Genomic DNA, 58,036 nt, shown 5'->3' on the forward strand with positions numbered 1-58,036 from the left:
GAAGGAAGGAAGGAAGGAAGGAAGGGAGGGAGGGAGGGAGGGAGGGAGGGAGGGAGGGAGGAAGGGGGGGAGGAAGGAAAAAGAAAAGTGACCCTGTTGGAATTACATGAAAAGGGGAAAAGAGAAGATACCTCCTGGTGGCATGTTTGAGGCTTTTTATATTTTTACTATAGAAATGATCCCTTCTATCTTAAAGTATTCAGGTATATTTTATTACTGCCTTAATTAGCAACTTCAAATGTCACCAAAGAGAACAAGCAAAAAACAAAACAAACAAACAAACAACAACAAAAACCATATGAGTTCCACCTAGTACACAAAATATCATGTAGGGGCCCTGTATCCCCCTTAATTCCATGAAGGAAAAGAATTTACTAGAATAGAGTGTGGAATACAGAGTATTTCCATTTACACAGTTCAATTTACTCAAGCTAGAAGCTTTTATTGCTAAGTAATATGATAACTATCTTCTGCTGAAACAATGCTCCATGTCTAATCAGAATCCAGAGCCAGAGTTGCAACACAATCCGTGCTTATAAAGCAAATATTTACAAAACAGGAAAAACTGAGTTTTCTTTAAAGGTATTGTTCGTAACCATGTCACAGCTAAGCTATCTTGATGCTATTTCCCAGAGGAGGAAATATAGATAGTCAGAAGTCCAGTAAATATGCCTAAGTGCAGACAGCCAATTAAATATGACAGGGTAGGTAGAAAGTTGTTCTTGACTTTGTTAGCTCTAGATTTTAAAATCCATACATTGGTAGTTCTGATACTTAAAGGAACAAGCACAGAAGGTAGAACATAAGTTAGACTGAAATCAGGCAGGTAACAAAGACAAGGCAGCCTGCAGCTGTTTACATAGCATGCCTCCTGAACCCCTTTAAAACCTGGAAAATGGTCTGGTGGTGTGTCTGCCTAGGTTTAACTGAAATTACTTTTCCCAGAATAATGGCTTTATTCATGTTTTCCCTGTGTGTGCCTAGCATTAGAAGGAGGAGGAAGAAGAGGATATGAAGGCATGCTTACTCAACTTTCCAGCAATTTCAAACATAAGAAAGAGTGGTTCCCTCAACAGCAAAGCACAAGAAGAGTCCCTTCGCAACAAGCTGAGTGGAGTAATAAGAGTCCCATTTCACAGATGCAGAACTGGATGGTTCTCTCTGTCATGTGGCAGAAGTATTTAGTTTGCTCTTTCATAAAAGTCAAATAGGAATACTTTCCAAAGGCAGTTTTTATTGGAAGGCACGAGGTAGAGATTAGATGGAACTGAGTTAAGCATGGTTCTCTATCAGAAGTTCCTACACACCCCTCTAGAACCATCCATTCATCTCAATAAGGATGAACTCCCCACACCCAGCTCTTGGAAATGCCATCACAGATATTCATCCAGGGCAGGATGCATTCTAGATATGGAGCCAGACAAGAAAGCCTGTATCCTAGAGATTCCGAGAACTTTCCACAGTACTTAAATGCCTTTCAAGTAAGTGGCCCTGCATCCACAGAATTAAAAGATAAATGATATTTTTATTGACAGCATACTAATGCTGTAGAGAAGATTCCTGGATATCACTATAGAATGCAAGAGAGCTCAGATATGAGATGCTTGATAATTTATTCTAGTCTTAGTCTTCAAGCTGTTCAAGAAAAAAATTAACCATAGAAGTACATGAAAAAATTCTCTAAAGTGATGTTTAACATGTGATCCATAACGTGTTATTTTCATTACAGTCTTAAAATGTCTTTACTACTTGACAGTGACAGCTATGTATTCTGGACTGGGAGAGTGGCTGGGTAGCAGAACACATGTTAGACATACTAACCCAGGATTGCAGCCTCAATACTTCAAAGTGAGTAAACCAACACCCAGAACCTATATAACCTTAGCACATATCTTCTCTCATATTACTGAACACAAGAGCATGAGCCACCAAGGAGAGAACGGGTTTCTTTTAAGGAAAATGAAAACAGTTGCTCCATTCTATAGTTCAGGTAGTGACTATTTTACAGTCATCCTCTTTTAAAGTACTTAATACACTTCCCCAGCTGGGGAGCCAGTTGTTTCACAGCTGACTCCAAGCTGCCTGAGCGTGGTTACACTGTGATATTGGGGGAAAAATCTACTTGCATGTTTCCTCTTCCCAGAAGTTTGCAAGATAGAGCCCTAAACAGGATAACTTAGCTCTCTGATAAGCTGAGTGTTTTTGAGGGTGTTGATTTGAAGGGAACCCTAGTTCTCAGCAAAAATCCATGCCTCATCTCAAGCATCACTTAAAAGTTCAAAGAACTATCTGGAGCTCAGCACAGGTAATTTTTTTCCCCCTCCGGAACTTATTAACACCCTCTACACTTTTCAAATGGTTCCTAGTGGCTATAGATCAGCTCAGGAATACAAGGACCTCTGTATAGATGTTATGTGTATTTATGAAGTCGCGGGACATTGGCAGAAGTCCACCTATGCCCTCTGCGTTCCTGGGAACTAGGAAAAAGGCAAAAACACAATAGGAGACACACGGCTGTCTTCTCTACCTCAAGAATGAAACAAAACCTGTATTTCAATAATTTAATGAGAAGGTTGTGCTAATGAAGAATTGCAATTTGACTTTGCAGTAGACTCAAGACAGATTCAAACAGCAAATACTGAGGTGAAGTGTCTTCATAGTTTGAGTTCCTTTTCCTCTCCACTAACTAGGTAAATAAATGAAAAAAAAAAAAAAAAAAGCCAGCAAAGGGTGGGGGCAGGCCACTCAATATTATGCTTGACACCACATGGAGTAATTTCACATTTAAAAAGGATACTTGATTTCAGAATTGCAGCTGTCGATCCTAACTAAAAAGTCACCCCTGCTCTCCCAAAGTAGATCGGATTGATGACACATTTGACATAGATTTTAGGTCAAGTAAAGAGTTTTTAGAAGCATATATTCTGACTTAGATGGGATTAAATAAGGACGATTTCAGTGTCCATTTTTGAGTCGATAGTGCTTACACATTTGCCCCTATTTCTGCCGTGTTGTGACTCCTTGTGGGTGTACAGATGGTAACATTCTCATACTGGGCACCCCAAGAATGTCACATGCTTTGCATCAATGGCAATTAGCTCCCTTTTTAAAATGGAAAATGTCATTAAGTTCTTGAATAATTCAAGAGTGGCGGTCACAATACAGTGTCCCTTTTGGGGGTCTTTATGGTGCAAATGACAAAGCAAGCCAACGCTATCAGTAAGAGTAGATCTGAAGTTTACAATGTAGCTCTATTTAGTGTGACAGGAAAATTAAATTACAGGAGGCACTCATTCATTGTCACCCGTTAACAGGCTTGGGAAAATTGTGGATCCCCGGGGGCAAATCACTGACAACATCGGAGGGAACTGAAAATATTTCATTTTAATTGGCTGCTGTTTCCTTTGCCTGGGTTTGAAAACACACACGCGATCAGCTATCTGCGCAACTCTCTCTGGAAAAGGGTTCCGGAATGTCCCCAACTGGAACTTACAGGGTCTGCCAGGAGCCTCCGGGGCTGTCTTCTGGGTGCAGTGGCACGGTTCTGAACCGGTGGGGTTCCTGAAAAAGAAATAGACTGGCAGGTTTCAAGTAAAACCCGGCTTCCCCTGCTGTCCTCATCAGGACAGGAATTATCATCCTGTAATGCGGTCGGGGGCTGCGCTTACAAACCACCAGGTCTAAGATAGGCTGGAGGGAAGAAGGAATGACGCACAGGCCTCCAAACTGTCTTGCTCTCCAGAGGAGAAGAGGTCAGAGGTTGCCATTAGAGACCCTAGATTAGAGCCAAGGCTGCTTGGGTCCAGAGTGTGTGGACAAGTGCGAAATGAAGATCCTCAGAGGTCACCAAATAACAAGAAGGTTTTCTTACCCCACACTAGCACAGGCTGGGCACTGTGGGGATCCTCAGAACCCTCGTCTAGAACCCAGGTGAACGTAAAGCTACCTTGGTCTGGCTCACACTTGGCTGAGGCAGTCTTTGAATTCTGCTGACCTTGGCATCTGAAGCAGACATCCAAGCTTGGTTTTCCCAGAGACTCTCAGACTTGGGGGAGGGGTGGGAGAGAAGAAAAGTGTTGTGCCCACTGTGGGGGCAGTGGAGTAGGTCCGGCTCCTCCCGGCTGGTTATCAGGCTGTCAAAGGTGGGATCCCCACATTCTAGAACTTGAATCACGGGGCCAAAGGTCACCCCTCTCACCTGCTGTCCTGGCTTCTCAGGGTTTTCTATTTACCCCTCCCCCAATACTTGGCGGGCTTTTCTATTTTCGTTTGGCCCTCTATGAGAGCAGAGGGGGAGAAGCATTGCACCTGGGCCCGCGCGGACGCCTTGGCTCAGCTCTGAAGCTAGCGGTCCGCGAGGTAGAAACGACTGGGGCCGCACGGGCGGCTCTGCTCTCCAGTACACAGTTCCTGGCTTGCCCAGTGCTTGGAACCGTTCGAGTTGCGCGGTTTCTAAAGCCCCAGGCCCCTGCACCCGCCATGCACCTAGAATGCGCCGCTGCTCAGCTCAGCTTAGCTAAGCTCTAAGTGCGAATTGGGGATGCAGAAGGAGGCCTGATTTTAGGGATGGGACGCGGACGCGTGGCTAAAGGAGGGCAATTTGATATTTAAGAAAAGAGGTGTTTTGGGAAAACAAAGTGTGATTTGTTGTTAATGGTGGACGGTTTGTACCTCCGCGTGAACGTTATTTCCAGGTAGAACTAAGCAATGAGTCCATGGAAGTAGGAGACAACAGTGAGGGTAATTTAAACACTGTCCGTTTGGGGGGGGTTGTTTTGTTTTGTTTTGTTTTGTTTTTAACAGTGCTTCTATTTAAGCAAACACTCTGGAGCTCCTGGGTACTATAATTCCAAAGGCAATTTTCTCTGCTTTTAATTTGATTTGCATTTTCAACTTTGATAATATTCAATTTCATGGCTGAATACACATGTAAACACCAATAGCTTTTGGGTTTTTTGCCGCTTGCACCAAACAGAACTTCTGCCGCTTGTCTCGGGTGTCATGGGAGTTTACTGCATGAGTTTTAAAATATCAGCAAATTTCCCCTAAATTGTTTTGCAAAGCATAGCATGGCCTTCCCTGGGCTTCAGGGGGCGGGGAGGTGTGGTGGCTAGTAAATGTAGGTCCTGCAGGAAAGGTTCAGGAAAGCGCCTTACAACGCAGGCAGAAAAGAAAACGAATACCCCTCTCTCCCGTAGATAACATTTGTTGTTTTGTCAAGAAACATTTCAATGCTGTACCGAACTCTTCTAAACAATCTAGAAGTAACAAATAAATATGCTCCCTCCAGTAATGCCTTACTGCAGTTTTCTAGCTCTAGAAAGACAAGTATTACCAAATAGTTCTAAAAGGCTTTGAAAGAATGGTTTGGTTACCACCATTGACCTATTGGTCAAACATGCAATTAAGAGAAAAATATAAAATGAAGCAGCATAATTAGTTTTCTTCCTATCAAAAGTACCTAGTGCTGCCAGTGACACTAGGAATGGAATGTGGCAACTGATGTGACAGTGACTCCAAACACCAGTGAGAAGGCAACCAAGCCTTTTTTCTTCTCTGTGTTCCTCGGGATACACTGCTCTCCAGACCCGGTGGAAACAAATAGTTGAGAACCATTCAACATTCAGATAGAGCGACACAAAATGTTAAAATTCCAGATGCATTTTTGTAACTTCTTTGAAAATCATATTTTAAAAAGAAAAAAGCAAAGAAATTGGATTGTTTTGTTTCTCCAGGGTTACTCTCAATTTAAAAACTGTTTTATCAGAAGCTACTCTTCTATTTTTCTAAACATAATATATTGCTTTTATTTTATTACAGTTCTGGGGATTGAACCCAGGGCCTTCCTCATGCTAGGCAAGCATGCTACCAACTTAGCTATACCCTAAGCCTCCTCATCATTCATATACATATGTATATATACTTATTGTCCATTGCTGTAAAACACACCATACTGTAAAACTGCTTCTAACTTAAGTTCTAGGAATTATAAGTTGAAAATGTTATTTTACTTTTATTTTTAATTAGTTATTTCATGGGCAAGGTTAACTTTTTAAAAAAATAAATTTTTAAAAATTAGGATTTTATCATCCTGGGAAGAACTGGTTTAAAACTGATGAGACTTGAAGGTGCTTTTGCTTATGGCTAGCTGATTATATCACCCCATGAATAAAGTTGAGGGGATCTAATTTGAAAAATATCTTTTATATTTTAGTGTGGGGGGTATAGAGGGTAGATAAATATGAAAAGAATTCCATTTTATTATGCCAATCTTGAAGGAGAAAGCTTACAAATTTAACAAAAACAAACATAAAAACAAACAAACAAACAAACAAACAAAAACACTCTTTCCAGGCTAACTGTGTATAGGTGAGGGAAGCTCACACACTTAGTTTTCTTGAAGCGTAATTATTGAATTTTAAGTTATAATCCTTTAGGGCTTGTACTAAATTTTTATATTGCTCTGGTTGGCTGGCAATTACATGTACTTTACACAAACAGATGGCGGTGTGTATGCCTCGCCAGCACAATCCCTTCTGGCAAGCTTAAGGTAGAGCAGGAAGGGACCGCCCCACCATAACAGTGTCTAATCAGGTACTTGCTGAGAGTTGTCAATATTGAGCATCAAACATCTCTCCCCTTGCCATTCCTAACTGAAGAGTAAATGGGATCTTGTTAAGCACTGAAAGGCAATGCTCAGAGAATGACATTGCCTTTTGCCTTTTTTTTTTTTTTTAAATCTTCCCCACTCCCCAAATAATCTGATTGGAAGACCCAAGGTTGGCTTGTTCAAATACAGTGGGGACTGTAGATGTGCCACACCCCCAACTTTGTTCTGCAACAAGGTTATCAAAAACCAATCCTGAAAGTTGGTGCTGGGATGGAGGGGGTGGATGAAGAGGATCCTAGAAAGCCCCAGCAAGTATTTTAGCCAGGTAAGAACTTACAGAGGTTACAGAATAGTCAATGCAAATGGGGCATTTTCCTTTCAGACTGAGGGTCTTGTGAACCCTCAGTGATGTGAGTCTTAAGATGAAGGTTTACTAACCCTCAGATACCAGGCTGCTGGAAGGAGAGTTAAGGGAGTATGATCTAGCTGTCCCTTCAAGAGCTGTGGGAAGGGAGATAAGAAGGAAGGGAGAGGAGAGGGGAAGGGAGGGAAGAAGAGAAGGAAGGGGAGAGGAAGGAGGGATAGGAGAGAGAGGAAAGAAAAGAGATGGGGAGATGGGGTGGCAGAGGGGAGGAGGATGGAGACCCAATGTCTTCCCAGGAGAAATTCTGTAGTTACTGTGAGTTCTATACCCAGCCATGACAAAATCTAAACAGTGTTTTCTACCATCAGTGAAGGATTGGCTTGCAGAACAGGGCTGTTCTCCCTAAATAAGCCTGGTATTCTGACAACTACAGGTGAATACCCTAATTCAGCTCCCTGCCAGAGATCTTGCTGGGTGCTAGGGGAAGATAGGACTCAGCTTATTCAGAGCTCTGGGATGGGAAAGGCTCGAGGGGAATTTAATTGCCTGCCTGGGTGAATCAAAATGTCCTTTTAAAGTGAAGGAATCAAGAGAGATTGGCCTTTAATTGTCAAATTCTGCTAATAAGCAAGGAGTATTAATTAAAACCTAAGAGAACAAAATATAGATTAGGTACCCTTCTCCCACTCACCCATCACATGATCAGTCCACAAATGGCATCTTCTCTGTTCTTACTATCTTCAGAAGTTTCTGTTTATATGGATCTAATGTTCCTATCTTACTCTATAACCTCAGACTGCCCATTTAGAGAAAGAAGTATGGTTGATTGTAGAATTCTGTTCATCTCCAAAAGCTGGCCATGACTGTCCATGGCTTACATGACTGTCATGTATGTGTCTCTTGAAATGCCACAATGGAAGAGAGGAAGACTGAAGAAAGTCCCAGACATGGAGGAGAAAAAAAGAGGTGGGGGGAGAGATCTCTGTGTGGAGGAGTGCAAGCACTGCCCAGTTCCACCCTGTGTCCTCATGTCTGGGGCAAGCAGGTTCTAAATCCTCACCATGAGGTATATCCACATGTCCAGTAGCATGCTACCTGCTTGGTTCCAACAGGCCCCCACATTGCAGGGCCACTTCTTCTCTCCTTGTAGTTGTAGGCCACCACTACCAGGCCAGCATCTTCAGTTGGGAAGCAGGTGTTTACTAGATCTGCATTTGTATGTAAGTCCAGAGGAAGACAAGTGCTGTGGGGACAGGGGTCTTGCTTCTCTGTCAGCTGGGCAGGAACATACTAAAGACCCAATGTGGGTGATGCATAAAATATGCCTCTGCTGTCACCTGTGTCATCACACCACCAGGTGCAGGTCAGGGGGAGGTCAGAAGCAAGAGTGGCTTTGAACAGCCCTGGCCCCTGCTGTCAAAATATCCAGGCAGCAAATAAGGCTGGTGGAGAAGCCACACTTCTGAAATAATTTGCCAGTATGGATTGTTTTAAGCCCTCATGCCTGCCAGTGGTCTCTGCCCCTGATATCTTCCTTTTCTCTGGCATTTTGTCTTTCTAATCACAATTCAAGAATCATCTGTGTAGCTGCCAGATTTTCTTGCTGTCACCTCCCTTCCCTGCCTTGTCCAGCTGTCCCAGAGTTAGGTGCAAAGAAAGCATAGCCCAGACCTGGTTGGCTTTGAAGGACCAATCATGTTTTTTTAAAAATACTAGTAAGTGTAACCTGTGACACTCCTATCCTAATCTCTACTAGACAAGTGGTGGCATCTTTGCTGTCCTGTCCCACAGTCCCCAAGATTTATTCCCACTCATTCCTTCCAACTGTCCCCTAATGCTTCAGACAATCTCTTCTCCTTGGAGACTGTGGTATTCAGGTAAAACAGGCTGCTCTGGAGCTGGGGGGGGGGGTCTCCAAAGCTTTGGGAAGTGGAAAGATTACAGAGGCGAAATGCAAATCAGCTGCCTAGTCAGAGAGCTGAGAGGCCAGTGCTGAGAAGTTCCTGAACTCTAAACCGAAGGAGTGTTCATTACTCCAGGATTCTGACTTCCATCTGAGAGTCGACAACACAGGATGTGTGGCAAATAGAAAGCTCCACACAGTAGGGGTGGGATTGAATAGGGAGATAAAGAAGCAAGAAGGGAGTATCATGGTTTGGGGATCAACAGTAAGAAACAGCATGGTGACAGGACAAAGCAGAAGGATTCTTGCCAAGGAATGGACTTCATAGTCAGGGAAGAAGGCAAAAATTCTCAGCCACCAAAACATAGAGAAGAAACTACAATTTCTTTTAGTGTGTGGATTGCTCAGTGATCAGAACAGCAGGAGAAATGGAGAGAGAGAGAGCGAGAGAGCGCACTTGGTGAAGTCAGTCTTACTTTAGAATAAGCTTTAAAAGGTAATTAAACAGCTTGAGCAGAAGTGTATGTTTTTAGAAGATGAAGCACTGTGTTATATTTCCTCTCTCTGCCCCATGCTCAAGGTGGGACCCAGAGTCTCCTGTTAGGTGACCACTCTTATTGCTTGGCTATACCCTCTAACCAGATATTTTTATTTCTTTGTTAGAGATGCTTCTTACCTCCATACAGAACTTTGTATGGCCCAGGTCCTCCCCCCCCACCCTGTTTCTTCCTAGAAAATGCTATCTATTCCTCTGTTCTCTCCAATTCTCCACCCACCCTCCTTCCTCATGCTTCTGCTTCTTCCTAGCCTTTCCCTCCAAACATCCCCAAATTATATTCTATATTTTAAAGGACCACACATTTAACATTCATGATTTCAAATTAGGAAATCAATGCTTCCCTTTACACAAACAAGCAACTGGCAAGAGAACTGTCTGATTTGTAAGTGCAGACATATTTCTAAGGAGCTAGCAAGTTCATAGTCACACAGACAATTCTATTTTGGTCTAGATAACTCCTGACCGAACAGTCCTCAAACATCTCTGTGTAATTTTGAAGCTTTCTTGTTTTCAAATAAATGAATTTCGTGAAAAACGATTTACATATGGGGAAATAATATGGTTCTGAACCATGTAAGCATAGATGAGCAGAATCACAAATGCAAGTTGAACTTAAAAGCAACACAAGACTCATTCCAAAATTCCAGTGTAGGCAGTGAAGTCCTGGTGAAGGAATTAAACCTGACTTCTCCTTTACACAGGTTTGTGTTGCTGACATTTCCCTTCGGGCTAAAACTGTGTTAAGTCAGGAATACAGCTTTGCTAAAGTCCTTACCTAACCTTGCTGGGGGCATTTGGTAACTAGCAAAATGGAGTTAAATCCAGGTATGAAATGAACTTATTTTGTGGTATTTCTTTTTAGTACTCCTAGGTATCTGATGCCTTATCTAACAGTGAAATGAAACCTTCATGCATGCGCTCGTGTAAACACACACACACACACACACACACACACACACACACACACACACACAGCAGGGAGTAAATTTTTACTGTGAATCCAGGTAGTGTTCATGTGGATGTCACAATGATGTCTCAGTGTTGAGAGGAACCGACTCTGAGTTAAAATTAAACATGCCACTCTAAAGACAAGCTTGAAAACCACCTCTGTTCTCTTCACCTGTCCAGAGAGCGAATCTCCTTGAAGAATTTGCAAGAAGATCTGGACTGGGCCCCAAGGGCACAGGGTTGAGGGGGAGGGGAATGGAGGCATCACTTCCAGTCTGGAGATAGGGACCAAGACGGAATTACAGCTTGTAAAATAAGCCTCCATCAGTCTCCCAGGAGACAGCCAGCTTCTACTTGGGTGTTCCCTGCTTGTTAGCCTCCGTCATAATTGGTCTTTCCTCCCATCCCACTTTGTTGGTTTTCTGTGTGTGGCTTTTGGTGTGAGCGTGTTAGGTCATCAACAAATACAATGAGGGGAGGGAGCTAGAGAGACACACATGATTGTTTTAAAGAAGAAAAGAAAAGGGATAAGAGAGTGGGCAGGAAGGCTTCTGAGCAGAATGGAGAAGATGCCCCAGGATTTAGGCTTCCGAGGCAACCCCTGGAGTGACTGAGAATATGGGAGTTTTGTGGAAAAGAGCCTAGGCCCACCAGGAGCTAGAGACCTACTGAGCTCTGTCAGGGACACCTCTCTGTCAGTTCCTTATTCTTTTTTCTCTGCCCTGATTTGGAGGTGCCTATTTAGAGCAGGCATTTCTCAAATTATTATTATTATTTTTTTTAATCCTAAGCGGGTATTTCTAGCAGGGCACCAGCAAGTGGAGCCGAAGTCCTCAAAAGCAGGCAGAAGCTCCCGGGTAGGCCAGACACAAAAGGATCTCCACCTTTCTCTTTCCACATCTGATATTTTCCTCCATCCTGTGTCCTTCCCACACCCCATATAGAAACACCAGTCCTAGGGTGAGATGATGTTTTAAACAGAAGAAGGAAGGAAGGAAGGAAGGAAGGAAGGAAGGAAGGAAGGAAGGAAGGAAGGAAGGAAGAAGGGAGGGAGGGAGGGAGGGAGGGAGGGAAAAAAGAAAAAAGAAAAAGAAAATATTATTTGGTGTCTAGTCTATCTTAGTCTAGGAAGGTTAGATACAGTTTTTTTTTTTTTTTTTTTTCTCAAAGAGGGTGGATAGAATAGGCCTTGAGACTTTCCCGTCTTTGCTTACTGTCAAAAATAAAACAACTACAAAAAACTACTAGACCCAGCAAGGCAGTGGCCAGAAGAAATTTAAGTCAAGTTGTAAACTTTTGGTGGCATTTCCTTGTTTTTTGTTTGTTTGTTTTTGTTTTGTTTTGTTTTAAATTCCATTTCACTAGAGCACCCCTGGCTGACCTTGGTTCCTATAGTGCCACAGTCAGGGCCAGGTCATCCCTGCATCTACTGACACCTCAGGTGTGAATCTTTGTTCCTTTGTCACCACAGTCTGGGTGGGCCTCCTAGGGTGGTTTTTTTGTTTTGTTTTGTTTTGATTTTTTTTTTTTTATTTTGAGGAATGGCAGGTGTCTGTCCTGTAAAACAGAACTTGAGGACTATGTGTGGATCTTAGCCATTCTGGCTACAGAGCACCTCTGGGTCCACAATAGCTGGAGGAATAGGGGACATCCTTGGCATTCCCTTTGTTACATACCGTTATTTTGCAGAAGGAGAACAGGGTCAGCCGGGAGGGGGTCCCTGCTTTTGCACGGAGGTCTTCCGACCTGCTCCTCCAGAGAGGGAGCCTCCCCCACACCTCAGGCTTATGGGGAAGGGGGAAAAAAATAGACAGTGGCTTCAAGGTACTTCCAGGTACGTCCAGGGACAAACGCCTTCCCCTATGCCCTATTAAGCCTTATCTCCCATTCCACCCCCGCATCCCACTTCCACATTAAAAGCCCCCCAAAGCACAACGGACTGCCTTTTCGGTATAAAGCCGGGAGGAGGAAGGCGATAAAGATCGGGCGTTTAAATTGGCCATTTGAAAGATTACATCTCTTCACCGAGGGTCTTTCTTTCAAAACTCTTCACAGAATTGAGGGGCCATGGCTAGTCCGCACCGGCTCTCAAAGGCCAGGCACCTTTAAATTCAGCCATAGAGTGGGCTGGGCTAGGTGACCCGGCGCCATCAAAGGCTCGAGGGAAGGCCGTGGGGCGACACTCATCTAATGACAAGTAATTGACGGATTCGAGGCCTTGCATTACCAGCGGAATGGGGAGGCATTAATTATTTAAAAACGATTAGCCTCGCCTAGCGTCCGGCAGGCTTTCCCTCTGGTTCTGGGGAAGGCAATAGCCACGCTAGGCAGAACCCCAGTTTGGAGCTCTGCGGAGGTGTCCGAGTTGGCTTGCAGTGTCCGGAACGTGGGCAAGCAGCCTGGGATACCAGGGCAGCACCAAAGGGTGTGCCTAGGCCCCACTTTCGAAGATGCCCTCAGAGCATTGATCCAGGGAGCCGGTTGGACCATTTCAGCATACTGGGTTAACCATCTGCAGATGGCAATGCAGCCTGGAATGGTTTCCAGTTAGGGTGATAGGGGAAACCCAACTGGGAGTGGGTTTCTTCCAGTGCCAGGCATGTAAGGCAAAGACCCACGGAGAACGCGGGTTTAAGAAATAATGAGCAGGACAGGTAGACAGCAGTAAAGATAGTTTGTTTTTTTTTTTTTCTTTTTCTCTCCCCCGCCCCCTCGCCTCCATAGCCACCCCACTGGTGAGCAGCGATTCCCGATTGCCGGGCTTTACGCTTAACAAGTCAAATCGCTTATTGATGAGCCACCTCTCTGTCCCCAAAGAGGTCTTTTCTGAACCCTGTCCTCAGAACTTTAGGGTGCTGTATTTTCAGCAGGCTACAGTGGAAACTAGTAAGGTGAGGTTGGCACCTTCCTACAGGCAGCGGAAAGAAGCGCTTGAGCCTAGTCTATCTATCTTCCAAAGTCCTGTTCTGCGAACCCTACACGCGCAAGTGCAACACTCCGAATCACGCTCCTAAAACAAGGCGGTGCGACTGGTTTGTAATGGGACTGGGATGATAGACGACCCCGCGGCACGCTTTGACTTTCTCTCCAGGACCCAGCTCGTGACCCCAGTGGCTCTCCGCAGCGTAAACGCCAGTGGCTTCTTAGGAACTAAAGTGACTCGGCTTTTAGGAAAGGCGCTTTCCCTGCAGGGGTTTGGAGGTGCCCTAGTCTGCCGGGATCTGGGAAACAGCACTCAGAGCTGTAAGCTCCCTGCAGTCTGTGGCCTCCGCTCCTCCTCCTCGGTATCCCCCCAGATTCACGCACAAACCGGCGGTCCCCAACCCTAGATTGTGAGGCCAAGGGCGCCCTCACGCTCCCCCACCACGCGCGCACCCCAGCTCTTATGAAACTAGCAGTTCCCTGTTCGAATCTCCAGTTAGAGTGACTGCAGGGGCCAGTCTGGTTTTCTCATTGCCTCGGGAACCAAACCCCGAAACTGCGGGAGTTTTAAACTCCTAGACTCCTGGTTCTTCTAAGTGGCGGTGCAGTCACGAATCTACCACCCCCCTGCAAAAACACTATTTCCCAACCTCCTGGGTCTTCCTGAGCTGGGTGCACCTCCCAGTCCTCTCAGAGGCACACGAGCTAGCTCGACTGGGGGAGGGTAGGCTTGTGGACCCGAGTGGGGGGCGGACTCTGTGCGGGGAGCCCGGGCGTGGCCCCCGAGTGGGTGCGCTCCCTACCTGCGGTGGCCTGCGGGCAAGCGGGCGTCGGAGCGTCCTGCGCTCGGAGGGAGGCGGCGGACTGCTCCCAGCCGAGGCATCCCTGCATTTATTTGAGCTCAAACCGAGCGACTGTTGACTTTAGCACACAAAGCAAAGATTTCACTGCCCGCTAGTTTAAAAATGAATATTTTACCAAGATATCGATCAGCGTTATAAAATTCAGTTAAGTACAATGGGATCCTGGAAAAAAAAAGAATAATAAAGGAGGGGGAGGCAATATAATATCTGTGCAAATTTGCTGAAGTGTGACGTGGCATGAAAAGTTTACCCTCCTGGAATTCGGATCTAGAATGTTTTTTTCGGTTGTTTACTGACTTTGTTTATTCACAGATCACGGTTGCTTAAACCCCAGCGCGAGGAAGGCGGCGGGCAACAGGAAGAAAAAGAGAAGGGGGAGAGCCCTGCACCCTGCAATGCATCGAGTTGGGGTGGGGGATGGAATCCCTGAGCTCCTAAACTTGGAACTGGGGGGAGTGGGGGGGTGACATGGGCTGTGAGGAAGACACCAGAAGGGCCGAAAAGTCCCAGAGGGCGCAGCTCCCCGACAACCTTTTTATGTATTCGCACAGAACTATATCTTATCGGCAGGGATCAGTGGAGGGGGGCGCACTAAGTAGTTTAAAACGACCCTGGAACAATGGGCGTGCGATAAGAAACATAGCAGGTTAGGGCAGCGCTTTCAGTCTCCATTGTCCCCCCACTCTGCCCCCGGCCCTGCCTCTCCGCTCCTTCGCCACAGGAGCCTTTTATGTGATAATGAAACACATTTCAGGCTGGGCTTGCGACGTGTGTGTCCTGGCCCAGCAAAGAGAAGGCCTGATTGCTGGCCGCGGCCTGCGAATCCCTCCTCCTTCAATTTCTCTTCCTTGTGTTCTGAGGAACAATGTGGCTTGTTTAAATGGGATTTTGGGGGTGGGGGTTGAGGGAAGACGCGCCCGCGCGCGCGCGCGCGAAGACACACACACACACACACACACACACACACACACACACCCAGATCAAGGCCAGGCCTGTGGAGGAGGGATGGAGATGAGCCCAGTGGCAGAAAGGGATCAGAGAGGTTAGGCTGAGGTTCTTGTGGGACATTCCAGGTTGCAATAATTAGGCATAGCAAGATGTCGGGGCTGATGCCTGCTCGGGTTTTTAACCGACGGTAACTCTTTTATGTTTCTTTCCAGGGGAATGGCCCCAAAGTCAGACTGGGGGCAGGAGGGTGCAAGTCAGTGTGAGGAGGCTCCTTCTGCAAAACCAAATTCCTGTAGAGCTACCTGTCCATTTGGAGAATCTGGAGAGTGGTGGAAATGACTGGTGAGGTTTTTATTTTGGGTCTTTGTATTTTCCTGGAGGCTCACAAAATACCCATTCAGTCCCTGGGCCTGACTCAAGCATGGTTTGCCTATCTGAGCTTCTTGAGCTGACAGCTTTGCCCTATCTGGTAGAAGGGAGACACCATTCCTGAGACACTGGGATTTCACTACTTTGGGAGTCATTTGCTAAGCTGCCCAGGGTACTCTTCATTGCCTCCCTATCCCCCACCCCCAGAATAACTTCTTAGTAGATTTGGAGGTTACCCTTAACTATGCAATTATACCCAATTCCAGAACAGTATTTAAAATGTTTCCCCAGATTAGGCGGCTCATCATCCCTAGCCTAGCAAGGTTTCCCAACACCTGGATAACATCTGTGAGAGTGGGACAGGCTGCCCTCCCGCCGGGCACAACCTGAAGCCAGGTGGCCTCAATGCCACAGGAAGGTACAGGGGGAGGAATGCTTCAACTCGCTGGAAGAGCCGTGCACCAAAAATTGGTAAATCCAGTCTAGGCTCACTGATTGGAAAGGAGGCCTGTAAACCTGTAAACTTCTGCCTTTCTAGAGCATAGCCAGCCTGAGAACCCAAGGGGCCTCAACATCAGTACATCTCCCAGTAACTCAGGTGGAAAATTAATGTATGTGCACTCAAAGAGTGCTTTTGCCTCTGGCTTTAAAACTAAAACTACTGGATTTTAGCTGGGCTAAGAGGCACAACAAGTCTGTAATCCTAGCACTGGGTAGGCAGAGGCACGACCAAAACCTGGTCTTTATAATGAGTCCCAGGACAGTCAGGTCCATTTAAGGAGACCTTGTCTTCAATCTCTGAACCTTAATAAAAAATAGCAGTATGAATAAAGATGCTAGGATGGTCCATCAAGAATTTATGTGCTGTCATATTTAGTAATATTTTCAAAAATTAAAAAGTGACCATGAGCAATGTTGTGTTTACTGATGTAGTCACTGCATCAGTTAAGGGTTGTGTCCCATACACTCTGAAAAGCATTTGAGGAGGAAAGATGGAGGTGTGGCTAGGAGGACAAACATAAAGAGGACAACCAAACAGTGGTTCTTACAGGACAATGAGTCAATTATGATATTTAAATAAAATGTTGGGTAACAGCAATGCTGATCCCCAGCCCCCCCCACAACAAACTCCCACCTTCCTCCCATATCCTTGCAATAACCAATAAGTTCGTTTAGTTTAATTTTTAGAGAGAGAGAGAGAGAGAGAGAGAGAGAGAGAGAGAGAGAGAGAGAGAGAGAGAGAGAGAGAGAGAAGAAAGGATCCAAGGGATAAAATCGGCAATAACACTTTAATATAGATTTGTGGAATTCTGGCCATTCTAGCCAGAACACACATTTATAAGCCATAAATAAAGCACGCAGAAACCATAAATTAAATCAGACCCGAGACCTGGATTTCACCATGTCCAGAATGGGGTGCGTTTCTCTCCTTTCTCCTGGTCAGTTACACCAGACTCTTACATTATTTTTCTTTTCCCTCTTTTAAACATCAGTACAACCCTCATGGTTTTCTGTTAAAACTACATGGTTTTTACACCAAGTCACTCGCAAAAGTTTTTTTGTTTGTTTGTTTTTTAAGTCAGACTTTTCTGCAACAACAGCAATAGAGAACAACAACAAAAATCAAAATCTGTAGATGTCTTGATAAGCAGTAGTCTACATAGTGGAGACCAAAGGCTCCCTTAAAACAAGTCTATATGTATACATATATATTTCCATTTCCTTCCCTATTTAGAATGACAGATCACTGTGGCCCATCTATTTAGGGACAGACAAATGAGACTGCTCCCTTGGGGCCTGAAGTGTGGTGGCTACATTTCCTCAAAGCTCTCCCAAAGTCTCCACTCAGACTCTCATTTCCCATGTCCTTCTCCCCAGTGACCAGAGCTAGCAGGGCCTGAAAGCCATCTTCTTAGGACGAGTTCATAATAGGCCTGGAGTACACTCCCTGGTAGTAGGAAGTGTCTGCGGCCAGGGGCGAGGCATCCAGGCCCGCTTTGTTCGTGACTGGGCCCATGGCCAAGCTGCCTGGCATGGGGGAACCATAGCCCCCAGGGTAGTGCATGACCTGTTCGTAGGCCTTGAGGTCCATTTTGTGGGGCTGATGGTGATGGTGGCTGTGGTGATGTTGCTGCTCGGACGACATGAGGTTGTTGATAGAGAAGGGGTGGTTGAAGGCGTAATGGTGCTCGGGCTTCAGGTGGGCCTCTGGTGGCAGGCCTGGGTGGTGAGGTGGGCCCAGCAGGTGGGCTGCAGCCTGCTGCTGTTGCCCAGGCGAGGGCGCCGGCTCGGGAGGACTCAGCGCAGAGGCAGGTGCTCCCTTCAGCTCGCTCAGGCCACCTCGCTTGTGCTCCTGACACGGAGAAGCGCTGGAATGGGGGGACTCTGTGCCCGCCGGAGTCTCGGAGGCCGAGCCTGCGGCCTCCCCGAGCTGAGCCTGAGAGGCCTGGGAGCCAGGAGCGGTCTTCTTGCCTCCGCCACTGGCCGCACCCGCGGCTTCCTTCAGCGCCAGTTGCTTCTCACACTTGAAGCGCTTCTGGCGGCGCAGGTAGCAGCCGTTCTCGAACATGTTGCCCGAGTCTGGGTGCAGGGTCCAGAAGGAGCCCTTGCCAGGCTTATCTGGCGAGCGGGGCACCTTGAGAAAGCAGTCGTTGAAGGAGAGAGAGTGGCGGATGGAGTTCTGCCAGCGCTGCTGGTTCTGCCGGTAGAAAGGGAAGAGGTCCATGATCCACTGATAGATCTCGCTCAGCGTCAGCATCTTGTTGGGGCTCTGCTGGATGGCCATGGTGATGAGCGAGATGTACGAGTAGGGAGGCTTGGCGTGTGTGTAGCTGCGTCGGTACGTCTTGGGGTCCCGAGCGCGGCTCAGGCCCGCCTGCCCATACATGGGGCTCATCGAGTTCATGTTGGCGTAGGGGGCAAGGCCACCCATGGCCCCGGCCGCTTGTCCCCCGAGCGGGCTCAGACTCGGACTCAGGTGAGGTCCCATGCCCGCCACGCTGGCCGCCCCGGCTGAGCTGCTCATGCCCGCCATGGCGCCCGCGCCCGGGGACATGCCAGCTAGCGACGGGCTCATTCCAGCGCCCACATAGGATGACATGTTCATGGAGCCCGCGCTCATGTTGCCGGAACCGCCGCCCATGGCAGCCGCGGACATGCTCATGTATGTGTTCATGCCATTCATCCCCAGGCCGGCGTTCATGTTGCTCACGGAGGAGTAGCCCTGCGGACAGAGCCGGGGGAGTAGACAGGTTAGCACCTAGGCTGAGCTCGCCCGATCCTCCCACCCACCCACCAGTTGGACCCAGTCCCCCGCCTCCGTGCAAGCCTCTGGAATCTCTTGTTTTCCCTGGATCCCAGTGCACCAACACCAAGTACTCTGGGGCCCAGAGAGAGCCGGAAAGGTGATCGCCCTAGGGCCAGCGGGCTGCCATTCTGCGCCTGAGGCTCAGCCTCACCCAGATTCTAGAACTTCAGTGTCATGGACCAACAACACAGGCGCCCCAAATGTATTTTACTCTCCTTAGGGGCTCCTCAAACCAGCTGGCCAGCACACTGAGTCAGCACCGAGGCCGGAAATCTCCGTTGCTACCCCCTGGTCGCCAAAAGCCACCTTTGGAACGTCACTGGGGCAGTCTCAAGTGAAAATCATCTCAGTGTCCTCTATTCTGGGGCTTCGTACCGGAACCCCACTGCTTAGTCACAGGGGAGTGAAGCGCATTGCCTGCACAGAGTCCGGGAGCAGCTGGAGGCATCGCGTGGAGGAATAAGGAAGGGACCGCCAACTCGGCTAGGAACTGTTAGTGTCCCGGCTTCGTAGCGACAAACTTTTTTCTCTTTGTCCACTCGTCTTTGATTCTTTGCCTGCACCTCTGTCCCCAACTCCTACCCACCTTCTCTTCCCCAGCTCCCCACCCCCTCGCCAGCCGACCTCCCACCCCTCCCCAGCCGCGCGCTGCCAAACATAACTCTGTTAGGATAGTGCGTGGCTCGGCCACGAAGAGGATTTGGAGGCGCCGCAAGTCAATATTTGATCACAAAGTTAATATTATCTCAAGGCTAACAGTGTGTCGTATAAAAAAGAGACCCATTTGAGTAGAAGGAGGGCGGAAAAGGCGGCTGTCCAGGAAGACTAGAGATGGGGGGGGCGGGTACCGGTGAAGGGAGCGTGCGGAGGCTGGGGACGCGGAGATAGCTGTCACCCCACTTCTCCCTAGCCAAGGCAAAAGCTTACCTCGGGCTCCGCGTAGTAGCTGCTCCAGTCGGATGGCTCGTGCCCTTCCATCTTCACGGCTCCCAGCATACTGGAAGCCGAGTGCATGGCGGTTTAAAATTTAACAGCCACAACAAACGACCAGCAATCAGCCCCCACCCCCACCCTCTTAAAAAAAAAAAAAAGTCAGCTATGGCACCGTCCCCTCCCTCCCGCCCTCTCTCGCGCTCCCCCTCTCTCCCTCTCTGGACTCCACTTCCTCTCTCTCTCCCGCGGCCTGCCGCGGGAGGTGGCTGGGAGTGGGCGGGAAGGTGGCTGGCGGAGGAGGGGGCCCGAAGAACCCTGGAGGCCGGCCGGAACCCGAGACTCGCCGTCGGGCGTGCACTCTGTCGCCGCGCTCCCGGGGCTGCCGGTGCAGGCAGAGGCTGGCAGTGTCGAGCTGCCGGGAGGCGGCGGGAAGCTAGCGGCGCGGGGGCGGGCGGGGGGGAGAGCGAGAGGAGGGGGAGGAGGAGTAGGAGGTGTGGACCGTGCAGCGGACAAGTGCCGCAATGACGTGAGCGGCTGGTGATATAGCGCGGTGCGCTGGCGCGGGCCTCCAATCCCCAGACCCCGGGCAGCCCATTTGAATAATCAGCTCACACTTAGGTGAGAGGAAGCCAGGGCTGGCGATCCGCACCTGCCGCTGGGCGCCCCGAGCTAGCCCATCTCCCGCTGTCCCCTGCACTCCCAAGACCCCGACCTGCAAGCAGGCGTGCTGGCGCCCTGGTGGAGTCCCTTCCTTTACGTCCACGGGGAGTCTTCCGTGGACCCAGAGACCTGGGATCAGGCCACCCTTGGAGAAACTCAGGTCTCCTGCTCCCGCCCCGCCCCTCCTCATCGCCCCAGCACTGGGTTCGTCAATCCGAAGGCGCGTACAGCCTCGGTGGCCCGCAAAGCGAGGCAAGCCAGATTTATTTATCTCGGGTTTCCTCCCTTTTAGTGCACATTCCCTGTCAAAACAACAAGCAGGTGACAGCCAATTTGCAAAGCGCTGTCCTATTTAGAAAAACTGTGTACACACCTTTAACTCGCTGGCCGCTGCTCCGGAGGCCCCTCCCCGTTACAGTTAAGTCCCGGGGCGGCCTCAGTAGGCGCGCAGGACTCGCGTGGTCTGGCCGCCCTGGTCGTCAGCTACCTCAGGCCTCTTTCTGGCTACCCACCTCAGTCGGCCCGGAGAGTCCCGCTTAGCTGCAGCCAATACCCGGGAGGCAGCGATTTGCCTCTGGCATGAGGGCCTCGGTGTTTCAAGGTTACTTTTCAGTTAAATCCAAGGTGCCCAAAGCATTTCGTAACTAAAACAAACAGGGCAGTAGGTGGGGGTAGGGCAAAAGAAAAAAAAATCAATAATGGGCCTTATGGGATGACTTCAGGAGGATCCGTGTTCTCTGCCTGCTGAGACCAGGACTGTTCTATAAAAATTGAAAATTTTCAGTTTCTTTTCTGTTTAGCTTCTAGGTGTTAAAAAGTGTCATTTGAACGTGTTGCCTTATGCCTTTGAGGCAGAGGCAGGAGGATCTCAGAGAAGACTGGGCTGGCCCAGTCTATAGCGAGAGTTTAAAGACAGCCGGGCTACACAGAGAAACCTTGTCTCCCCCAAACAAAACAAACCCGAAAGCAACAGAATATGTCATATATATTATTAAATACCAAGACCAAGACTAAGGTAAGCCTAGATTTTGGAGTGGAGGGTCTTGCAGGCGTTTTTTTTTTTTTTTTTTTTTTTTTTTTTTTTNTGTGGACAGTCTTTCTTGGTTCTGAAAAATGTGACTAGGATGTAGGGATACAGTTCCAAACTCTTCTCTCTTGGAGATGGAGAAAAATAGGAAATAGTTGGCTCAAATCCAGGTGTCCAGAATTTCATGTGGTAGAAGAAGAGTACTAGAGTTGGCATAGAGGTTGTAAAAGAAGAGTACATAGGGGTGGCAGGTACTGGGGTGAGCTTTGAGCATGGAAGCCAAGGATCAGATTAGAGAGAGGGTAAAGGAAGAGGCCTCTCTCAGGCCAGCATCCTTTTGGACTGAAGACGCAGCATCATCAGTGCCCTTTGCTGCTGAAACTCACATAGTGTGGACAGTTTACAGATAAGGCATTAATACGTCATTATGTCATCTGAAACAATGCAAAGTCTCTTAAAAGCAAGACCTTTTTTCCCGCTGAAGGTGAATCTGACATGTTCACCTAGTGAACACAGGGAATCCAGAGAGATCAGATCCTCCAGCATCTCCCCAAGACCCCCCAGCAAGGATGTCCTCAGACTTGAAAAAGAGGGGTGAACATGTTGTTTATAGATGCAGCTATTTTTCAAAATTAAAGCAAAAAATGCAGGCACCCAACTGCTACACACACACACACACACACACACACACACACACACGAGAGAGAGAGAGAGAGAGAGAGAGAGAGAGAGAGAGAGAGAGAGAGAGAGAGAGATCCATCCCCAGAGAGAGAAAGGCAGAGACAGAGACAGAGACAGCATTCTAGTTCTGTCCAGAGATCTTACATGTCGAGTACAGTACACGCGCGCGCACACAGACAAGGACAGTTCTCTCAGGAAGTGAAACTCAAGATATCAACATTCCGGTTTATTCTGTCAGTCGGTCTGTCTGTCCGTCCGTCTGTGTCTGTCAGTCTGTCTATTCCACCACCCCTCTCTGTTAAATGACAGGGTGTTTATAAGCTTGTGGGCTGCACTGCTCTTTGATTGTGCTCCTAGCTGAAATTTGGTCGCAGAAATGATTGCACGTGTAAAATTAGTTACCAAGCGCTGGGAGAGTGGGTCCGCGGAGTAAAGCATGCTTCCCTCAGATCTGAGAATTCCTAACCGTCTCCTCAGACACTGCGTGCTCAGATCTCGGGATAGCTGGGAGCGCTAACATCCAACTTCCACAGTGGCAGGGCGCCCCCTGTCGGCTGCGAGGATTTCGGGGTCAACCCCAGTCCTGGACGTCTTATATTTTGGGATCCTAATCGCGCGCAATTCCTGTCCCTGGGCATCTTCTTCTGGCCCCATCTCCACCCACGTGCACCGCGTGGAAGTCCCTGAAATTGTGAACACTGCCAAACCGGCGTCTAGTCTCCTAGCTCCGAGAAAGGGTGGGTCTGCTCATGACGCCACCTGGAACATTGGAGTAGTGGTGTCTGCGACCACCCCAGCACCACTGGCCGCTGGCATTCAGCGAGCAGCTGGGGAGCAGGGCGCCTGTAGACTTCGGAACTAGCGGAAACACTCTGGCAGCCCCGGGTCTCTCCCTAGGCCTCCGCCTTTGCAGGCGCTCGCTCTTGTTGGCGCGTATGCCGGTCTTCCCCGGAGTCGCCGTGATTTCTAAAGGTTTATTCAGAGCCCTGGCACCAGAACTTCAAGCTGGAATGCTGCAAACTGCCCCAGGTGCCTCTCTCCAGGAAAAAGTTCTCCGGAGCTCCCGCTACACACAGATGTAGCTCTGATCCGGGATAGTCTAAACCTCACCTGGGGCCGAGCCATACAAAGCGTTCCTTTGCCTGCTCCCTCCCTTTCGTCCTTTCTTCAGCCCAGCACCGCAGCGGCCCAGCACCGCAGCGGCCGGCCGAGTAAAGCCTCTTTACAAATGACCACTGATCTAGGTTTGTTTTTAATTCTAGAAGTAGCTCTGGCGGCAATAGGGGCCCCTTTGATTTGGCCTCAAATATTGGCTATCTCTGCTGTCACTGGAGAGAGACTGAGATCCAGTGTCCCCTAGCAAAACTGCTCCCCAGAGTTTTCTGTCAATGAAACTAGCTGAAGAGCACATCAATAAACAGAACTCAGCTTCCCCTACTTAACGCGGTGCAATTCTTTAGTTGAATCCCAAATCTCAATGAAGAATAAATTATGTCAAAGGTAACATTTCATTTTTTGTGGGTGTGGTGTTGTTTCTGAAATGTATTTATTTATCTTTAAATTTTATTTTATTTTTAATTTATTTTTTACACTCCGTATTCCATTCCCCGCCCCCCTCATCCACCCTCTGACTGCTTCATATCCCATACCTCCTTCCCACCCCAGCCTGTCTCCATGTGGATGCCCCCACCCCCTTCCCCACCTGACCTTTAAACTGGGGCCTCCAGTCTCTTGAGGGTTAGGTGCATCATCTCTGAATGAACACAAGACCCAGCAGTCCTCTACTGTATGTGTGTTGGGGGCCTCATATCAGCTGGTGTATGCTGTCTGTTTGGTGGCCCAGTGTTTGAGAGATCTCTGGGGACCAGATTAATTGAGACTGCTGGCCTTCCTGCAGAATCACCCTTCTCCTCAGCTTCTTTCAACCTTCCTTAATTCAACAACAGGGTTCAGCTACTTCTGCCCATTGGTTGGCTGCAAATATCTGCATCTGACTCTTTCAGCTGCTTGTTGGGTCTTTCAGAGCATTCTGAAATTTCTTTTTTAAAACCAGACCCTGCCCCAGGGTTTGTCTGTCTAGCACTTGTGCACACCCTCAAATACTCCTGTGCTTTCTTTCTTTCTTTCTTTCTTTCTTTCTTTCTTTCTTTCTTTCTTTTTCTTTTTCTTTTCTTTTCTTTTACTTTTTTTTTTTTTTTGAGAGTCGAAACAATTGTCTATGGGGAGTACTAACACATCACCATAGTATATTTACATGTGGGAATGAAGGAAAGAGTTAACAGGCTGCATGCATTTGTAAAAACAAAAAAAAAAATGCCTATAAAAGTGAGGTGGGAACAAAAGCAAGATTTTAATTTTAATAAGCCATGTTGGCTCTTGTGGCAAGATTTATGGGAAGGAAGGAACAGGTATGAAATAATTGTAAGATAAATATGATAGTATGATTGGATTGGGGATGTAACTCCGTGGGAGCATGGCCTTGGTTTCATTTTTTTCCATCAAAACAAAATCAAAACCAAACCAAAACTGGATTTCGTTTGGGTGATAGAACTATGCCTTCAGTATGTACTTTTCTGCAGTACAGCGGCACTATTTTGTATATAGTTTATGTTGCATCCTCTTTTGTTATGTTATGATGAAATACACAGTAAGGTTACTAACTCTCACATTAAGGACATCTTAAAAAGTAATTTGAATAGATAGTCACCCACTTCTCCTTCTGGAACAATGAAAAAAGCCATCATTCAAACTGATTCTGATTTTGCTAAAACTAGGTTTCTTTGTCTTATTGGTATCACCCTAGGGACTCTGTCCTTCTGAGAGAGGAAAGGCAGAGCTATTGATGGCCATCACAGGGGGCATTCCCAGCAGGGTTCCACTGAAGAGAAGGGGATAGAAGACAAGGTTCAGCTAAGTTCAGCACACAGACCCCCTCACCCCACCACATTTTAATGCATTGTAGAGCTTATTTGGAAGTCTGGGTTTTAGTTATGAAGGTTCGCTATTTATAGGCTGTCCCAGAAATTGAGAAAAGCAAATGCAGACTCCATTCTCATCTTCTTTGCTCGATACAGACAGCTAGTGTTCTGTCCATTTGGGTTGAGAAGTTGAGGACTATTTCTGAGATAGACTTAACATCTCGTCCACAATTCTTGCACTTTTAGCATGTTTCTGGTATGTGAAGCTCCTATAGCAGAATTCAAATAATTGCAAGAGATGAAAATAAAAGATGACAACTCATGATAGCAATAACAACAGAGAACTGTGAGGGGAAAGTCTCTGCCAAGGGATGCTTAAAGTAGACACACCCACATCTGTCACCCTGGGAGCTTCTCATTCATTCGCATGCTGTTCTTGGGAGAAATAACTGATATTACTGCCAACCAGATAAATGGTGAACTTCATGAAAGACAGCAGTCCAGACAAGCCACTCACAGACTCTGAGCACTTCTTTTCTCTGTGTTACTTGGGTAGCAGATTTGGAGGGAATTCCATTGGATCTGCAGAACCACTGACCACCTGTGGGGTAAGCAAATGTCCTCCCAATATAGAAGAAGCAGTGAGGCATTGAGCACTGTGGAGAGCTGGCACAGGCAGCAAGACCTGGGGTTCAAATGTGAGGCTTGGGAAGTGGTCTTAGCTTCTTTGTTTTCATTTCAAAGTCAACCAGGGGCTTGATATAAACACAGAATAGCTGCACACAATTTGTTTCAATATTAACAGTGACAGTGGAGGGGGGATTATATATTCTTACCCATTTGGCAAATCTATTTCTGATGGTACATACACAGGGAATGCCATGTTTATAGAGATGACCAATCCTGATTCCTTTGTTTTCTCCCTTTCTCTCTTTTATCAGAAATTCCAACCTTTTACTATTTTCGTGTTTCTTTCCAATGATGATCCTAGAACTTTCAAGTGGGAAAAATCTACATCCCTCCATTCAAAACTAGTCCTTCAGTGGGGAAGAAAATATAGATTAAAATCCAAGGTGATGGGTTCTACCCATTTTGACCAAAATCAGTAGGACCAGCAGGAAAAACAAGGGTTCAGTGCTCCTGTAGAGAACGCAATAGCAGATCAGATCTCACACCAATTGGCTACACAAAGAGCACTGCCATCTCCAACTCTGTCCCCTCACCATAGATCCATGGAATAGATGCTATGTTACTAGCTACTGATATTTATTAGGGTGTTGTTTTTTTGGGGGGGAGGTTGTTCTTGTGAAGGTTTTGCTATTGTATAGTTGTTTGGTTATGGTGGTCAAGGAGGTGGTGCTGTGAATTGTACTCAGAATCATGTTGTACAAGTACTCTACCACTGAGTACTCCTTGCCTTGAATTCTGGCTTGAGGAAGGATGTACAGCTGCTCTAGGGTGGTATTGGCTTGGGAATCTTGTCAGGTCTAACAAATGCTGTTTGTTTGTTTGTTTGTTTGTTTGTTTGTTTTTCCTTCCTCCAAGACAGGGTCTCTTAGCCTTGGCCGTTCTGAAACTGACTCTATAGATCTAGGCTGACCTTGAACTCAGAAATCTGCCTGCCTCTGCCTCCCAAGTGCTAGGATTAAAAGTGAAGATGAAACTGCACATCTGTGTACAGATGTGCACATATGCTACATATGTGCGGGTGTGAGGGCTTAGCTCCAGGTCATGCATTCTCTTTTGTTGGTGGTTCAGTCTTTGGCTGCAATGTGAGAGGATTGTGCCTAGACCTGCAGAGACTTGATTTCCCAGATTGTGTTGGTACCCAGGGGGGCCTCCCCCTTCTCAGAGGAAAAGAGGAGGTGGGATGGAGGAAGGGCTGTGTGAGGGAGGGACTGGGATGGGGGGGTGCTTCGATCTGGATGTAAAGTGAATAAACAAATAAGTTAAGGAAAGAAGGGATTTGTGACCCATGTGTCTATATTAGCTGTTTCAGTTGGACTTGTCAAAATAATTCCAACCTTCTCATGAAAGCTACTAAGGGGTCGCACTACCCTACTGCCACTGAGCTAATTAACCAGGGTTGGGACACACATACCCCTTAACCTTTTATGTGCACAGGAATCCCCTGGGGATCTTGTTAAAATGCAGATTTTGCTTCAGCAGGTAGATTTTGCATTCCTTCCAGATGGGCAGAGCTGCCGGCCCTCTGGTCACAGGTGGTCTCAGCCAATGGGACCATTTATCTCACTATTCCTACGGGTCAGTACTGAGCAGGTGGTGATCGAGATGTCACACTAAAATAAGAACTGGAGGGCCCTCTTCAATTCCTGCCAGGCCTCTGGTACCTGCACTCCTGCCTTTCTATGAGCCCCCCTCCCTTCACCGCCACGACCGAGTGCTGCAGGCCATCACAGGACCAGGAACTGTGGAAATAGCTCCTAGGCATCCAGGCTCCTGCGGCAAGTGTTGCAAAGCAAAGCTCCCCCGCAGTGCATTGTTAGCTCGCCCACAGCCCACTACCACCTGGGAGTGTTTCCCGGAGACCTCCCTGGTTGACCGGAGAGGATCGGATCTATGGCAATTATCAGTTCACAACACTGATAGGTCATTTCCAAGTATGGGGAAATAGCAAAAGCAGAGGCTCAGCAGAGAGACCTCTTTACCATTGATCTGTAAGGAAGATGCCTAGGGAATCCAGGTGGGTCCTGGGTGGCGGTCTGACCCTTAGCCCAGGTCAAAAGCTCTAATCCTCATCTGAATATACATTTAAGAACCAAAATACAAGGATCAAAAGGATGAGAAAGTGACCAGACAAAGCCTGCTTTTTAAGTTTTCAGTGAAGTTTCCCTCTTCACCCCAGAAGAAAGAATCCCAGGCCTCTTTTGAAGGTCGGGGACTATGAATGCTCTTCCCTAAAACGCGCGTCATGATATTGGCACTGCTAGCCAATGTGTGAGAAAAGAGATGAGGACCACTTCGACTGAATTCCTAGATATCACAGCGATTTCCCATCTACCTTGGCATACCGTTCAAATATTTTTCTAACATGGACAACAAGAGAGAATAGTTTATGAATTAAATCTGAAGTCTCAGAGGTGAGAAAAATGGAAGGTGTCAGCCAGCTGTTGACTTTAATCCAGCTGCGGTATGCTTTCCCCTGATAGCGGTAAGACCATCTTTCCATTGTGAACATTTGAAGCATTCCTTCTGGAAAGAGTTCCTTCCATGTGTCAGAACCTCCATAAGGGAAGCAAAACACCTTTCTGTGGGCAGATTCTCATTTATACACTGCTTTTATATGCACAAGAAGGACTAATGCAAATTAAGGAGGAGTTTAAAACGGTGACTTCACTTGTATAGTTGGATTGGGATCAATAAAGCCAGGAAACACATGTTTGAGACATTTAGAGGTGGAACTCAGCAGGAAATGTAAATTTATTTATAAGCAGTCTTTTTCATGTCCGATTATTACATCCCCCAGGAGGACATTTCTCTTGGTCTAAGAGGCTTGACTGGTCTCACAGATGTTAGATGGGAAGCGGGATGTAAGTCCTGGGTCATGTTCATCAGAGAAGGTTCTGTAACTATGTCTATGCCTTCAAAATCCCCAGGGTCTAGCTACACCTTTTAAATGGGAAAGATGCATTCATCCTTCCAAATCAAGTCAAGTGCTAAATGGATGCTCATTGTAGAGGACCCCTGACTGGCCTGGTGGGAGTCTAAGACTGGACGCCCATTCCTCAGGCCTCATAGTCAGACCAACACGACTTTAATCTTTGTCATCTTTCACTCTTTCCTCTCCTTTGGCATGCTAAATTTGGAAAAAAAAATCCTTCTTATCATTTTCATTCCTGTATCCCTCCTCTCAAACGCTAGGGCTCTTTGTAGGAAGCGGTATCGTCGTGCACTGTTTTAAAGAATGATATAAATGTCTACAAAATCAGGGAAAGATCAGCATTTTATTTTATATTATTTTAAAAATTATATGCTATATATAATTAGACATAATAAAGACATTACATAATATAAACTACAGATTATCACATATAAGATATGTAATGTATTCATACAATATATTATTTATTATAATAATTATTATATATATTATTTACTTATTATTATTGTTGTTACTTATTTTATATTTGGTGCTGTGGATGGAACCACAAGGCTTGTGCATACCAGACAAGTTCAGTGCTGTGAAGCTCTGCTCCCATAACCATTTTGTAATGAAGTGTTAAATAGTTACAGAAAAAGATTAATTTGATTTTAAGAATAACAAACTCTGTCACTACATAGCAAAATTCTGAAGTTTACATGCCAAAGTGTCAACCCTGACAGGCACAGAAGTTTAGACTTGGGAAGAATGGGGGAGAGCTCGCACTATTTATTTTATGTCTGGCCACTTTTTCTACTTGCATCTTCTGTTTTGTAAACAAAAATCAGAGAAATGTGACCTGTGACCCTGATTAGCTACTATTCGGCACATATGTATTTCTGGCCTTAATTAATCAAAACCTACCCTGAAGAGTCTTGCTTCAGTGAAAATGAACAAGCCTTTCTCTGGAGAAACATAGTTTCTATTTTTAGGACCAGAAATCAGATCAGAAGCATACAGGCTGAGAAAAGTTAGGTAGGGAAAGATGAACAGGAGTTAGTAAGTCTGACCCACTTTTAGAAAGGGAAAGTGGATGGCTGGGACAGCTTAAAGAACCAGGAGCCTTGGCTCTCATTGTCTGTGGTCCTCAGGAAGCAAGGCAATTGAAGTGCAGGCTCTATGTGATGTCAGTTAATTAATATTTATGAATTCAGAAGAAGATTAAATATGGCAAACAATATAATTTTAAACAGCCTGTGGTCATGGACAGTAAGACTCACAACACATCCAGACACAAGGAGTGAGGGGTTTGGGGCCTCTCCATCTCCCCATTTCATGCTGCATGGTGGGTGAGCCTTCCAGTAATAACAGTTTGAATTTGACAGTGGCTCTTCTCATTGGTTTTTTTGTGTGTGTGTGTGCGCGTGTGTGTGTGTGAACTTGCTAGTGCATGTGAATATTTTTGTTGTCTTTGTAGTTGAATATCTGGAGGAAAATTTTTATTCCTCCACTACCCCTGCTCTCCAAGCAGAAGAAAGACAAAGAGTGAGGTATGACCACAGTGATAGCTTTGGAGACATCTGTATGGCTCAGTTGAGTGTTTCTGGCTAGAACTCATGCCTGTATATATTCATTCTTTGGAACAGAGTTGGTGAGATAATGTGCCTTCCCGAGAAGAGGCATACAGGTGGAAAGTTGGTTCTGTATGCTAGTAAGTGATGGGTGGAATACATCCATCCTGGAATGCATCCAGGACAGATGCATACATTTGTGATATACAAACATATTCTTTACTTGTGTGCGTTAGCTTACGTTGGATAGAATCAGCTTACAACAAATTCTAGACCAGTGCTTTTCAAACTTTTGTTGATGAAACTTCTCTTGATTATCTAGGTTTTGTGTTGTGATAGCAAATTGTTTCACTAGACTTAATAAATACAAGGGAAAGAAAAATGGAATAAAAGTTTCTATTCATCTTGTGTGACAAAGATATGTAGTCTTAAATATATCTATTTCTGTTATAAATGTATGTTTGCATCAGAATTTGAAATCCATTTCCTTATTGGGAGTGTGATTCTTAATACTTAAGAAGCTCCGTACACTATGAAGTGAGAGTACATTAGTTCTTCTTGCAAAGAAGCTTCAGGTTTCTCATTTATAAGACAAATAATGGTAGAAGTCATTGATGCTGGTAAAGGTGGAATGGAGATAAGGTTCATAGCACAGCTTAGTTCATTGTCTGACATACTGAGAACTCACGGATGACATGTTTTCTCTCTTATACAAGATCTCTACATGTGGCATGGAGCTAAAATACATTATATTCTACAATTTGTCTTTCCAACAGGAACCAAAACAACCTCATTTGGTCAAAATGCCACTACCTATTTGAAAAGATTCTTTTTGTGGATAACATAAAAGCTGTGCTGAAACCTGGGCTGAAGACAGCTTCAGGATTAGCAAAGAAGTTACGAGCTAGCCCTGACCTTCAATTCCATTGCTTTCCTTAGGATTGAAGGTTAAATTCAACACTTTTTTCTGACAATAGCTTTCAACCCCCCCCCCCTCCAACTCTTTCTAAACTTTTCACTGTGTTCTACGGTGCCTTCTTGCTATTCCTGAGGTCATATGGTCTTAGAATACCAGGTGTCTGAATGTTTTAGCAGTGCCTCTCAGTCTTTGCCTGTCTGCAACTCTCCCATATAGCAAACAACTTTTAAGTGATGCTTTTTAGTGGGCATGAATCTGCAAGAAACCTCCTTCACCCACCTTTCTAGAAGGCCCTTCAGCTACCAGAGTCACCTGACTTTATTTCTCATGTCAACTGCTTCAGAGCAGCCTTAGAAGCCTGCTTTGAGATCAAAACTTTTTGAGGATTCACCCATCAGATAATGAGGAAGCTGAGGCAGGAGGATGCTGGCCAGCCTTGGTTACATATAGAGACACTATTTCAAACAAACAAACATGAATACAGAGACACATAATACATGGCAGAGAAGAATTCGGTTGTTAATAATCAGTTCATTTGGATTTACTGTAGGTAACTGGAATGGTCTCACTCTATTCAACTGATTAACACAGCTACCTGTTCCATAAAGGCTGCATTCCTTGCTTTTGGTGGTGGGAAAGCTCTGCTCTGTTAGTTCATGAGAAGGAGCAGAAGTCCCAGGACTAGGACCCACTCTGACCATTGTTTGGAAACAAAGAAGTCAGAACTGCAACAGAATGGCTGGCATGAAGCAATCAATTTTTTTTCCCCAATAGCCTCCCTCTGCTCATCTTTTTCTTAAGTGGTACTGAAGCACACCTCTCACTTTTAACTTGCCTTTCCTTCCAAAAGTGTATCTTGGTGGCTTTCCAAGTAGAGTCATAAAGAATGATCTTGTATTTTAAATTGCACTACAGCATGCATGACCCATAGCTCTTTTTACATCATACAATTAACATACAATTAACATCTCTGTCAAGATCTCAGGGGTGGAGAATGAGGGGAGGAACCATGAGCACATAGTTTACCAAGGCAGGACTCCTACCTCTGTGCTAAGGTGGTGAGGAGAATCAGGCAGCCAAACACCACCATCCCCGGACAAGGAGCCCTTTTGAGTAAAGTCCCACTGAGAAGAACTCAGACTGATCCCAAGGGGGTTTCTGGATAGTCTCTGAGGCTCAAATTACTCATCATTGCTTAAAGGCCCTTGTGGGGTCAAAGGCCTTACCTGTGCCAGACACTTGGAACTAAGTGACTCTAACAAGTGCAGTCTCTGATGAAGAATCAAAGCAAGCACTTGCTCTGTACCACACAGAAGCTCTGTACTGAATGGTCCCTATCTCCTTCAATAGTAGCCCCAACTGTCACTGTAACGTTAGCTTTCATTTGAAGGCATATCCGTCTGTGTTCCTGTAGTAACTCAGGCCACATTCATCACTTGTGAAATAGCCGTGTACCTACCAAAGATTCATGAGTACCGCAAGTATAGTCAAAGAGGTCACTGAGCTGGGAGTGGATGGGAAAGAAAGATAATTGCCACATGATGGCAGATCGCAGTAACAAGGTCATGTGTCCCTTAGAGAGCAGCCCAGGATTACCAGTCCTGGGGTGGGAGGGTTAGGTACCTCTTGCCTGAGGGCTGATAAGAAAACTAGCTCCTAAAGGAAGGAAAAGTTTGCCAGTCTGAAAGGGAAGTACTAAGGACCCTTCATGTGGAGGAAAATGTCTATTCAAAGGCAATGGAAGCAACTCAATTCTAGGTGCTGAAGAAAGAGATTTCTGGGAATGCTGGTCAACTTGTAGGAAACTAGAGGGACACCCAGAGAAGCTTGTGTCTAGAGGCTTTGGTTCCTCTTCTTGAATGCTGAAATTTTCAGTAGAGGAGATAAGCCAGGACAGATATGGAAAGACTCTTTCTTAGCAGCATGGGTTGGGGGATTGAACCCTAAGTTAGACAGAAGGTAAATCACTGCCCGAGAACACGGAGGAACTGCTGTACAAGCAACCCTTCCATGAGGATTATAGACTACAAGCTACCTTTGGCTCTTAGCCCCTCGGGGATCATCTCAGTTCCAGAGGTGACGTCCTGGTTCTTCCTGGGTGACCCACATCCAATTCTGAACTCTGAGTTCATACAGAAGTTTGATCACCTCAACCCAGCTCAGAAAACCACATAAATACACTTCATGTTAAACTCTAACTTAGAGGTCACCATGTAGGACAATACTAATTCAAATAGAGAAGGTGAGTTTCTAGATGGAACACTCTCTCAGGCTTCCACTGGGCACAAATAGAGACAGTCTGACTCTAAATGAAGTTGACCGCTGTTGTAGGTTGGGGCTCTAACAGTCTCTCCTGAAAATTCCAAACATAAAGAAATGAAAATGTGAAACTGGAAGCCAAAGGTGCATATTAGTCCTGGCTTCTTCAGAAGTGCACAGTTACACAAGGATTCATTCAAATATAAGCAGGGTTATTGGCTCAAGAAGGTCTAGACAGGCAGCATGAGGTAGGATGCATGAAGAAAGGGCCCAGCACCAAGCAGGGGATCACTATGGACCACTGAGGCTAAATTATGTCTGGGCCTCTGGGATACAGAGGACAGTAGGCTCCTGAGCTGTCCCTACTAAGGAAGACTGTGGTCATTGACAACTGGTGCCCAGGGTCTTACTTTCCTAGAGCTTTCTAGTGCTGAGGGAGTAGGACAAAGGCCATAATCAGACAATATCCTTGACTGCAGAAAACATGGGGGTCCTTGACCCTCTTCCTAAATTCCAGTATCTCCATTTCCTAATGGAAAGGGCTTAGAAAGATCTAAGCCTGGGTTCCTTAATCACAAGGCAAAGATCATATCTGTCTTTCAGTTGCAAGGTTTAAGTGTGGCTTAGCCCTGGTTCTTGAATAATAATAGCTTTAAGGATGGCTAGTATGCTCCCAGAGAGAGACAAGCAGGCATACAGTGATGAGACCAATATTATCATGGACATGGGGGTCTCAGAATTGTATTCTTTAAGTGTGTGGAGGCCCTCAACACCCTCCAACTATTTCAAGGTGCAACCAAACTTCCACACTGAAAAATTTTAAACTGATGGGCCATGAATCACCCGCAGCCACCCAAAACTTTTCTACTAACTGCCTCTAGGTATATTAAAGCAAATTTTCCAGAAAGCTTCGGAGCCCAGAAATAATCGTCCTCAAATGTTAAAGCAGTGTGGATGGTGAGGCCAGTTCCCACTGGACCATCATAAGCAGGAAGCAGAGTGGAGACCACCACTTGTTCTCAGAGATGCTGCTGAGCAATGAATTCCTTCCCTGACTGGAGGCAGAAAAGCCTACCCTAAGCAGAAACTTTTTAGAACTACGCATTTCCGATGCTCAGTGGGGGGGGTGGGGGGGGAGAAGGCTGAAGGTAAGGCTTCTAGATTTTTCTAGACCTTGCTTCTAGATTTCTGGTGAGGTGATTAGTCTGATGTGAATGAGAACTAACAATCAAATCCCCATAGAAATCCTGGGTCTGAGTCCCAAACACTGAAAGGACAGAAAGGACAATAGTTGGAGCGAATGGATGGAAACAGACCACAGAGAAAGCAGTCACAAATCTGCTCTAAGCACAGTTGTGCAAAACACCAGGACTGCGAGTTCTCACCATGTGTGACCAGGAACATCCCATTTCCAGGGCCATTTCCACAAAGCTCGGATGGAATTTCTCCCTTCCTTGCAAAAATTCTCACTTCCTAGTCTCTGCTTTACTTTTTACTCTAAGCCTTTGATTAGGTCCCCATGAGGCTAATGAGACCTTAAGTCAGTCAGAAGACCTTTCAGAACGGTCTCTGTCTCTACCTCCCTCACTTCCTCCCTCTCCCCCACCCCTCTCATATTACTATTCTGTCAGCCTTTCTTATTAGTGAGTTTTATTTCTTAGACATTGATCACTGTAACTTTTAAAAACTCGATCACACTAGCAGGGCTGCTTCCCTGAGTTCATTGAGGATGGTGTTGGATAAGTAGAGACTTAACTTTGTCCTCTAGTGGAAACACACACACACACACACACACACACACACACACACACACACACACACACACTTGCCATGTTTTAGGCATTAAGATCAGAGCACAAAAAGAAGGGGCTGAGCCTTTGATTCCTATTCTATTTCATTCTGAGTCCAGCAGCACCGAAGGGATTTGCGTGTTTAAAGCCACATTCAGAACAACTCACATAATGAAATCTCTGGGGGCCTATACAGGGAAATTGCTATTCATTTTGATGACTGAGGTCTGTGCAAGGCCTATCTTCTCTGATAGCACTGATTAGAACCTCCCCTCCCCGCCCCAGCACCCAGCACCAGCCAATCAAAAAAATGTCAGAGTGAGGCTTCCATCTTGGCTGGATTTGGGAAGTGAGACAGGGAAAATGGACTGCCTGAAGATTATAGTAACAGGTAGGTAGGCAGACATGTGCAGGTAGATGTTGACAGATAGGTGATGAGGTTGGTGTATTCCCTTAAGCACGGTCAGGAATCACCTTTGTTTCTAAGGTGAAAAAAAGATCTTCCAATTTCATGTAACCGGCCATTGTTAGTTCGGGTGAGAAAAATGTGCCAGAAAACGGATTGGGAATGGAACCTCTCGCTGCCAGAATTATGCAAAATGTACTGTAAAACGTTCTGTGGTCTGTATTGTACCTACGTTGCATCTGGGCACCTCTGAGAGCTGTGGTTGAGCTTATTTAAAATTTTTACCAGAAAAGGTCAAGGCACAGCAGTAATTAATGTTGAAATCGCTGTGAGTAGGACCTGGCTGAGGAACTCAGCTTTTCTTTATCTTAGTTGAGTTTATCCAAACCACCATTCCCCTGAAACTGTGTCAATATGGTGGGTTGGACCCTCTCTGCTAGGCAATACCTTTGATGTCTGGAGAGCTTTGCCTCTCTGTCCCCAAAGGCCCTTCATCAGCCTTTTGTCAGACATTCCTTCCTTTAGGACTCTGTCAGTAAATGCCCATCCCTGGCTTATCATATAGCCTAACAGGTGGTTTAAACCAAAGGTGTTCATGGGTGAAGACAATTGGTGAGTGATTGATTACATACAAATCTTGTATAGGTACCGCTACTGGTCTGCACTTGATAATTCAACCACAATTTTAGAGTTGATGGGGGAGGTTCTCTCCAGGCCACACCTGTTCTGAGGGAACTATTGGCAAATGCTAGCTAGCTTCTGGAAGAAGGGAGACTCATTTTTTGTTGTTGCTTATTTGTTTGTTTTTCTTCCAGACAGGGAAGAAAAACTATATAGCTTTGGCTGTCCTAGAACTCACTATGCAGACCAGGCTAGACTTGAACTCATAAATATCCATCTTCTTTTGCCTCACAAGGGCTGGAATTAAATGTATGCCACCACATCCAGCTTCTTCATTTTCTTTTTCTTTCTTTTCCCCATTAATTAATTTATTCACTTTATATACTCACCGCTGCCCTCACCTGTTTCCTGTCCCCCTTCATCCAGTCTCTTCTGCTCTCTCCTCCTTCCCTCTGACAGGGTGAATGGCTCTCCGGGTATCCCCCTATCCTGGCATCAAGTCTCTGCAGGGCTAAGAACATTCTTTCCCACTGAGGCCAGACAAGACAGATAAGGGGAACAGGATCCATAGACACCAACTTTAGGGAGAGCCCCCGCTCCAGTGGTTGAAGACCAAGCTGTACATCTGCTATATATGGGACAGAGGGGCTAGATCCAGCCTGTGTATGCTCTTTGGTTGGTAGTTCAGTCTCTGAGAGGCCCCAAAGTTTCTGTTTAGTTGACTCTGTTGGTCTTCCTGTGGAGTTCCTATCCCCTCCGGGGCCCACAATCCTTCCCCCAGCTGTTCTATAAGACTACCTGAGCTCCTTCCAATGTTTTTCTGTGTGTGTCTACATCTGTTTCAGTCAGCTGCTTTCACAAGATTTATTCATTTTAAAATTTGTATCGTTTGTGTGTGTGTGTGTGTCTGTGTGTGTGTGTGTGTGTGTGATGGATGTGTGGATGGCACAGTCCACGTGTGGAGCTCAGAGAACCACTATGTGAAGTCTGCAGACCCCTTTTACCTTTCTGTGGCTTTGGAGATTAAACTCAGGACATTAGGTTTGTGTGACAAATGCTTTACCATCTGGGCCATCTTGAATGTCCCTTCACAGGATTTAGAAGAGTTCTGATCTTTACCACAGGCTATGTGGTGCCTAAGAAGTTCTCTTGGGAAGGAGTTAGGAAAAGTTGCTATCCAGGGGGGCCTCACATCCTCCAGCACTCTCCAGAAAGAGAAAAGCAGTCGGGCATAGATTTATGTTGATGATAGTTAATGTTTCCTCCAGTGAAACTCGATGTATAAACTACTTGCTTATTTTTATTTTTATTTTTATAATTGTGTGTGTTTTTGTATAACATGCATATGAATGTATGCAGGTGCACATATATGTATAAGCTAAAGGACAACCTCAGATGTCATTTCTCAGTTGCCATTCACTTTTCTTTATGAGACATACTTTCTCACTGGCCTGGAACTCACCAAGTAGACTTGGTTGTCAGGTCAGCAAGTCCAGGGAGCTGCCCATTTCCACATTCCCAGCGCTGGGATTACACTCATGTGCCACCATGATTAGCTCTTTCTTATGTGGGTTCTGGAGATTGACTAAGGTCCCTATGCTTGGAAGGAAAGCCCTTTACTATCCTAGCCATCTCCCCAGCCTCTGACCACCTTCTAAGCCATCATTGTTATCCACACCACCACTTGGGGAGCCTCTAATGTTTCCAGTTAATGCCTTAAAGGGCAATCGTGTTCTCCCACACTCAGTGAGTGGGGTGTCCAGTTTACACAAAAGACTAATTGTCGGACTCAAGGCAATCATTTCCGACTTTGAACTGATTATTTCTAAAACAAGAAAAACAGCATCATATAACTTCTGTCCTCAAGAGCTTGAAAAGACATTGGAAACAGACTTGAATAGTCCAGGTTTGTTCCAGTTCTGCACTTAGAAGCTGGACAACACTGTACCAGTTCATTTCACTGAGTCTTAGGGAGCTTTCAAGCGAGGCAAGATGAGAGCCCAAAGGGATGAGGTGATGGGCGAGTATAAGCTTTGCCCAACTGTGTCTTCCAACATGCTGGTGCTCATGGACATAGGGAGCTGCAAGCTAGAAGCTTGGTGAGCATATCCCATACGCCAGTGAACCCATTTGAGGGTGCAGAGTGGGCTTGGATCCTTTCTGGTCTTTGGTGTTTAGAAAGACATTCCTTATCCAGGAATGAATGTTTATTATTGAGGATATTAGATCAGTATCTTCTTTGGCTTACATATACCATCCTGTTTCCCACTATGAGCATAAACCCATGAGGAAAAGATTAGAAGTTGTCCCAGATCAGTTAGTTAGTATGCACGAAATTGTTTTAAAAAATTGTAGCTCAGTATGACAATGATAGACATTTATGATCAGCTTCTCAGAGATGCCAGTCTATTAGTTAAGGGAGCATCCCTTGAGCAACAAAAAAACAAAAACAAAAACAAAGTAGACATTGACCTAAGTTAAATTAGCCTCAGGGCATGTCTGTGGGTGGCTGTCTTGGTTATTTATTGATGCAGGAAGGCTCAGCCCACTGTGGGCAATATCATCCGTACATCCCGAGCTGTATAAGAAAGATACCTAAGCTTGAGCTTGTGCAGGAGGGACCGAGAGAGCCTACCTCTAGTTTCCTGCTTTGAATCCCTGCCCCTACTTTCATTGATGATAGATTGTGACTTGCTAGTGAAGGTCCAAATAAACCATTTTTTGTTTTGTTTTGGTTATCACAGCAATGGAACTAAACAAAGATAACCTGAACCCTGAATCCCTCAATTGTTATAAAAAGAACAGCTTCTCTCTCTCTCTCTCTCTCTCTCTCTCTCTCTCTCTCTCAAATTATTTACCATCCTCCCATACCACTGCTCAGCACTGGCCTTGCCAGGGTCTTTGACTGCTGTGTGTATCCCCTTCCTGAGTATTTGTAGACGATCGACCTGGATCAGGACTCAAGATATTCACACACTTGTTTAGCCTTCACCATCAGGCTCAACCACATTCACCTTTGGTCTATGACATGGGGTTAACACCAAATAACCCTTTGCCCCAACAGGTCCTTTCACTCCCAAGCCTGAAAACCCACGTAAGATAGGAGCAGAGGAAGGAAAGGAAGAGAATAAGTATGAATGTGACCTGGTTCTGTAATAGCCACAAACACATATTCATTCACCCAATGCATGGCAGTTTGGGAAGCCAGGTCAGAAACATCAACAGTGCTGGATTGAAATCTGAGCACAGTGGTGCACACCTGTAACCCTAGCACTTGAGAGTGGGAGCAAGAAGGCCACTACTTGAAGTAGTTGATCCCCACACTAGAAACACCAAGAACACACAAAGCAAGCGTGTACTGAGAATGAAGAGAAAGGAGGGCATTAGGATAGTCCAGATTCAAGGCAGTAAGACCAGTGGGCTAAGGAGGAGCTTGTAATCTAGAAATTTAATTTTCTTCTCTTCCTTGCTATCTGTAGAAAATGGAGCAGGTATCTACCCTTAGTCTGACACCCACCCTTGAGGTGCTAAATGTAGAGTTGGGAAGAGTGAAAAGCTGAAGGTTACTGGTTTCACTAGGATGGCTGAAAGGGAATCAGTGGTAACCCTTAGAGTTAAGACAAATAGTGCTATCAGGAGTAGGAAATGAGTAGACCCATGGAGGAGACACAATAATGAGAGACAATAGATCTACTTGCTATTATCAGCATTGTCACAGCAGGATGCAGTGACGGGCTAACTGAATTGGCAGGAAAACATTTTATCTTCTCACTAGCTGAAGTTTGGGGCTTAGATACTGAACATTAGGTCTTTAGCCATTTGAATGGTGACTATCCTCAATGAGGAACAAGAGCTAAATTATCTTGGGCTGGCTGGGGCAGAGCCTTTGATATGGTGTATGCCCCATTCTGACCCCTTAAGATAGACCCACACCAGCCTTATTTGTCCAGTTCACACACATCTGCAAGCATCCTGCTTCATCTGTCATGAACTTTCTGTTTTCACCAATTCCCTCTGGCCTTTCCGCCTGTCTTTGTTTCCTCTTTCCTGCCTTCTTTCTTCCCTCCCTCTCTCCCTCCACTCCTTTTGTTTTCCTTACACTTAAAAAAAAAGAAGAGGGGAAGGAGGAAGGAAGGAAGGAAGGAAGGAAGGAAGGAAGGAAGGAAGGAAGGTGATAGCAGACACCTGCAATCCTGGTGCTTGGCAGAAGAAAGGAGGATTGTGAGTTTGGGACCACTCTGCGCTACAAAGCAAGTTCAGGTTCAAGGCTAATTTGAGATTTGTAGCAAGACTCTGCTCCAAGAAACCAAGCCTGGGAGGGTAACTTAATAGTAAAGTGCTTCCTAGCATAAGTAAAACCTGGTGTGAATACTAGCATTACCACACACACATGTGCTTATGTATGCACCTATGCATACATCCATTTGTGCATATATATACATATATATACATATACATAAGTATGCATCTATCTCTATATCTGTGTGCACGCACGCACACACACACACACACACACACACATATATATATATATATACATAAGTATGCATCTATATCTGTGTGCACGTGCATACACACACACACACACACACACACACACACACGCTACATACACAGAATAAAATGTATCTTATCATAGATCCTGGCACTGCAAATTAACATTCTGAAATGAGGGTGTAGCATGATGGAGCTCTGGCAGGAGCTGCCTCAGGCAGGAGGCTTAAAGGGGGCCTCCTCCTTCAGGGAGCCATTCTCACGTGGCCTTTTTTTTGGAGTGTGTACTTGGGCAGATATTTTCCCCCTCTCTGTTCATATCAGGCCGCTAAGCCAGTCAGATGAGGATCATACCCTTAGGGTCTCATTTAGCCTTGTTTACCTCCTAAAAGTCCCCTGACCAAACATAGTCACATCAGAGGTTAGGGCTTAAGTCCAAATTGGGTTTTGAGACATGATGGACATCCAGGAAGCGCTATGAGAAAACTCTGATGTCAGTGAGGACAATCCTTACTTATTTCTTAATCCCTGCTGAAGTTTGCTTTTTTCAGGAGTTAAGTGTCTTAGCTAGCACAGCCCTGCCCTTGATGTTCATTCAGAAGGCTTTGCCCAGGGCTTCTAGCTCTGGCAGGTATTTTGTGTCTCAGGTTTGACCCCTATATGTGTGACCTCAGTCTCTGGCCACGGTGTTCAGAAGCACGCTCTTCCCCTAAGGGAGGCTGCAGGGGCCTGGGGAGACAGGTGCTGCACTCTTCTGAAAAGCAGAGAGGGCTAGGAGAAACTTCTAAGAGTCGCTAGATCCCATTTGCAACCTTGAAAGAGCCCAACTGCACAGCAGGAAGATGGGATAAACAGGACTTGGCACTGGGCTTCTAGATCAAACCAGTTCAAAAGCTCTTCCATTCTGAAGCTCAGTCACTGGTTCTGATCATTCTGATTACGGCTAGGTCTGCTTAGATAAAATGTCATCAAGTGCAACCTCAAGCCCCGGAGGGAGTGCTTCTTACAATGTGTGTACCTATCAAAGTTCTCACAGTCTAGCCGGTGTCAGAAATGGTAGTACTATCTATCCCTTCCAACTGTTGTCTAATGAAACTTCCCATTTGCAAATCACCTCCCCTCTAAAAGGTTCAAGGCGTAGAGCAAAGCCACATTTGTCTTGTGAAAAATATCTAACAGTCTTGCTGAGGATGACTAGGAAGGGAAAAAGCTTTGGGGGATCGAGTTTGCATTTGCAAAATGATTTGCAACCAGACCTGACAGGTATCATTTCACGGAAACCAAGAAGTGGCTTTTGAATATCTGGATCATTTTCTCCCAGCATCCAAATCTGTAGTGAAATCAACTTCCTAGCTGTCTACAGTAGATGCTCAGAAGAGCCTCCCCAAGACCTGATGGGAGAAGATGTTGCTGCGACAGTCTGAGTTCGCAGGCTTACCTTGACTCCACAGGGGCTCACAGCCCAAGAAGTTCCTCAATTTGGGTGTCCCATACTGCAGCCATCTTTGCTGGTTGCCAAAGCCTGTTCCGCCACCCTGAATGACTCTGACTCTGTGGCGAAGGCGTGCAGCTGGGTTGGGCATGGCCACCCCCTCCTCCCATTTCTTCATTCAGGATTTCTCACCTTCAAAGGACACTTTGTGTTTCCTAGGTTTCCCTCCCCTGCTTGTATGAATCCGAAATGAATCTGAACTAAAAGTACTCGTTGAGTGGTTATGTTCCCAACCATAATTTGCAGTCAAGGTATGAATATTTTATACTCAAAGAGCCACTGAAGATTTGTAAAAAGGTTTTTTAAAAATAAAACACGAATACACTCATTTTTGTTGGCACAGGAAGACTATAGCCGGGGAAAACAAAAATACAGGACAAGCCTTCACTCATGAATCTTTACAGAATGAATCTGGATTTGTGTTTGAGGATGATCAGGATTGGCTGTGGTGGGGACAGAGTGTCCTTTGGAGAAGAGAAATACCCGGAAGGCGGAGAGCTGGGGAAACAAAAACAAAAGCCACCCAAACACCCCCCAACTCGCTTCACACCCACCGACAGTCCAGAAGAGCCCTTTCAGTAGGTCTCTCCATGCACTGGCAGAAATGAGGTGTCGGGCTGGGAGGCCAGGATTCAGATGCCTGTGGGTTCCTTTCACTGCAAAAATAGATTTAAAAAATAATCCAGACTTTGGCAAAGTCTTGCTCCAGCGGCAGAGACCTGAGTAGCTCCTTTGCTGTCCCTGTATGTTTTTCTTACCGTGAGTCAACAGTTTTGTGAGTTCACAGGCTACTTCAAAGCTACTGCACACGGTCGGAACAGAAAAGTAATACATGCTAATTAAACGTTTCCTCCCCCTTCTATAAATCTGTGAGGTTTGCTCCCTTCAAGCCATTGGTTTAAATGAGAAGAACTTGTTGAGTTGTTCTTACGAGGTGGAGCCTCTACTAGAAAGCGAAAGGAAAGGGCTATTCTTTAGCCTTCAAGTGTGACCACTCTCAGGTGACAGTTGACCGAGAAGTGCGAGTACTTCCTGAGGACGTCTGAAGGAGGACTTGCAGGTCCTTCTGGTCTTTCTGATATTGATATCCATCATACACTGGGAGATGCGTCCATTGCACTTGACACATGCTGCTGCTCTTACAAAGACTAATCTTATTACAGGCAACGAGACTTTGGAGAGTAAAAGGAAGTCTTTCAGTGTTGTTGAGGTGGCTGACAAGATGACAGCAAGGCCTGACAGGCTGGTCTCAAGCTGCTTACATAGCTGAAAATGACTTAGAACTCCTGATCCTCCTGCCTCCATTTCTCATGGACCAGTGTCATTCTGTATGTCTACGTGTTACCTTGAATCCCAGATCCTTGAAGGTTGTATGAATTCAGATGGACACAAAACCCAACAACAACATGACTAGCTGTTGTTTTTTTATAATTAAATGGGTATAGATTAAAATTTGTCGGTGAGTGATGCTGGCCAATCTGAGGTTAAAATTGTCACCTTGTACACTGTGCATGGGATAAAACTTGTACAGCCTGGGTGGTGCATTCTATTCGGTCGCACAAGTCTAACTGTAGTCATGGATATCCTACATCTAATAAGTGAGCAGAATCACCGATTGCACTTATTGTCAGCATGGAAACATTGAAATAACATCTGATCTGTGCTAATCCGTAGGAGACTGATGCCACTGAGTGCGACACACAACAGAATAGTGTGCAGGAGTGTACAAGGATGAGCTGACTGGAATGTTAGGATTTGGCATGATATACAAAACTTGATGCTAAAAAAACCAGCATCTTACAGAACTATAGATATAAGTCAAGCTAGCATGTGTTAAAAAGACACATATGCATGAAGAAAAATACATTAAATTTGTAATGGCTAAAGTCTTTAGGTATATTTATTACATTTGTGTGTGTGTGTGTGTGCGTGTGTGTGTGTGTGTGTGTGTGTGTTTGTGCATGTAACAGTGTGAATGTGGAGGTCAGAGAATAACTTTTGGGGTTCTCTCTTTTCACCATATGGATCCCAGGGATTGAATTCAAGCTGTCTGGCTTGGTGACAAACACCTTTACCCATCGAGCTCTCTTGCAGGCCCATGACTTATAATCTTTCAGGAGTGGGACTGAGGGTTTGAAGGGGGGTGGAATTTACAGTTTTATATTCTCTTATAACTTTGACTTTTGAAAAAAATGGCTTATTGGTGCATTATTTTATGACAGTCATGCTTTTTTTATGAGCAAAAACTCCATCTGGTACCATGACTGCATTTTTTGAATTAATCTGAATTACTTTCTGTTTACCACCTGGTACTCCTGTTCTCATTTCAGTTACCCTTGACCATAGACCAAGTCTTAACCATCTTCTCAGGTCTTCTCATGACAAGAAAGGTGTGAAGTAACACTGTGCAAATTCTCCATTGTGTACCCAACTTCTCAGCCACTCCTGGGGGATTTTCACCTGGTTCTTTATCTACATATTTGAATCCCTCATCAACCTTCACCAATACCATTTTTGTTGTTGATAATTAGCCTTTGTTGTTGTTGTTGTTGTTGTTGTTGTTGTTGTTGAATTGAAGGTCCCTTATTGGTCCTGCTTCCATGAGTGGCCAAGATCAAGGGAAAGAGGAGGGCAACCAGCTGGTGCAGGGAGGGCAGCCAGCTGGTGCAGGAGCGTCATTTCCACATTTCATTTACACACAGAACTAAACAGACAAGCACACAGTCACTATTGTGGTTAGAAGTTGGCAGCCTTGGATGGGGAGGGATGAGGAGTAGGGGTGTCGTTAAAAATTACAGGGTCCCCACAAACTGGATGCCTAGCACAGGACCTGGTCTGCTTCAACCCAAGAGGAATCAGAAGATCAAAAACAGTTTGGAAAGGCCAGTCAGGGATGGAGGGAGAAGGATGGTCCAGGGGGTGGGAGGGATGTTTGGCAACTGGGGTGAAGGGATAGCCCTCCCCCTGCTTGGATCCCCCCAGCCCCTCCAGTCTGGCAGGAAAGGGGCAGCCTGCCACACCCAAGAGCAGGTCTGGGACTGCTAAAATGCTCTAGGCAGGGGGCTGGAGGTGGCTCACAAAGGCTTGCTCTCCAGGGAAATGATGAAGCTGCTTTCTAGTTTTTCTGCCAGGGTGCAGTGGTCCCTGATCTCCTTGTAGCAGTTAGCTCGTAATTCATGTTTGATTCCTGTCAGCTTCTTCTTGGTAGCATCCTTGGAGCTGGCATAGATCATTTTGCTCTTAGGGGTACACTCTCAGGAGCCTAGAAGATGACCACCAGGTCCTCCTTCTTGCTCTCTTTGGTCTCCTAGGTTGCATCATAGAGAGCATAGTGGCAGTCCTTGTCTGGCAGCATCTTGACAAAAGTAGTGTAGGGGTTGTTCACAGTCTGCCCCACATCTCCTACCAGGATCTCCTTGCCCGCCTCCAGGATGATGTTCTTGTTCTTACTCAGGCAGAAAAGCACCGCCTTCTTGCATTTCTTCACTTCTTCTGGCATTGAAGACTTGCGAACTTTCATGTCATGGAACACTTTGATGACACTATCAGGGACAGCCACACCAGAGGCCATGTTTCTGGAAATGAAAGGGAAACAGTAAGAGCTACTGAAGAACTGAGCTGCCACAACGGCTGCCAGGATCCGACTGAACCCAATGCCATTATTTTTTTATTTCATTTTACTTCGCAACAAGCCATGACAAACGTAGTGGCTTGTAGCATGCATATGTGGTCCAGCCAGGTATAGTCATAAGGATGAATTCAAGGCTCCAGGGACAGATTTCATTGGGGGGGGGGCTCCATTACAGAGGGATCTGCATCCAGTCTCCTGGGACTGTTGACCAAATCTGATTTCTCGTCTCCTGGTTTAAGAGTCTCAGTTTCTAGCTGGCTGTTGCCTAGAGGCCATCTTGGTTCCTAGTTATATGGGACTTCCCAACAGCAAGAGGGTATAAGCTCAGGAGCAATGTAGTATAACCATGGTAGTCACACTCATCCCTACCAGCTAATTAGAAGCAAGTCATAGGTCTTATCCCTACTGAGGTAGTAGAAATTGTGCAAATGCATGAACTTTAGGAAGTAGTATGATTAGGGGCTACCAGAGACATTGTCACAGTTTTAAACTTGCATGATTGACATTTGGGTAGCCTGACAAAACTCCAGGGGCAAAGTCTACATGATTTTATTTTATTTTTCCTGGTGAATCCCTCTTCTCGCTCCTAACTTCCATCTTCCATGGAATGTGCTGATCACTGTTCACCCATCCCAGATTCATCTGTGTGCCTCACTTTCATCAGATGAAGCCAACCTGTAGTGAAAATGAATTCCAGTCTTTCTCACGTTAGTGGCCCACATTCTAGTCTAGTTTTAAGAATAGAGCAAAATAACCTTGGAGCGAAGAGCTTGAGATTGTACATCAGGGGTTCTTAACCTGTGGTTCATGATCTCTTTGAGGGTGTCTAACGGCCCTTTCACAGGGGTCAGCTAAGACCATCAGAAGGGACAGATATTTACATTATGATTCATAACAGTAGCAAAAATTACAGTTATGAAGTAACAACAAAAGTGATTTTGTGGTTGGGGGGGTCATTATACCATGAGGAACTGTATTAAAGGATTACTGTATTAGGAAGGAGGAGAAGCGCTGTTCTACAGTAATTCATGAGTGTACCAGTTTCTTCCCAGCCCAAGGGCCACCTTCCTCCCACTGTGTCTCAGCTGGTCTTCTGCACCCTGATCTGTCATTCACTATTTGCTCAGTTGCTCTTCTTTTCCTCATGTAAGCAGCTACCATTTGAAATTCTCTACTTTGCTTATTTGTGTCCTTTGTTTGTTATCCTGCTCCTCTTCTGAGGGTAAAACACAGAGGTGTGGGATCTATCTGTCCGCATTCACAACAGCATCCCTAGGACCTGCAATGACACCAAACACATGCTAAAACACTTATTAAGCATGCTCGAAATAAATATTGGATTAGCCAGTAAGCAATCAACATGCACTCAGTGTGTGAGGCAGAGGAATCACTATTGTGGCTTAGGTCCTGATCTTTATCTCACACACCAGTTCTTTGGGCGCTGCGCAGCAGTGTGCTCAGCCTTGCTAGCCCAGAAATACTGGCTTCTACCTCAGTTCTACTAAGCTTCCCTCCACTTCAGTAATCTTTAAGTGTTACAGTGGCTAGATGGGGCTCTGGGATCCCAGCCACTGGCATGGGGCCCCTGTATCTCATCTCTACATTGCCAACAGCTCACAAATGAGTTTACAGACATGGCTACAGATCTGGGACACTTGCTTCTGTTTACCTGTGTATTTGCTGTCACAGGTGGCAGAGTTAAAGATAGAGCAATTGGGTTCGTTAGTGGCAGTAATAGTAAAGATCTATTTCAAATTGTCTGCTGGGTATAGGGTATTAGCTACTTGCTTGGCCTTAATAGTGTCTCTTTCAGTCTTTTCAGCATCTTCATTGCCTATAGAAGGTGCAGTCTATTCCCACAGAGGCACCATGACATCTAAAAACAACTACCAGGGCAAGGACCACTTCAAAGCCAGCTTATTCAAAGAATGTCAATGAACATAATTGGAATGCCTTCTTGCTTTAGGGAGGAGCTTTAATGAAAACAGTTTTAGGGAAGTTACATTGAGCTAGTTCAGTACTGTATACATAAACTGAAATGACCTCACTTAAGCTTGTCAAGTCACCGAGGTAGGCTTTTGAGAAATGGATTTCTAATATTTGGTTTCTCGTAATGTCTATGCAAAATTTAATTTTACCACTAAATTTTGCCTTGTTTGAGTCATTAAGGCAAAACCCTTCTTATTACTCTAACAAGAGGACACATTTGACCAAGGGCACTTCCCATAGCTGAGGACATTCTAAAAGCCTGCTCCTTGCAGACCTCCTTAGAGCTGGTGAGTGGTGTTTTGTTCTTTAGTGGCATCCTCTCTCACATTGGGGAGAATGGATATCTTACATTAAATTTTAAGTTCTTAGTAAAAGTTGCATGCCCCCTCCCCCATTAGGCTCTTCTCTGTAGTTATAAATAAAAGCCATTCTCTGATGTCCTTTCTTGACATCTGTGAATAGGCCCTGAGGGAGGAGTGGTAAGGTGGCAGCTCACTAGAAATTCTTCCTATGAAGGAAGAATATCTCTGTCCAGTACCATGTGTATTTAGCCTTGTCACTGAGTTCTGGGGGAGAGGAACAAGAAGTCTACACTAGGCATATTTTTGCCAGACCCTGAGATGTCCCAGACAGTTATGCAAAGGGGGTAATTAGGCCTTTGCTTGGGGAAATGAAACTTTTCCATGAATTCGTCAGGGTTCTGCATGTCACAAGGAATCTGAATGTGAGATGGGCTTGCCTCTTTCTAGGTTGTGTGACACTGTGCTGTTTTCATCTTTGAGCTCCAATGCACTTGTGTACAACTTGAGGGTCTAGTGAGTAGTAACCTCACGAAGTCTTCAGAGATTGCTGAGCTGATGAGAAAATTTATAAGCAACATCCTTTTATCACAAACTGAGTGCTGGTTTATTCTGTCTCACTCTCAGATACTCAATTTTTAAAACATAACTTAATGTGTATATATATATATATATATATATATATATATGCAGATGAGCATGCATCATGGTGTATATGTGGAGGTCAGAGGACTACTGAAAATCAGCTCTTTCCTTCTAACACATGGTACCCTGTGATTGAACCTGGATCATCAGACTTGGCTGCTGGTCCCTTTACATGATGAGTCATCTCGCTGGTCACTTCTTATTATTTCTAAGGTGAACTGGTCTCTTTCTATGATTCAAACAAAGTCTGGAATCTTTTAGCAAGAAAGCGAAATGGGGAGATTTCCCAGTACATAGACAACTCAGTGTGTCTGCTGTGACTTAAGTAACAAAAGAGACAAAGAACCTACAATTGAAAGTACCTAATGCAAGGAACAGGCGAACATTGCCTGTACTCAGCCTTCTGTGCCATATTTATTTCTCTTTTATGTTCTAGAGGAAGTCCTGATTTCTTGTTTTATGTGCTCCATGTCCTCCTTTCCTTCTTTCCTAGTGTTTATTTTACTTATTTTAATTTATTCACTTTACATCCCATTCACTGCCACCCTTCCGGTCACCCCTCTCACAATCCTTCCCCATCCCCCTCTTCCCTTCTCCTCTGAGGGGGTGTGAGTTCCCTGGTTTACCCCCCACCCTGGCACTTCAAGTCTCTGCAAGGCTAGGTGTTTCCTCTCTCACTGAGGCCAGACAGGGCATCCCAGCTAGAAGAACACATCCCGTGAACAGGCAACAGCTTTTGGGATAGACCCTGCTCTAGTTGTTTGGGACCCACATGAAGACCAAGCTGTACATTTGCTGCCTAGGTTCAGGGAGCCTAGGTTCAGCCTGTGTATTCTCTTTGGTTGGTAGTTCAGTCTCTGAAAGTTCCCCAGTGTTTATTTTTATAAAATGATATATTCTTTCAAGTTGCATCTACCTTTCCTTGAACCAAGACTCACCAAGCCTTCTTTTCTTTATACTTTGTACGACTCAAGCAAAACCATTTGACCCTACACACCTCCCATCAGCTCCACTGAGGTTTATGGTCTGAACCATCCATCATCTTTTGGTTTTCAGGGCTATTTCAGTACTATGAAGTGGACCCAGTCTTTCTACACTTGTCCCTTACCCAACAGCAAACAGGAGAATCCTTTAAAAATGTAAATTTGTTCATATCATTTCCATCCTTAGGATTCAAACCTCCACAGAAATGTAATTGAGGGAGATCTCAGTTCTCATATGTTACCTCACAGAGAAGGACACACTGGATTCAAATAAGTGGGAAAGTTGTTAAGGACAATTTAGTCCCATTAGGTCAGAGAACATAGCAGTCTAGACGGAAGCACTCACACCTAAGCAAGATGAAAAGTAGCCCAGGAACTATGCAAATGGACTTGAGCAAAAAAGAAAAAAAAAAAAAAGATGTAGCCAGCTGAGGATATGTCCAACTCAGGCCATTGGAACATCTGGCTAGCATCTTCCATGAGTGTGTTTCCCCTCCTAATTTATGGAGGCTTGAAGGTAAGAGCTGATACTGACATGAGTGCTCTGGCTCAGTATCTGCAGCTCTGTCTGGGGCTTCTGCTGTATGACTAACAAGAGACCAGTGTATCACGTCCTCACAGACCAACCAGTGACAGGGGTTAAGAGACAGCATTGGCTGTTCTCTCTCCCTCATCATCAATGTTCATGTTGCAGAATTATCCCTTCCCAGGCTCTTCCCAGCCAGGTTCAGAATTTAAGTATTTTTTGGTAGGGTTGTGTCAGAAAACCATTTTGGTCCATTGACCTGGTTCATTTTATAGTGTATGGAACAGCTCTGTGAAAGAGCAGGATAAGATGCTAAAGTGAGGATGGGGTGTTCTTGCCCAGCACACATACACCCTCGGTTCTTATCCCACCTGCAGGAAAAGGACACCCTGAATGAGGCTGAGACTCCAGAAGCAAGAAAAGAGAGCTTTGCTAAAACACATGTGCAGCCACCCACTTTTAAACTTCAACATGTAAAAATTAAAGAAGAGATAGCAAACTGAAAATCAGAGGAAAACTCCCCGAAGTGAAACATTCATACTCAAGAAGAGCAGAAATTAAGGAAAAGTGAAAGGAACTTTCAATAACTTCACACAATGTGTAGTCCTGTGTTGGTCCCTGGATTATAAACATTGAGAGGGAAAACTAATAAGATGGAACAGTGTTTCCCTCACATTGATAGAAACAAACAAACAAACAAGCACCCCAAAACAAACAAAAAAACCAAACTTCCTCAAGAAAAAAGGAAGACAATTCTGGAAAAACTAATTCTGCAGATGAATTTTTCTTGCAATAGGACTGAGCAAGGATTCAATGAACAGGACTAATGCCAGACATGACACGGAAGGCTGAGATGATTGCACGTAGCCACAGAGAGATAACTTGTGAAACAACAACAACAATATATTTAAAGCTTTTATCTGCTAATTTCCTCATCTTTCATAGCAAGCATCAGATAATATTCATAGTTGGAATGTGATTAGAAAATTAACTATTGCAGTTACACGCAGGGCTTACATTCTGTGTGTAATTACAATAGTCAGTTTTCTAATCACATTCCAACTATGTGGGGAAGTATCTGAGTTCCAGGAATCCAACAAAATTTCAGAAATGTAATCGCCCAGTCGTTTCATCTGCTTAAGATAAAAATACTGAAATAGAACCAAGGAAAGGTCACAGGCAATGTGATGTTACTTTTTCCAGTGTCCTCTGGTTTGTTCTCTAGCTGTGTGACTGCCTGTCAATATGCCTTTCTGTCTAGACACAGATGTCTTGCTTGTGTTTTCCAGCATCTAACACTGTCTGCCTTGCCTTACGGGACTTGGCGGGGGGGCTATCCTCCTCCTCCTCTTTTAGAATTTATTTTTAGTCATGTGTATGTGTAGGTAAGTGTAGTGCCCAGAAGCTGAGGGTGTCGGATCCCTGGAACGATAGTTACAGGAGGTGAGCCACCTGACATGGGTGGTGGGAATTGCAACAGGATCCTCTGGAAGACCAATATGTGCTTGTAACTAACAAGCCATCTCCCCAGGTCCTCTCTTACCTTCTTAATGTTGCTCTGACATTTCAAATTCAGTAAATTTATAATTCCACTTAAATGGAAAAAAAAACCCCGAATATTTTAAAGACCAAAATAGCATATGGAGCTGAAGTGTAATAAATGACATTGTTGTGTACTGTGTGCTTCAACATAAGTCAAAACGCATAAATCAGTACAGTGTTCGTTTTCATACCTACCTGTCTAGAGTCCCTTTTATTGCCTCTGATTTTGCCCTGTCTCAGTCTATTCTCTGCTTTGCCTCTCTTGGAAGCCCTGAAAACTTGGTTTACGCAAGGTTACTCCTCTGTTTTTTTTTTGACTATCTGTGACACTTATGCCTGTCAATTATCTTATGATTGTGTTTACTTTATGGACGATGAAAAGGAGGGGAAAGAGGGAGAGAGATAAACACAGGCCAGGAAGGCAAAGGGCTCACCCACACTATGCAGCGTTTGCCTGGTTATCGAGGATTTGAAACCAGGCTGTCTGCTCTCAGAGACTGAAGTCAGACCCACTAGGTCAGGCTTAGCTATGCCGTCTCTCAAACACCCACACTTTATGGCTCTGTAGAAATAACTCACATTTTCATTGTTGTCTGTGAAGTTTCTATTTTTTTTTTTTTTCTCTTCCTTAGTTCGGACTGTATTTAGTGAGGAGGGGGACACAATGACCTGAATTCCTGGTCTCCATGGAACCGCTATAGGAACTGAGATTGGCAGCTCTCTCAGATTACATAAGATAGAAGAAACATTTGAAGAGAGAAGCTGACCACCAAAGCTGGCCAGTTTGAGAAGATACGTGCCAGTAAGGAACCCGAGTCTCTAAGCCAGACTGCTTCAGGTTCCACAGAAGACAGTTTCTGATCTTTCCTCTGAAGTCTATTAAAAGCAGAGAGAGTGGGGGATACTAATAGAAAAGTTCCAGAAAGGCTTAGTGAAATAGCTTAGCAAAACAGCACATGAATGACCCCTTTGACTGCCTCTGCAAGCCTCTTGCAAGTGAGGGAGGCCACTGAGCTATTCCTGTTTCTACTTTTGCTCCTGTGCCTTAGTCATTAAACCTCCTGGGGGACCCTTGCTTCTTGGCGGATTGGGCTGGGAGTTGAAGAGGGCCTCTGTGTCTGTCACCCTATACACCAGCATTTGGGAGTTACAAATCTCTTGTTTGAAAAGATACTTTCTTAGACATCATTCTAGGTATATTCACCCTACAAAAAAAAAAAAAGAAATCAGATAGCTCTAATAGAGTGATCTTTTTAAAAATATTTCAAGCTCCTTCTAGATGACGCCCTATCCCCCAAATGTACTATAAAATTAAAAAAATGAAAGTAACAAAGTCTTTATTTCCCACATTTCTTTAAATGATCGAATACAAACCAAATACTGGGTTTCTCAGTAATATGATTAATGTCTAACAAATTTGCTTTTCAACTGTTTTCCAGGACTTGGTAGAAAGCCACAAATATCAAGGTTTCTTAATAAAGATGACAGCAAGACTAGGGATTATGAATCACTAAGCATGTGAAAGAAAGATCAGCTCAACTTTCAGGTCCCCAATCTATACAGGTTTACCCCACCTCCCTGCAAAAAAAGGAAAAAAAAAGAAGAAAATCCAGTGTTGTATTAAAGTGTTGGATTAAAGTTATTATTTGGGTAACACACACACACACACACACACACTCTTTACATATCTCTCTCTCTTTTGCTCTTTTCTCTTCAAAAGCTGTGAATTGTGGCTTAAATTGAAAATAGGCTCAAGATAGAAGGAACAAAAAATATTAGAAAAAGATAAATGCATATGAGGAACTAGAGTGTATCTGGAATTCATTGCAACAATCAAGTTGTAAAGCCCCAAGTTGGAGAATTAACATGTGTGTCTGAATTTCAGTATTAGTATGGAGTTTCTTCAAGAAGATTAAACAATAAGGAATTGAGTAATCATTTCTTGGAGGACTAGGGCCAAGCACAAAGGATGCCGACTGGCATGGTTTCCTGGGAGTGGTAGAGGACTGTACAGAATTTCTCTTCCTGGGGCCTGGGTTGGGGGAAGGGACCCAGAAGTCAGGACCCACCTCCAGAAGCATCCAGGGCAGTCTTATCCTGGGTGGATGACAAAGTGTCCAAGATCCATTCCATTCTAGGGCTCCGAGTCAATCATGGCAGAGCAAATCACAAGTGTCAAGATAGGTCAGCTTTTGACCTGGCTGTCGAAGGAGAGTGTTTGCCTCTCTAGGAGGCTGGTACCCATACAGCAAAGGGCAGAGTTGAAGCAATAGAAGCTCCCATTCAGATGATGTTGAAGTTAGTATTCACCTAGTGACATGCTGCAAAGAAACCCATTTTTGCCCTTCAAAAGGCTCTCATTCATCTTGAGGACATTCTTGGCCAACAGGTATTATTATGATAATACCTTAAGTTTATTTAGTGCCCCCACCCTTTTTTCAGGGGAGGTCAAAGCCAGTTGGGCAGTCAGTCAACAACGTTTATTGAGGTCTTTTAGTGTGTAGAGATGTGTATTAAATCACTGTCGACCCACCAGCCGGTCCACAGCACACACCACTGTGGTCACTGTCAGGAGCTCAGGGTTCACGCCTTGGGTGCTGCATCCGCCTGTCTGATTCCCAGCCAGCAGTTTCTGTTTACCTAGATTGCCTTAGGTTGCAGCAGACCTGATGTCATATGTACTCTTGCAGATTTGTCCCCTGCCGATTCTGTCTGTCCTGACAAGCCACAAGTGTCCTGTCCAGGGTTCAGTGGCATAAGCTGCTCACGAAGTTGAAAGCAGGGATCACAAAGTCATCTAAACTTGAAGTGACTTAACTTTTCTCTCTTAAGTGAAGGAAGAGTTGGCTTCCTGGGAGCTTATGGTCTAGGTGCTTACCTGAACCCCTGGCCTGCGCGTTGGGAAGGTCCCCTGGACTTTGGCCAAAGCCCACAGCCCTCAGTTCACACACAAGAATGGGAAAGGAATTTCCATCGTGTGAAATTTTGGAATGATGCAGCAAACACAAGCCAGCTGTTCAAAAAATTAGAAAAAAAAATGACAAGACAGAAGGAAAAATTAAAATAGGACTTCCCCAATGCATGTCTGGGGATGACACCACTTCACTTGCATACAGCCTTCATCTAAGCATGCTTCCTCAGAGTGTGTACTTCTTTGTGTAACTGACACTGTACTGTTCAAAACAGGATGACTTTCCATACAATGTCCATAGCATGAAGTGGACTGTCACATGTTAGAGTATGGATAACAGTTCTGTGCGGTTTCGAATAGTATTCTCTGAGCAACACCTACGTTCCTTGGGTACTGGTCAAGCACCAAATTTTAAAACAATCACCAGGCCATGGACATGACCTAATGTGAGTATCTGCTTAGCATGTGCAGTGCAAGACCCTGAGTTGATCCCGCACCCGTGGCTGGGAATGGAGTGCGGGGGGTGTGGAGAAGATGGGGAGGTGGTGCATTCCAACAAAGTACATGAAGATAAAATGTGAATTGTTTTAACTAAAAAATTAACCACAAATTATGCATTTTACATTCCTTTAACAAGTATATTTCTAGTTATTCTCCACATAGATAATTTTGAAATTGTGTGTTTGGATGTACACAGATTAACAGTTGCTATGAACTGTAACAAAAACCAAAAAAAAAAAAAAACTGCCTTGATTGCCAATATTTTCAGTTTTTCATTTTTAAAAAAAATAGAGCTGGACAGTTCAAGGCCACCATGGGGAGACAGGTTTCCTCTACTCCTTACTTGATCACCCTTAAGTGGATAGTTTGGGTCCCATGACCCAAGATGGTATCTTTTCTTGTTTCTAGGCAACAGAAAGAGGGATATAGGTCTCAATGCACTTTCTTTTTATTTGCTTAATGTGGCTTAACATATAGAAAAAAACAGAGAGCAACGGGCTGAGGACTTCCAGCACAGTGTGAAAGAACCTGAACACTTATGATCCCTCCACTTCCCACCTCCATGTCATAAAAAGGCAAAGAAAGATGTTCCTGGAAGGGCCCAGGAGGCGATAAAAGCCCGTCAGAGTATTAGGCATGCAAGCCTGATTTCCCAGGTTTTACTCTCAGATCCCTATAAAAAGTGGGGTGCCAGTAGGCTTATCTGCCATCCCAGTGAGCGAATCATTGGAGCTCACAGCTCAGCTGGTACAATGCTTAGAGCAGAGCTGCAGAAGCAATACAAGAGATCCTGGCTCAGCTAGGTGCAAGCTGGAATAGACTCCTGACATTTGTCCTATGAACTCCATACACAGGCATACTATCTTTCTTATTATTACTTATTTCAGGCTTAGTTTTCCTGAACACAAATGTTGCTTTGGGCAGGGGGTTTTGATTACCATGGACTTTTTTCTAAAAAACTATTCCCTGTATTATTAATATTTCACGAATTCTCACCTTTTAGCAGTTAAGTAATCTGAAAATATCTTTTCTATGTCAGAAGGCCTAGTTTTGCAACCTTTGTTTTGCTACTATTATTTTTACTCAGTGTACAAAACGATGGACTTCATTATGAAGCATTTATAGAGCATCTCATTGTCCTTTCCTTGTATTTACTCCTATTCCTTTCTCTCATCCTGTGTTCCTCCTCCTGAAAGTCACTTTTCTTCTCCTAAGTAGCTCTCTTCATTTTTCATAATGTATACATATACCAAGATTCTACAAAAAATAGAAAACTTGAAACACTTGTCTTTCTTCCTCCCAGTCCCCCTATCTTTCCTGTTCCTTCCCCAGTTTCATCTTTTTTTTTTTCTGATGTCTTAATTTCATTCTTTGTTACAGTTGTATAAAAATCTTCTGTGTGCACCACATTGCTTTTTTTTTCATCCCTCTATTGATGGTTAACTGGCTTCCTCCATTCTAGGTTCTAGCAAGTATGTCAGTAGTAAACATGGATATGACTTGAGTTCTTTTGGGTATAGACCCAGAGTAGGGCAGCTGGATCGCATGGTAGTTCTACTTTTAGATTTTTTGAGGAATTTCATACTTATTTCTATACTGAGATCCAATTTTCTTGCTAAATACAGCCCCTATTTAAGGAATGGGGACTACAAGGATGACAATCCCAGGAAGTGACAGCAAGGGACCCGAGGCGGGGCGTCCTTAAAGGTCTCTCCTTCCAAACTGCTCATGAGCTTCTTTGTGAAGATTTGCGTGTTGCTGAGTGGAGAGCATTTACATAGGTGTAAAGGCTGTGAGCTCAGCCCTGCTGTTTGCTGCTGCTCTAGAGCGCCCCCTGTTGCATCCTTGCGCACACGTCACCTTTCATACAGGCATGGGTCTATATCTAGATTCTGTGAGACCTGCTCGTCTATTCCTGTGGTGTTGTGAGTAATAACGTGTGCTCACTTAAAGAGGAATGTCAAGAGCTACAGATATTTTTTCTATGTATGTCTGTGAGGCCTTTTCGAGAAGATATTGCCAGGGTCAAGATCACACAGTCTGCTGAGATCCTGAAGAGAATGAAACTGTGATACGAAGATGTACTCACTATATCTTCCCATCTTCTCCTGATCTTTGTATAGGCTAGTTCCCGGATCTGGTAACTTGTTTACATAATGAGTCTTCTTAACTGTAAAGCCGCTCACTAAGCTTTTCCCTTTCTAGAAGTTTCTTGGATAATTTGGTCCCCATGGTTTCTCTATCTAAAAGCTGGAGCACAGTTGCAGCCACATGGCTCTGTCGTATGGAGAGGACAAGACTTCAATGAGAATGTGAGGATAGGAGGAACGACCCTGCAGCAGTGCCTCTGCAGACACAACAGTTTAAAAGAGTAGAGTTTCCCTGCTAGCCCTGTCTCCTAAAAGACCTCGGGGCAGAGACAACTGTTTCCTTGCAAAGCAAGACAGAGAAAGTTGTATGGGTAGGCACCTGGGGGCAGGGGCTAGCCAGAGTCAGACAGTCTGTTCTGATTGCTTCTTATCCTACTTCCCCAGGAAGTTAGCACTCCTGGGGAGTGTTAACAGTTACATAAGTCAGGAAAGCTGCAAGAACTCTAAAATTTCAATGAATTTTGTATTCCACAGATCTGGAGTTGTTTCAGGTTCTACTGGAAATGTAAAAAGCATCCTTTCTTTTTGGTTGTTTTGTTTTGAGACAGCATCTCATTGTTTATCTCTGGCTGGCCTGGAACTTATTTTGTAGACCAGGCTGGCATCAGACTCACAGGGCCCTGGGTTTCATCCTTAGCAATGGGAATACACACACACACACACACACACACACACACACACACACACACACACA

At 45.1% G+C, this 58,036-nt stretch overlaps 1 protein-coding gene and 1 pseudogene across 3 annotated transcripts; both read right to left on the reverse strand.

Annotated features, from left to right (window-relative positions):
* Window positions 1-16,743: 16,743 nt before the first annotated feature.
* Foxa2 (forkhead box A2) lies at window positions 16,744-20,935 on the reverse strand. 3 transcript variants are annotated; one of them, XM_021194065.2, is made up of 3 exons: window positions 20,760-20,935; window positions 19,721-19,790; window positions 16,744-18,709 (listed from the first exon to the last, which is right to left on the reverse strand). In XM_021194065.2, exons 2-3 carry the CDS (start codon window positions 19,787-19,789, stop codon window positions 17,399-17,401), a joined length of 1,380 nt encoding a protein of 459 aa, XP_021049724.1. In that variant the 5' UTR covers window position 19,790; window positions 20,760-20,935; the 3' UTR covers window positions 16,744-17,398. The 3 variants fall into 3 exon arrangements, with proteins under 3 accessions (XP_021049724.1, XP_021049723.1, XP_021049725.1); XM_021194064.2 differs by lacking the exon at window positions 20,760-20,935 and having other exon boundaries at window positions 19,721-19,807; XM_021194066.2 differs by lacking the exons at window positions 19,721-19,790; window positions 20,760-20,935 and adding an exon at window positions 19,169-19,357.
* Window positions 20,936-45,239: 24,304 nt separating this feature from the next.
* On the reverse strand, window positions 45,240-45,736 carry LOC110319425 (annotated as a pseudogene).
* Between the last annotated feature and the right edge of the window lie 12,300 nt (window positions 45,737-58,036).

The sequence above is a fragment of the Mus pahari genome, chromosome 3 (genome assembly GCF_900095145.1).
Source record: "Mus pahari chromosome 3, PAHARI_EIJ_v1.1, whole genome shotgun sequence".
NCBI classification, from domain to species: Eukaryota; Metazoa; Chordata; class Mammalia; order Rodentia; family Muridae; genus Mus; species Mus pahari.

What these genes read in the sequence shown, in the direction of transcription:
- Foxa2 (XM_021194064.2), bottom strand. Translation starts at nt 19,807, where the DNA reads ATGCACTCGGCTTCCAGTATGCTGGGAGCCGTGAAGATGGAAGGGCAC. An exon ending in GCTACTACGCGGAGCCCGAG is followed by an intron (nt 18,710 to 19,720) that starts GTAAGCTTTTGC and finishes CTCTGTCCGCAG; the next exon opens with GGCTACTCCTCCGTGAGCAA.